Source organism: Salvia hispanica, chromosome 1 (genome assembly GCF_029641045.1).
Source record: "Salvia hispanica isolate PSC_SH4W2 chromosome 1, Shi_PSC_v1, whole genome shotgun sequence".
Taxonomy (NCBI): domain Eukaryota; kingdom Viridiplantae; phylum Streptophyta; class Magnoliopsida; order Lamiales; family Lamiaceae; genus Salvia; species Salvia hispanica.
In genome coordinates, this window is record NC_142692.1 from 52,633,137 (window position 1) to 52,683,893 (window position 50,757).

Genomic DNA, 50,757 nt, shown 5'->3' on the forward strand with positions numbered 1-50,757 from the left:
TTATGGACTACAATGTCGTCGAAGATGAAGTAGAAAAATAGAACAAAATACCGTGAAACTAGTCCAACATATTCACTATCAATATCAAATACGTCCTGAACATTTGCAATAATTAATGGCTAATAATCCGAGATTAAGCCTAATCGGGTCACATTTTTTGCTAATCGACGGTTGACCGTCAAAATTAATGGAATCGTTAAAAATGGACCGGATCGACACAAATTTCATTTGTTATGGATCCGTTTTTCAAAAAGTGAATGTTTGGACCAAATTCGTATAGCACTCATATGTTTAGGACTAAAATTGACATTTACTCTATAAACTACTCCCTCCGTCTCACTTTAGGAGTCCCGGTTTACCATTTTTGGATGTCCCACTTTAGGAGTCCCGGTTGAAATATTCCATAAATGGTATTAGGCCCCACATTCCACTAACCTTTTTTCACTCACATTTTAATATAAAATTAATATAAAAAAGTAGGACCCACATTCCACTATCTTTTTTCACCAACTTTCCTTTATATTTCTTAATACCCGTGCCGAACTCAACCGGGACTCCTAAAGTGAGACGGAGGGAGTAATAAATAAAAATGGACTCATATTCCACTTACCTTTTTAAATCACTTTCCTTTACATTTCTTAATCCCGTGCCGTAACTAAAGTGGACATGTGGGGACAGAGGGAGTAATAAATAGTTAAAATGGAGAAATGGTAAAGTAAGACAGAGAATAATATAGAGAAAAGTGCATAAAAGTCAATGGGTCTCCTAATGGCCGACGGAGGGAGTATTATTTTAGTGTGGTTAATGCCATATTTATTGTTTTGTGTTTGTGCATAAACAGTAGACCACCTTCTATAGATCCTTAGGATCTCACTCGCGCAAAAAGAGATTGTCTTCATAAACAAAACTAGCGCTTGCAAAAGTGGCTACAATATCGGCACTCAAAAGCAATTGAATTATTCATCCTTGTTATAGAACTAACTTATACTACTATCATTTATGCTTGTGCTTAATTGGCCAGTCTATTAGTATAAGTCAAAACCATGTTCTTTATTATTGTTGTAGGGCTCGTGCTATAGACGGATTCGAGAGAATGTGCAGTCGTCTGATGAGCATTTTGGGCCCTTGATGAAGATTAAAACACTGTAGGTATTTTCCCACTTTAAGACAAAGATTTTTTTTTACTTTTAAGGTTACTATGTTTTGTTGTTCTTGCTATTCGGCTTTCACATGAAAATCGTCTTTCATTTTGTTGCTAGTTGTCTTTACTGGTCGGATGGTTTTGGACCTGTCACCTCAATTTTATTATACTCCATTTGGATATTTGGCTATCGATAACTTTTTTCTGTGTGATGACATTACATAAGTATGTCGAGGTGGGGCGCTATTGGCTGAGACAAATCCAAAATGTTAAACACATGCATTTCAAATGAACTCCTCGTCTGAGATACATGGCTTAGAAAAAGATATTTGTTGTGTAACTATCTTCTTTAGTAACAACAACTGAAGCACTTTAACTTTTGGTAATAATTTTTGTATGGTTAAGAGCATAACAATAAATTAGTTGCCCACTCTCATCGTAAGTTTCAATTAAGATGCCTAAGATTGTAGGTTTATCATCGCGGTTCCTACTGTTTATGTATCTAAGATATGTAATATTAAAACTAGCCCTCCTGTGGGTAGCGGCGTTTCTTTTATAAAGGAGTCTAAAAGTGAGTTGTAGCGATAACGACTAGGATTCTAGCATGTTCACATCTTTTTAGGCAGGGGAGGTCTATTCCATGTCACACATGATGGACTCACTATATTTTTCGTAAGCTTTGGATTACATATAGTTATAATCCGGTATACATATGTGAAAATAGTATATGGTAGTTTATAGCATTTAAGTCACTAGGATACCATTTATTGAGGAATCGCTCAAAGTGTGTAGGATTCTACATTTTTTTCGTTTGATGCGCTATTCCATGCGACACGTGGTGGACTATACTGGGTGCTTTATTTGCCTTGAATTAACGCGCATTTGAGCAAGTCTATTTGCAAAAACGTGTGGTGATATACCTAGCATCTTTAAGACCATCATCTAAATGATAATATAAAATTATTTACGGGGAAGAGGGTGATAATTTCAACCATTTTTGTGCTTCTTGATTATGTTATATTTATCGTTGTTTTTTTATTATTGTTTAGCATTATTAGCCTCGAATATAATGTGTTCTCAAGTGTGATTACCTCGCTAATTACTGAATCATTAAGCATATCTATTGGCAGAGAAATATTCGAGCTATGGCTAATGTGGGATTATGCGCTAAACAAGAGAAATATGATAAAATACAGAAGATGAAACAAGAAGTTGTTGAAATGGTGAAATCACGGGCTGCGGGAAAGAAACACAAACACAGTTTCAACAATGTGTTGGAAAATAAATTTGTAAATTATATGATTTTTATGTTGAGGTATGTATCTGATTTCTGTAGCTCAAGAGTATGGGAAAATAAACATTAAACTAATCCTCCGAAAGATATAAATAGTATATTTTAGTTTTTTGTAGGTTTTCAATCCTAATTGTTATTTGGTTTTCATCTAAGACGCTAGAAGAATTCTCAGGACCTCCAGTCGAAACGCTATATGAAGAGGTAATTTAAATGTTGAGTTAACGCCAATGCCTTCTCTGGATAAGGTTTAGTTAATTGTGTTTGCAGAAGATATTGATAAAAGTTAATAATACTTCATGTCAGTCTGTAAGTTTTGTTGTGCCTACGTTGGAAAAATAGAACTGCACGATCTAGTGTGCGTGGTTCATACTGTGAATTGAATATCTGTCTTTGGTGGTGGTTATTTCTTTGCATGTTGTTTTTGTGAAACTATGTGATAACCATTATGTTTGATATAATTCGTTGCTATGCAGTTGGCTTCATTGTGGCCCGGTGGCTTCATGAATACTAGTAGGATTAAACGCGCTATATTCAGAGCTAAAGAAAGGAAAGGCATTCGCAGTTTCCGAGAGGTATGTTTTTAAGGTTTTTCATTTAAGCCCCGTGCTGCGCTGTTGGATTCACATAACTTTGTGGGCAAATAGTGGGACTTGTCTTTGCAGTTAGAAATTAGTGGAAAATTGATGAATTATATATAATGTTCAAAATTTATGTCATGTATAATCATTGGTTTCTCCTTATATTTACTCAATGGAGTCCCATGTTAGTGTTTCGTTGTTCTGCTCACAGTCATCTTCGTTTCATTTGTTGGGTTAGGATCAAGAGAAAATCAAGGAGAAAAATGTTTTAACACAGGATGCCTCTAGCAATACACATGGAACAAGTTAAAGAAGTTGATCAGCAGCAGTAACATACACCATATGGATACAAAAACATCATGTTTGCAACCGAAAAAGAAAGCAAAATGGATGCACAATGCCGAGGTGGCAGAAGCTAATCTTCTCCTTGAGAAGCTGGTAATTTTGTAGAGCGGAGAAAGGGCACAAACTTGAAAACCGTTGAACTTGCTAATATTTGTGTGAAAACATTGAACTTGATAATATTTCTGAGTTGTAATGAACATATACTAAATGTAAATGGATAAATAACTGAAAATGGAATAGGATTTCGGCTGTATTATCGAGCTAGCGAGAAATGTGAAATCATGTTTATTTGCACATCTAAGTAACTAACCGAGAAATTTACGTGAATTTATTGTCCCTCAATTTTACTTTATTTCTCCCATTCCACTTTAGCATAATAATGGTGTCAAATATAATGGTTAGGATATATATAGGGAGGTGATTCATTTAAAAACATTTTTTTAAAATTAGAGCACGTCACTATAACATTATATATCAGTTCCTGACTAAATATATGTCGGTTCATGAATATCATAAATTGATACGTTTTGTAATATCAACTGATATTAATATATTATAGAATTAATATAATTTTAATTTTTAAGGTTCTCATTTTAAAATTGTTCTCACTAAAACTGTACACTATAAAATAATTAGTGTAACTTTGTATAAATATAGCCATACAACTAAGCATTACTTTGTACATTCCTTTTCAATCAATTTTAATATCAATTCTATACAACTAAGCATTACTTTGTACATTTGTTTTTAATCAATTGCAATATAAAGTATATATATAGCATACGAACAAGCATTACATTGTACATTCTTTTTTAATCAATTGTAATATAAATTATATACCTAGTAATACTTTGTATAAAAACCATACAACTAAGCATTACATTGTACATTCCTTATTAATCAATTACCTATTTTTATTTATGGTGACAACCGTGATCTTACTCATATTTATGTCAAACCAGATTTTTCAAACATCAACTAATACTCACATTTTTTATAAAAAAAATTGTTAAATGTTTCACTATATTAATTAATTATTTTAAACGTCAATAGGATATTAGCGTGCATATACTATAACTCATCTAACCGGCCTATCGTTATCGTTACTAATAAAATTTTGATTTTGATATGTAGGTTATAACTACTTGAAAGAGTTATTATGATTTTTTTAATCGGGTAACTAGAAAATGAATATGTAAAAAGAATTTGGGTGGAATCTGAAATAATGAAAGTAATGTCAGTCATAATTGTAACTGTTATAAATATCATATAATGAACTCACTCTCTCATCAACTCAAATGTAAGGTTATTTCCTTCATAAGTAGACCACAAAATTGATTGTGGAAGGCCTGAATCCGACGGGCCGGAAATTGGCAAGGTTTGAAACCGGCGCCGTCGGTTGTGGTCGGCGGCGGCCCGGGTGAGGTTTATGGTGGAGATGAATCCTCGGGAGACCACGATTGTTTCTTGGATAAAGCATCTCAAAGAGGTCAATTTGAGTGAGCCCGAAGGGCCTGATCCGTCTGCTCCGGGTTGAAGCCCGTGGGACCTTGGTGAGGAGCTACCTGTTGGAACTAGAAAGTGAAGAACACAAAAGAAAGAAAATATTTGTATGCTGAACATAGATCAGAAGATGACTCAAAGTGACTTATTTATTCCACTAAAATGAGGTGCTATTTATAAGCCCTCTAAGAACACAACGTGCAAAATATCTTAACTAAAAATAGCTAACAATCAGGAACACTATCTAAACAATACTAGCTAAGAAATAGGAATGCTGAAAACTAACAAAGACTAAGTCACGATAAGCTTGAGCTGTCAATTATGAGTCAGCAATCTTCATTCAACACTCCCCCTTGATTCATAATTGCACACTCCGAGCATATTTCTGAACTTGACGTGCTTCTCCGAAGACAACGACTTGGTGAAAATATCAACCAAGTTCTCAAGGTTGCTGCAAAACTTCAAAGAGATGACCCCTTCATTAATCAAATCTCTTATGAAGTGAAACTTAATATCGATGTGCTTCGTTCTCCCGTGCATAACTGGATTCTTTGCAATCGCAACAGCTGATCGATTATCACAGAAAATTCCAGTAGTCTGCTTTTGCTCCTGCTCGAAATCAGCCAATAACCTTCTCAACCACACTCCTTGACAAGCTGAAGAAGTAGCAGCCACATACTCTGCCTCTGCAGTCGAAAGCGCTGTTACTCCTTGCTTCTTTGAGCTCCATGTTACAGCTCCTGACCCGAGATTGAATACGAAGCCTGAAGTACTTCACCTATCATCCACCGAACCTGCCCAATCACTGTCCGTGAACCCAACCAACTCAAAACCAGCAACATTTGAGTACCAAATACCAAAATTTTGAGTTCCAGCTATGTAGCGAAGAATCCTTTTTGCAGCTCCAAAATTTTGACGTGTTGGATTGTGCATAAATCTGGAAACCATACCAACGACAAAGGCAATATCGGGCCTCGTATGCGTTAAATAAATCAAACCTCCAACTAGACTCCGAAAGCTTACTGCATTAGCTTCCTCCGTACCATCTTTGAGCTGCAACTTTTCATTCATATTCATGGGAGTAACTGCAGCTCTGCAATTCGTCATGTTGAAGCGTTTGAGAAGATCCTCGACATACTTTTTCTGGAAAACGAACACTCCATCTTCTCCTTGCTTAATTTCCAATCCAAGAAAATAATTAAGCAAACCCAAATCTGTCATCTCAAACATATTCATCATACTCTCTTTGAACTCAGTAACAAGAGAGTTAGAAGATCCCATATATATTATATCATCGACATATACACAAACAAGGAGCAAGCTACCGTTACTTCCCTTCTTTGCATACAATGTAGGCTCGTTAGCACTTCGTTCAAATCCATCTTGCTGGAAAAACGAATCCAGCTTGTTGTACCACGCCCGCGGAGCCTGCTTCAAGCCATATAAAGCTTTCTTCAACCTATAGACCTTATCCTCCATGCCTTCAACAACGAATCCTTCCGGCTGCACGACATAGACTTCCTCCTCCAAGTCTCCGTTCAGAAACGCAGACTTGACATCAGGTTGATAGATAGGCCACTTAAGATGTGCAGCCAAAGCCAAGAACATTCTCACGGTTTCGAAGCGAGCAACCGGAGAGAACGTTTCCTCATAGTCGATGCCCTGCTGCTGCGCATAGCCCTTGACAACCAAACGAGCCTTGTGTTTCTGCACACTCCCATCTGCATTATACTTTGTCTTGAACACCCACTTCAAACCAATTGCATTCTTATTTTCCGGCAAGTCTTCCAATATCCAAGTTCCATTCTTTTCAATTGCTCCAATCTCCTCATTCATTGCATTCTGCCACTTCTCTTCTCCAGCCGCATCATGGAACCGATTTGGATCCGCAACCATAAGAGCAAAAGTACATCTCTCATAAAGTTCAGTTAGAAACCTATAGCCTCGTGGAGGTGGTGTTTCAAGAGATGAACAACTACTTAATGACGGTGGTGTATTTAAGTTTGGAGGATTTATAGGGCTGCTATGAGGCGTATTTGGAGGAGTAGTATTTGGTGAGTTTATGGGGCTGTTTTGTGGTGAATTCGAAGGGCTGCTGTGCGGCGAATTCACACCAGAATCTGCATCACTCGAGTCCAGCGGGAAGAGCATATATGAATCATCTTGCTTGCTCTCCCAATCCCAGCCAGCATCTTCATGAAAAACAACATCTCTGCTGATAATAACTTTTCCACTAAGAGGTATACCCAATGAAGATACACTTTTCAGATTTCTCGTCAAGCTTTCGACGATGTTGAGAGTCACCAAAGCATAAGCTACGCATCCAAAAACCTTTAGATGGCTCACCGTCGGCTTCGTACCTCCCCAAGCTTCATATGGTGTGCGATTTTGAACAACTTTTGTAGGAGATAAATTCAGCAAGAATACGGCAGTAGCAACAGCTTCTGCCCACAAGGAGTTGGGGAGATGCTTCGCCTTCAACATGCTTCTCGCCATCTCTACAACGGTGCGATTTTTCCTCTCCGCCACACCATTCTGCTCCGGCGTATATGGTGCTGTCAACTCTCTGCGTATTCCATTAGTCTCGCAAAAATGATTAAATTCATTAGAGCAAAACTCACCACCCCTATCTCCCCTATCTGTACGAAGAACCTTGATGCTCTTCTCACTTTGCTTCTCCACCATAGCCTTGAAATTCTTAAAGTTCTCAAAGGCTTCGGATTTATTTTTCATAAAATAAACCCAACTCATACGACTATAATCATCGGTAATTAGAAAGAAATGCCGACTTCCACCAATCGACTCCGTATTTATAGGCCCGCACAAATCAGCGTGAATGAGCTCAAGACAGTTAGAAGCTCTCCACGATACACCACTAGGAAAGGATTTTCTCATCTGTTTCCCATAGATACATCCTTCACATAAATCAAAATCATCAATTTTAGGCAGCCCATGAACCGGTACGAAGAAGCTTCAATCCATTGGTGTTGACATGCCCATATCGTAAATGCCACAGCCTCTTGCGTGCTAGAAACAAGAGCGTATTTCTCCACATTTGACATTCGCAGCGGAAACATTCTATTCTCCATCATGCAAACCTTTGCAATGATTTGCCCAGATTTTTTTTCTTTGATGACACATAAACGATCATCAAACACCACCATATATCCAGTAGATATCAATTGCCCAACACTCAATAAATTATGTGCCAAGTGTGGAATAAAATAGACATCATAAATGAGTTTGGTGTTACCATGGCCATCCTTTACTGCAACAGTACCTTTCCCCTCAACTTGATGGATTTGTCATCACCTAGCCTGACTTGAATCTTGCGAGATTCATCGAGCTCTTTGAACATCTCCTTGTTGGAACACATGTGATTCGAGCAACCACTATCCACGAACCACACATCATTCGGCACATCCACGGCATCTGCAACCGCCATGAATAACTTGTTATCATCCGCCTCTTCTTGGACGTAATTTGCTTGTTTTTCCTTCGACCAACAATCTGCTTTCACGTGCCCATATTTACCGCAATTATGGCACTGAATATGGCTCTTGTCGCCTTGTTGTCCACTAAAATATTGCTTTGCGTCAGATCGACCGCCACGACCTCGACCTTGGCCACGCCCGCGACCTCGGAAACCTCCTCTGCCTCGTCGTCTTGTCGTAGAGAAGTCCTTCTGATTGGAGAATTCACCTTTCACTTGAAAAGCTTTTTCATCAGACTTTTAAAAACGATCGGTTAATCCTCGACTCATGAGCTTGAAGAGATCCCATCAGTTCTTCAAATGTAAAAACCTATAGGTCCTTTGATTCTTCAATTGCAGCTACAACATGATCAAACTTTGGAGTCAAGCTTCTGAGCACCTTCTCAACGATGGTCTGGTCTGTGATCTTATCTCCACAAGATAGCATTTGACTGATTGTTGCCATTGCCCTCGACAAAAATCAGCCACAGATTCTCCATTCTTCATGATCAGCGTTTCAAAGTCACGTCGAAGTGATTGCAATCTCACGACAATGACTTTTGAATCTCCCTTGAATTCTTTCTGCAAGGTTGACCAAGCTTACTTCGAGGTGGTCGCCGTTGCAATTCTGGAGAAGACGCTATCGTGCACCGCTTGATGGATGATCGCCAGCGCCTTCAAGTCTTTCTTCTTGTTCTCCCGCAATCTGTTCGCCTCGTCGGGATCTGCATATCCCTGCTCCACGAAGTCCCATAGATCTTGAGACTTCAGTAGAGTCTGCATCCAGATACTCTCGTATTCATAGCCTTCTCCTTTGAAGACTGGAATGAGTGGTTGTGAAGCACTCATCGAACTCCCATTGCTGGCCATCATAATTGAACACAGCTCTAGATGCCACAAATGTTGGAACTAGAAAGTGAAGAACACAAAAGAAAGAAAATATTCGTATGCTGAACGTATATCAGAAGATGACTAAAATGAGGTGCTATTTATAAGCCCTCTAAGAACACAACGTGCAAAATATCTTAACTAAAAATAGCTAACAATCAGGAACACTATCAAACAATACTAGCTAAGAAATAGGAATGTTGAAAACTAACAAAGACTAAGTCACGATAAGCTTGAGCGGTCAATTATGAGTCAGCAATCTTCATTCAACACTGCCACCTCCTCCTCCAACAGCTTCTCGTATGAATGAAACGACGGATAATGAATCGAAGGAATTGCAGACGAAGTGTTTGAGCAACGTGATTGAAAGGATCTAACGAATGTATGCGGTAAGAATGTCATTTTCATTAATTTTCATTCTATATTGTTGCCATTTAACACTCTGGTTTGGGAAATTGTTGGTGAATTCATATCCAAGATTTGATTTTGACTTAGGTGGATTTTGGTTTGCGTATGTGGAATGAAGAAAATGAAAGCCACGATGAAGATGGAACGAACTCGGATGCATTCTTTCAATCCTTTCTATCACGTTGCTCATACGGTTCACCTGTGATTCCTTCGATTTGCTAGCCACCGTTTCATTCATATGAGAAGCCGCCGCAGCTAGGAGTAGGCGGCTCTACAATGGCATCGCCACGGGCTTCAAGAGATGGGCCCGGAGGCGACAGACCGGGCCCCTTGGCCTCACTCAAATTTTCCTTTTTCATAAGCATTTTCCAGGAAACAATCGTGGTCTCCTTGGGATTCAACTCCACTTTAAACCGCACCCGGCCGCCGCCAACCTCTACTGACGGTCCCTGTTTTGGTTCGGGCCCATTTTCGGGCTGGGCAGATTTAGCATCTTTCACCATCAATTCTGTGCTCTATCAATAAAGAGAAATAGGGTTGAACTTTTGGATGTGTAATTGTAACAACTATTTCTATTACAAGGAACAAATGATTTTACCCAAATTATTTGCAAGTTCATTTTTCTTCTAATTAAAATGATTTGAACAATCACAATAACTCTATCAAATTAAAAAGCATAGTCAATTATAGGTTTAAATCAAGTACATTTATATGATTTCGCTTTACTCTTTTTAGGTAATAAAAGAATGCACACAATTGAGGAGCAATTATGCACATCGTTCACATAATAAATTTGATATATGCCAGACAAAATTATTACTCCATCGGTTCCTAAAAATTTGTCACATTTTCCTATTTCCGTCCATCCCACAAAATTTGTTCAATTTCATTTTTACCATTTTTGGTGGTGGACCACATATTCTACTAGCTCATTTCTACTCACATTTTATTGTAAAACTAATTATAAAAGTAGAACTCACATTCCACTAACTTTTTCAACTCACTTTTCATTACATTTCTTAAAAGTCGTGCTAGATCAAAGTGGGACAATATTTGGGGACGGATGAAGTAGTATACATACTTGACACTAGTTGATTTCCTGCCTACCAAACTCAAAATAACAATAATACGCGCCCACTAATATCATCTTCACGTTCAAACTATCTCTAATCATACACTAAATCTCACTTTTCGTCAAGGAAATTTATTTAGTTATACTCTAAATTCAAATACTGCTTCCGTCCTACAAAGATTGTCTCACTTTGATCAGATACGGATTTTAAGAAATGTAATGAAAAGTGAATTGAAAAAGTTAGTAGAATGTGGGTCTTTTATATATTAGTTTTATAATAAAATGAGAGTATGAATGAATAGTAGGGTTGTGACACAATAGGTTTGAACTTTGCGGAAACAAGCTTGCATTTCAGTTGATGAGAAAGTGGAAATGATTATTTTAACTAGGGGTGGGAATACGAATATCGGGTATTGGATTTATCCGTACCCGACCCAATATCCGCTGAATTTGGATACCCAATATCCAATTTTATGGGATTGGGTGTGGGATTGGGTATTGAAATATAAGATAAATCGGATATTGGATAACCCGAATGGGTATCGGGTATTACCCGAATATCCAATTTATTATTTAAAGCATATAAATTAGGTTTAGCCATTTTGCATTAAATATAATCTTATACTTTAAAATAAAATTGATCCATTTTTTTTAGTTTTATACTACAAAATAAATGAAACATTAAAGATATTAGTCAATTTAGATATTTCTATATTTCTATTAATATATAAATTTTAATTTTTTTATTAATTATTAACACATGTAAATAGTCGGGTATTTGGATACCCGATACGTCAGATATGGGTACCCGGGGTGGGTATTGGAGTACCCGAAAATATATCAGGGCGGCGGGTTTTGGATAGACATTTTGATGATTTTCGGGTTTGGATACCCGGTTTTTTTGGGTCGGGTATCCACGGATACCCGTAATCTCACCCCTAATTTTAACTTTTCTCATACTTTTTGGACATGTAACGGTTACACCTATTTCTGTTACAAGGAATATTATTTTACCCAAATTATTTGCAAATTTATTTTTCTTCTATTTAAAATGATTTGAACAATCACAATAACTCTATCAAATTAAAAAGTACAGCCAATTATAGGTAATAAAAGAATGCACACAATTAAGGAGCAATTATGCATACCGTTCAAATAATAAATGTGATGCCAAACAAAATTATTACTCCATCCGTCCCTGAAAATTTGTCTCAATTTTCTATTTTCGTCTGTCCTACAAAATTTGTCCAATTTCATTTTTACCATTTTTGGTGGTGGACCTCGTATTCTACTAACTCATTCATACTCACATTTTATTATAAAACTAATATATAAAAGTAGGACCCACATTCTACTAACTTTTTCCACTCACTTTTCATTATTTAATTTAAATACTACAATTACTAAAAGCATTTCCACAATATTAAAATGCATTAAAAAAATTCTAAATACTATTATATATTAAAAAAATTAAAAAGTGCATAATTGAAATCCTAAAAATAAAAAATTGAGTAATTAAATTCCTAATTTGATGAAGGTTAGTTGTATAAGAAAATATGAGAGAAATATGAGAGATAATTTGATGTAAAAAAATGGATGACGGCACGAGCGCAGCGGTGAGCACGCTGCTGGTCGTGCCTAAGGCACGGACGACCTCCCGTTGCAGATGCTCTTTGTATACATACTTGATACCAGTTGATTTCCTTCCGGTCAAACTCAAAATAAGAAGAATATGCACACACTAATATCCTATTCATGTTTAGACTATTTACAATCAGTAAGCTAAATCTCATTTTTAGCCTAGGAAATTTATGTAATTATACTGCAAATTAAAATATACTTTTTGCATTTTTCTATGGAACATAATGAAGTAGGAGTACGTACTGTAGATACTACAAAAACTTTGTGAGATATACTCCCTCTGTCCCACTCTAAAAGTGAACCATTTTCTTTTTGGATGTCCCACTCTAAACGATACATTTCTAAAAATAAAAACATCACTCTTTCTACTGTTTTCCTATCTCGTATTTAATTCTCTCTGCTTAACTCATAAAACAACACTACTTAAAATCTCGTGCCGAAATAGAAATGCTATAGTTAGAGTGGACAGAGGGAGTATACTAATAAATAATATAAACTTTGAATTTGATATAAATAGTTGGAGTTAAACTACTTTTAATATGCATATACTTTAAAAATAAATTTGAAATTACAGTAAAAAGTTGGAAATTGCCCTCATAACAATTTTAGAAAAAAATTTATTTTTAAGAGACGGATCAAAAAAGAAAGACTTTCTATTTTTAGAGGACGGGGGAGTATTAAATAATAAGATTCTAAATTAAATACAAACAGATGATTCAATACTCTAATTGTCACGACCGCGCCTTACTAAGGATAGCATTGCTCGGTGAATCGTAACTAGGGGAGGGGAAAAAGAAGAGGGGATAGAAAGGGGATGAAAGAATTAACAATACGACACTCAAATACGTTTTAATAAGATAAAGAAGGTTCACAAGGCAACGAAAGATCATGAAGATCAAAAAAAGTATTTATCACAAGTCACTCATTGCTAATCATTTTCCTTACGATCCATCTAATACAAAATACTACAATAGTGCACAGCGGAAGGTGTTGCAAACGCATGGCCATATGTGTGAAGACATATGCCACAAAAAAAATCCTATAAAAGAGATGAGACGACCACCAACTCCACACAGCCATCATTTCATCACTCAAAATATACTTCACAACGTTTGATCATACTAGAAGTAAAAGAGGTTAGGCGCGAAACTAATATATATTAATTATAGGTTAGTTTCCAAAATTCTTAGGAATAAAAAGGGCGGGTGTTACATTCCTTCCCCGTTACAAAAATTTCGTCCCGAAATTTGTAAGGGTTTATTCGAACAGCTCTGGAAATTTCTCTTTCATTCTGTTTTCAAATTCTCATGAAGCTTCTTCGTATCCATGATGCTTCCACAATACCTTCATTGGAGTGATAGATTTGTTCCTTAGTGTTGTATTTTTGTCTAAGATTGCTTCGGGCTTCTCCCTGTAACTCGAGTCCAGTTTAAAATAATCTCTTCGTGGTGGATCACATGCTTCGGGTCGTACACGTACTTTCGTAGCTTCAAAATATGGAAAAAAATAAATTGTGGACATTTCCACAACTTGGTGGCATCGCCAAACAATATGCCACAGTCCAATTTCCTTCACCATTTAGTAGAGTCCAATTAAACGAGATCTAAGCTTTTTTTTTCACACAAAAAGTGTTATCCCTTCTGAAGGACCTTCAAGCAAACCTTGTCTCCTACTTGAACTACAAGTCGGTCTGATGAGCATCTGCGTATGACTTTTGTCTGTTTTGTGTTTCTTTGATCCTTCATTTTATTTGTCGCATGATTTGGGTCATCTCGTTGACCATCTTTCTTCCACCAACATCGCCTCAATATAGTTGTGATTTGCACGTTCTCTCATATAACACTATGTAAGGTGCCATATTAATGGTCATCTCGTAACTATTGTTGTAGAAAAAAAAAATCTATAAATAATAGGATTGCATCAACTTCCACCTCGGTCGAGCACGACAGCTCGATGCGTATCTTCAAGAGCCTAAAACGTTGTCTCCGATTGTCCGCCAGATTGTGGATGGAGCGCAGTGCCGAAGTTTATTTCATACCCAGTTCTTCTTGTAGGTTTCTCCAAAATTTCAAAGTGAACTTCACATCTTGATCTAACATGATTGAGGTCGGGATACCATGTAGGCGCGCAGTTTCTCACACATAAAGTTAAGACAACTTCTAGGACCTATAAGTGATTGGAATCGGCAGGAAATGGGCACTCTTGGTGAATCGATCCAGGACCACCCAGTGACAGTGTTTCTTTGCTTAGTCTTTGGTAACTCATCTCAAAATCTATGGTTAAATGTTCCCACCTTCATTCAGAATTTTTTTTTATTATTATATTTTATTTATTATCTATTTTTTTTTTTAAAGATTGTAGTTTCGCGTAAGGTTGTTGATGCAGTGCTTTAACTAGTTGGCAAGCCAAACACCTCTTCACAAATGATACTATACATCTTTTCATGCCGTCCCACTAAAATTTCGCCTTAGGTCTTGATATACCTTCGTACTCCAAGGGTGTGCGGTGTAGGGCGTGTCATGAGCCTCACTCGCAATCTTGTCTCTCAGCTTCTTATCCTTGGACGCACACAACCTACCTCCACAACCTCCCTCCGAAAGTGAGGGCGTTATCTGCCTCCTCGGGGTAGTTTTCACATCCATTGGTCCTCACCTTTACTCGTATCCTTTCCAAGCCTTCGTCCTGCCTTTGCGCAATGATAATACGATCTCTCAATTATGGATCCACCACTAGAGTAGCTATCCTTGCCTCTACCGTTTATGGGGCGCTCAACATTTCTAAGTTGAGCTTGCTGAATTCTCGTAGGAGTTTCTCCTCATGGGTGAACATGGCTGCCAAGTGTTGCGTTGTTCGGCTTAGAGCTTCGGCCACTACATTGGCCTTACCGAGATGATAGTTGATGCCACAATCGTAATCTTTCACTAGTTCCAATCATCTCCTCTGTCTTATGTTCAAGTCCTTTTGTTCAAAGAAATATTTAAGGCTTTTGTGGTCTGTAAGTGGTCTGTAAAGATTTCACACCGAACTCCGTAGAGGTGGTGCCTCCAAATTTTTAGGTCGTGCACTACTGCGACTAACTCCAAACCATGTGTAGGATAGTTAAGCTCGTGCGGTTTGAGCTGTTGTGATGCATATGCTATTACTATTCCATTCTGCATGAAAATGCAGCCTAGTCCATTTTTTTCAACGCATCGGTGTAAACTATATAGCTTATCTCCAGTCTTAGGACAACTAAAAGAAAAGAAAAAAAAAAGATTTATCATGAAGACCAAGTTCTAACTCCTCCAATATCCTTTGAATGAAAGAATGAACCAAGTAGAGCCTTAAGTACCATAAATCCTAATTAGTTGAGATAACCATAGCGAGCAACCAAGAAACAAGTTGAGACTTAGCTTTGAGGGGTATGTGCGCTTCAACAACGCGCTGCCTGATGGGCCTTTGCCCGAGGTGCGGTCTGAAACTCCGCCGCCTTGCGCACACACAACCACTGCCGCTGCCGGAGCTGTCCAGTGTCGCCACTGCACGCCCCTGTTGTCTCATCCAGAGGAGTGCGCCGCTGCTGCGACCCACGGCAGCCACACACACACACGTGCAGCTGCTGCCCTCTCGGGGTGCCGCCGCTGCTGTCACACACGCTCGGCAGCCGCTGCCCGAGCAAACCCTGCTGCACTCGGCCAGCCAGTGCCTGAAAATAATTGAACCGAGAGAGAGAGAGAGAGATAGAAAATGAAAACCGATAAATTGATAGAGGAAAGGAGGAACGAGAGCGAAGAGTTAGGTGGCCGGCGTCGCTCGCCGGCGACGCCATGACCAACCGAGAGAGGTGGCGGACAGAGAGAGGCATGAGATGTTGGGGAAGAAGGGGGCGGCGCGCTCCTATCCTAAATTAAAAATCTGACTTCTTTTGAATTTTGGGCTCCTCTCTGGACCAAGGAATTAATAGTTGGGCTCTTCCTATTTATTACTTTGGGCAGTTTCTTTAGACTTTAATTAGTTGGAAATGTTTGCCCTTTTTATTTTATACGTGAGTTTAATTTAAGTGCAAGTTATAAGGCCAGATTTAATTGTTGGGTTTGAAGATTTATTGCTCGTTGGTTAATAGATTTTTGGAGTGATTAAACAATTAAACTTAATCAATTACTTTTAAAGTCTCTTTTAAATTAGAGAGTCGTAAGTTGTGATGGAATGAAGTTATCTTTGATCGAACCTCGAACATAGGATGCATATTCCATGTAGGATCATCGCATGTCATGCACCTTATGTATGTCCATAAAACTAATTGAATGAATACCCTCTTTCAAGAAGGGCGTGTACAAGGAGTTTGCTTTCGAAGCCGAGCTTGTGTAGAGAAGTACAAATTTTTGGGAAGCATGGAGGTGGGCTTTATATCCAACACATTAAGTGTGGATAAAATTATCAAATATATGAAATGATTTTTGCTTGATAAAATCGCACTTACCTTTTTTTAAAAATGTTATCGTGCCATAAATTATTTATTTTATGATGCCTATCTGTTTGGCGATGCCAAATGAATGAATGAATGAATCGAATTCGGCTCCAATAGGACCAAGATCCTATTCGAGTTAGTGTACACAAAGGAATGGACTGTGAGTCATCGTAAGGGTTGGCCGGTCAATGTGATCGTGGAAGGTGGCCACCTTCCCGACACACAATGAACCATCAGATATGGCGGATTGCTGGAATGAACTTAGTCTGATCAGACGAACTTTATGAAAATGAACTTAGTAAGCTCGGGCCTTTAAGAAAAACTCACGTGTGTTACTGTGATGGCATGATAATGATGACTTTTCTTATATATGTGTAACTTTCGGCAATGTGTTCACTGAGTACTCCGTACTCAGCCCTGCATGTATTTCTAAATGTGCAGGTTGAGCTGTGATGAAATGATGGCTGTGTGGAGTTGGTGGTCGTCTCATCTCTTTTATAGGATTTTTTTGTGGCATATGTCTTCACACATATGGCCATGCGTTTGCAACACCTTCTGCTGTGCACTATTGTAGTATTTTGTATTAGATGGATCGTAAGGAAAATGATTAGCAATGAGTGACTTGTGATAAATACTTTTTTTGATCTTCATGATCTTTCGTTGCCTTGTGAACCTTCTTTATCTTATTAAAACGTATTTGAGTGTCGTATTGTTAATTCTTTCATCCCCTTTCTATCCCCTCTTCTTTTTCCCCTCCCCTAGTTACGATTCACCGAGCAATGCTATCCTTAGTAAGGCGCGGTCGTGACACTAATTGGGTAAAAGTTAATTATAATCATTCATTACATAAATAAAACTAAATGTTCAAAACTGAAATTGATAATCCGTTCCCTCATAGTTGAGTAATTTTTATATATTGTAACATATTTATTCTCTCTTACTTTATTCTCTCTTACTTTCTTATCTATTTATTTAACATACTCACATCCATTTCTTAAACTCAGTGCTGAAAAACTTTACCTCAACTATGAGAGAACGAAGTGGTATAAAATTTCTAAAAGTATACAAATTGTTAGTGACACATAAAAATAGGTTTTAATTTAGTTAACGGACAATATATTCAGGCTTCGAAATATCTCAACTCTCAAGCGACAAAATAAAAGCAAATAAAAGCTTTAAAGAGTAATGAAAAATATTGCAAACCATAACAACAATCCCGTATGGGCAGTGCAGTTGGTTCCGGAGAGATAGATTTGCAAAAATGACCAAGGATCGAATCTCACTACTGTTGTCTAGTTGCAATACCTTTCAAGCACAAGTGTGAGGCCTGGGAGGTGGCCTTTTGGCAAGATAGTGGCTTACCACCCTCTGCCTTAGCGGACCACTGTGTACTCTGATTAAACACCACTCACAATACTGTTAGGCCAGGATGAAGGAAACCCTTAGGGCCTTATTGTTGAAAACGTGTGATGAATAAGAGGCTTTTAGCCTTTCATGTGGCTAAGTCCTTTGGCCTTTCATGTTCTTGTAACCTCCATTTGGTTTATGATGTCCCTTAATGCTAAGACATTTGAGGTGACCTCCCCTATCTTATAAATAGATGGAGTTTGGAAGAGGGAAAATACACCAACAAAAAACATTCTCTCTTCTCTCTAGTTCTCTACATCATAGTAGCATTGCATAGCTCGATTCTTGGAACTTCATCAAGTTAGCCAGTGCCTAGCGGGTTTGAGGTGCTTCTACACGCTAGGAGGAAGTCGTTTTATCTTTGGGGACAATACACCATTCCGTGAGCACTAGCTGGGACGTAATTTGTCTTGCGGAAAGAGGGCTTCCCTCGACTCGACTTATAGTTCGGTTTTTTTTATTAATTCCGTTGTAATTTTCATTCCACTTTTATTGTTGTTATCTTCCTTCGATTGTAATAATTAGAGTACCGCCTGTACACGGCTTGGGAATTTTATCCATTTGTTTTCTACAATCGCAAGACAAATTATTGTACTCTTCTAAGACAGGATTATACCAATCGAAGTTGGAGGAAACATGAGCTCCTAAGCTGGAATGAAGAAACGAACAGTCACAATGTTGATGCGCAATGAAGTGGTTAATTCCTTGAGATCTATTTTCTTGAGAATTGTGTTTATCGTTTGTCATTTGACAAGCAAGACCAATTTAGACTTGGTAGTCATAATTGGGATGCATGTGGTGTTGAATATACCAATGCACATATGGTTCAATATAATTGTGTACTTATTGTTGGAGACAATATTGTGCAAATTATTTGAGCGTGTTGTTATAAGCAACAAAGATCACGGGGTGGTCGCAATGGTCTCCGACGTGGACCATGGTAATAATCCAAATGAATGGTTTGTTGATACGGGTGTCACATGTCATGTATGCTCCGAGAGAAGCGTTTTTTCTACTTACAAATCTGTTGGAGGTAGAAAAGTACGCATGGGAAACCAAGCCTCTTCTGAGATAGTTGGTGTGGGTAATGTGTTCCTAAAACTAGGATCTGGAAAGGTTCTTACCCTTAAGGATGTGCTGCATTCCCAGACATCCGAAATAATTTGGTGTCAGACTCACTTCTAGTAAATCATGCAATGTTGTTATTGATGATTTTGTGAAAAAAAAAAAGTGTTGCATGTTTGTTACTCCCTTCGTCCTAGATAATTTGGGACACTTTGACCTGGCACGGGTTTTAAGAAATCTAATGGAAAGTGAGTAGAAAAAGTTGGTGGGATGTGGGTCCTACTTTTAAAGTATTAGTTTTATAATAAAATGTGAGTAGGAATGAGTTAGTGGGATATGGGGTCCACTGTCAAAAATGGTAAAAGTGAAATGAGACAAATTATGTGGAACGGTCCGAAATCGAATACTGGGTCGAATTATCTGGGACGGAGGGAGTAATTATGTTGAATTTGCTGGTGCAGTTATGTCAGAATGAATTAATTCATTGATTTTCTTTCTATATTGTGATTTTTACTATTTTGAGCTACTAGTTTTGTAGGTATATTGTTGGCCTAACTTTCATTTAACACTCTGGTTTGGAAAATTGTTGGTGAATTCGTATCCGAGATTTGGTTTTGATTGGGGTGGATTTTGTTTTTTATATGCAGAACTTGCAGGGCAGCAGGGATGGGGAGGATCTTGTTCTTCACAACATGCCTGATGATGATGATTACAACATCGATGATTCTTTCATCGATGATACAGAGTTGGTGTGCACTGCTCTTTCATCAAGTTGCCTTATTTTTTTGTGCACATGCTGAGTTTGATTTTATCACCATAAATTTAACTGTGTTACCATTTTTCTTTTCAGGAGGAATCTCCAAATATTAAGAATCTTGAGAATGCCTTTGGAGAGTTGGAGAAGTCAATTGCACAATGTATCTCACTACTTATATTATATCTTAGTTTATTTCTATTAGTAGTGTGATTCATGTCATATTTATTGTTTTGTGTTTTTGCTTAAACAGTTAGACCACCTTCTACAGATACTCATCAGGATCTTGTTAATCAATCTCACTCCGGCAAAAAGAGATTGCCTTCGGAAATAAAACTGGAGCTTGCAAAAGTGGCAAGAATAGCGGTACTCAAAACCAATTGAATTTGTTCATCATTGTTATAAAGCTAACTAATAATACTATCATTTATGTGAATGCTTAATTTCCTAGTCTTTTAGTATAAGTCAAAACCAAGTCTTTTATTGTTGCTGCAGGTCTGCTGCTATAGACGGATTCCAAAGGATGTGATCAGCCGTCTAATGAGCATTTTCGGCTACTTAATGGAGATTGCGACACTGAAGGTATTTTCCCTCTTTAAGACAAAGATTTTTACTTTTATGGTTACTGTGTTTTGTTCTTCTTGCTATTTGACTTTAACATAAAAATCGTCTATCATTTTTTTGATGACCTGGAATACATACTGACTGGATGGTTTTGGTCCAGTCATCTCATTATTATGATACTCCATATTGATATTTTGTTGTTGATAACCTTTTTTTGTTATGACATTACAGAAGTATGTCGAGATGGAACGCTATGTCTTGGCTGAGACTAATCCAAAATGTTAAAGACATGTATTCGAAATGAACTTCTCTTCTGAGATGCATGTCTTAGAAGCAGATATTGGTTGTGGAACTATCTTCTTTATCACCAACAACTGAAGCATTTAACTTTTGGGAATAATTTTTTCCCGAACCTTAATTTATATGGTCAACTAAAGTTATTTTTCCTATCAACATAGACTAATTCCTCAAGTAACAAACGAAGAGAACTCTGAAGTTCACAGAAAGAGTCTAATAATGGTCTATCTTTTGTCAGATGTCTATGTTTGCGGGCTGAAGACTTTATTTAAGCAATTACAAAAGATCAACTTGACGGAATTTTGCGAAATTTTATTTTCTATAGTCTGAAATTCATTCTCTTTTATAAATCTTCAGGGGATTTAATGAGTCAAGTATCCGGATCAGAACCATCCAATGAAATCTACCTAAAATTTTTCTTTATCCATCCATGCTACTGTCTCATTTTGTTTCCTTTGTTGTTAAAACATTATGTAAGGATGTATCCTTATTCATTTGGTAAATATTGTTATAAACATAACACTTGTTAGTCCATTGGGTCTTGTGATCAAACGATTAGATTAATGTCACGTGTCATCTAATAATGTAGATTATTAGTCTAATGATGTACTCCCTCCGTCCCAGAGAAGTTGGCACACTTTCCTTTTTAGTTTGTCCTACAAAAGATGTCACATTTCCCTTTTTGGAAAAAGTTCTCTCTCACATGAATATAAAAATTATATTTTCTCTCTTCATTTAACACACAAAACAAAACCTCCTAAAATCCCGTGCCATTTTCAAAGTATGCCAACTTCTCTGGGACGGAGGGAGTACTATTTTAGTAAAATAATGTAGCATTTTAGTCTAATAAGGTAGATTATTAGTCTAATAATGTAGCATCTTAGTCTAATGATGTAGCTTATCACAACTATCAATCCAAGATTACAAAGGTTGTGATTTGTGTTGTGTTTTATAATAAAGAGGTGTGAGGACCCTAATACACCTCTTTATACATAAATTTGTAAATATATGTTAATAAAGTAAAGAATCTCATGTTGAGTAATAGAATGTTCAGTCTATGGTAGAATGTTCGAAAAGGATAACAATGCTATAGGGAAACTACAATGGAGATATATATCCAAGTATGGTTAGGGAAGTAAGTTTTCCGTTCACTCGTTAATGTCTGCACATTCCTAGAGCATAAAAAAAAATTAGTTGCCCACTCTCATCATACGTTTCAATAAAGATGCCTAAGATTGTAGGTTTATTGTTGCAGTTCCTACTGTTTTTGTATCTATATAAGATACTCCCTCCGTTCCATAGTAATAGAGTCATTTTGTCATTTTGGTACGTTCCATAGTAATAGAGTCATTTCCATTTTTAGTAAAAGTCAACATATTTTTCCACACCTACTTTACTCATCTCTTACTTTTTTCTCTATACATCTCTCTACCTTTTACATTTTCCACTTTATTCTCCCTTTATTTAACTCACCTAACACAATTTTTCTTAATCTCCGATCCGAAAAGAAATGCCTCCATTACTATGGAACGGAGGGAGTATGTAATATTAACCCCCCCCCCCCGGGTAGCGGCGAATCTTTTATAAAGGAGTCTAAAAGTGAGTTGTAGCGTTCACGACTAGGATTCTTGCATGTTCACATCTTTTTTCGCACCGGGCGGTCTATTCCATGTCACACATGATGGACTCACTATATTTTTCATAAGATTTGGATTACATGTATATGTGTAAGTCTATAGTTGTAATTATTGCATATTTGCGCAAGTCTATTTGCAAAATAATATATGGTAGTTTGTATGATTCTACATTTTTTTCCTCCGATGCGCTATTCCATGCGACACGTGGTGGACTATCCCGGGTGCTTTATTTGCATTGAATTATTGCATATTTGAGCAAGTCTATTTGCAAAAACGTGTGGTGATATACCTAGCATTTTTCTACTTTCTTGATTATGTTACATTTATTATTATTTTTATTATTGTTTGGCGTTATTAGCCTCGAATATAATGTGTTCTTAAGTGTGATTACCTCGCTTATTACTGATTCGTTAAGCATATTTATTTGTAGAGAAATCTTCGAGCTATGGCTAATGAGGGATTATCCGCTAAACAAGAGAAATATGATAAAATACAGAAGATGAAACAAGAAGTTACTGAAATGGTGAAATCACGAGCTGCGGGAAAGAAACAGAAATACAGTTTCAACAATGTGTTGGAAAATAAAATTTGTAAATTATATGATCTTTATGTTGAGGTACGTATCTGGATTTCTGTAGCTCAAGAGTATGGGAAAATAAACAATACACTGATACTCAAAATGATATAAATAGTATATTTTGGTTTTTTGTAGGTTTTCAATTCTAATTATTATTTGGTTTTTATCTCAGACACTAGAAGAATTCTCAGGACCTCCAGTCGAAACGCTATATGAAGAGGTAATTTAAATGTTGAGTTAACGTTAATGCCTTCTCTGGATAAGGTTTAGTTAATTGTGTCTGCATAAGATATTGAGAAAAGTTAATAATACTTCATGTCCGATTGTAAGTTTTGTTGTGCCTGCGTTGGAAAAATAGAAGTGCACGATGTAGTGTGCGTGGTTCGTACTGTGAATTGAATATCTGTATTTGCTGGTGGTTATTTCTTTGCATGTTGTCTTAGTCAAACTATATGATAACCATTATATTTGATATAATTCATTGCAACAGCTGGCTTCATTGTGGCCCGGTGGCTTCATGAATACAAATAGGATTAAACGCGCTATATACAGAGCTAAAGAAAGGAAAGGTATTCGCAGTTTCCGGAAGGTATGGTTTTTTACGGTTTTGCCACTAAGCCCCGTCCTGCTCTGTTGGATTCTCATAAATGTGTGGGAAAATAGCGGACTTGTCTCTGCAGTTAGAAATTAGTGGAAAATTGTTGAAGTATATATGATGTTCAAAATTTGTGACATTGGTTTCTCCTTATATTTACTCGATGGAGTCCCATGTTAGTGTTTGGTTGTTTTGCTCCTAGTCATCTTCGTTTCATTTGTTGGCTTAGGATCGAGAGAAAATCAAGGAGAAAAATGTTTTACCACAGGATGCCTCTAACATTGCACGTGGAACAAGTTAAAGAAGTTGATCATCAGCAGCAACCTACACCATACAGATACAAAGCAGTAAAGTTTGCAACCGAAAAAGAAACAAAAATGGATGCCCAATGCCGAGGTGGATGAAGCTATTCTTCGCCTGGAGAAGCTGGTTATTTCGCAAGGCGGAGAAAGGGCACAAACTTGAAAAGCATTGAACTTGCTAATATTTGTGTGAAAGCATTGAACTTGATAATATTTTTGAGTTGTAATGAACATATACTAAATGCAAATGAATAAATAACTGAAAATGGTATAGGATTTGGCCGTACTTTCGAGCTAGCTAGAAATGTGAAGTCATATTTATTTGCACATCTAAGTAACTAACAACGAAATTTAAGTGAATTTATTGTCCCTCAATTTTACTGATGGTGTCAAATATAATGGTTATCATATAGGGAGATGATCCATTTTAAAACATTTTTAAAATTAGAGCACATAATCCGTCCTACAAGAATATGCACGCATTCCATTTTAGTCCGTACCGCAAAAATATGCACTTTCCAATTTTGGAAACTATTTTCTCTCTAGAGTGGACTACATAAATGGTACCTGATCTTTCACTTTCGCATATAAATGATACCTGATTTTTATTTTATATCGTTTTTGGTAACTATAAATCATATTTTAGGTACCTAATGCAATTTTAATCCCAAAATACCCTTTAAATAAATTTATTTTTCCATTTATGTCATAAATGATATTTTGGGCATTGGCAAAACTAGTACCAAAAGTGATATTATAATATCTTGTCTCATTCTCTTCACTCTTTATACTATTATTATTAATCAATATTAATATTATTATTTTGAAGTTATAAACTAATAATTAATTTATTTTTTAATATCATTTAGATATACTTAATTATAATTATAGTTATAATTATATTTACTTATTATAATAATATTATTGTTATAATAGTAAAAACTAGTACTCCCTCCGTCTCATAAAAGTTGAGACAAAACTTTGGGCACGGAGATTAAGAATTTATATTAAATAAATAGGAGAGATAAAAAAAGTAGGAAAGATAAGAGAGAGTAAAGTAAATGATGGAATAAAGTAAAAGTGATTAGATGTTTTGTCTTTTGTTAAAAAAGGAAATGACTCAACTTTGTTGGGACGGACTAAAAAGGAATACGACTCAACTTTTATGGGACGGAGGGAGTAGTAATTAATAAATAATTATTATTAGTTTATATTAAATTAATAACTAATCAATATAGTCTTAATCAAAATTCATAATTGTTAATTATATTCATAATGATAAAGAGTGAATACTTTTAGTTAGGTGTTTCAACCTAAATGAGTATAAATAATTTAATTAGGTGTTTAGTTATTAATTTATATTATGAATGCAATTAGATGTATGTATAAAACATTAAAAAGAAAGAAGAAATAGAAGAGAAAAGAAAAAAGAGGAAACATAAACAAAGGAGGAAAAAGAAAGAAGAAAGGAAGATAAAATACTAAAATGAAAATGAAGAAAATGAAGAAAAAAGAAAGAAGAATAAACTAAAGAAGAAAAAAAGAAATAAGAAAGGGAAAAAAAATTCACATATTTGATTCTATTTAATTGAAATTTCCAAAGATATCCTCCATAACAAAAAAAATCACATGTTTGGTACTTAGGGTTATTTTTGTCATGAGGTACCAAAAATGATACTCCCTCCGTCCCGGAGTATTAGACTCACTTCTTTTGGGCACATGATTTAAGGAATTGATATTTAAATAGTTAAAGTGGAGAGAGTAAAGTATGAGGAAAAAGTAGGGGAGAGAAGAGAGAAAAAAGTAGGTGGGAAAAAAAATAAGATAGATGCTTTTTGCTAAAAAAGGAAATGAGTCTAATATGTTGGGACATCCCAAAAAGGAAAGTTGGTCTAATACCTTGGGACGGAGGGAGTATAAAATAAAGATCAGGTATCATTTATGTGCGAAAGTAAAAGATCAGGTAACATTTATGTAGTTCACTCTTCTCTCTAATAAGGTATGACTCATTCTCCACTAACAATAGTTTAATTAATTTTTCTCTCTATCTCTTTCTTATTTTACCAATTTTGCATTATAACCCGTGCTGAATCCAAAGTCCATATTCTTTGGGGACGGAGGGAGTATTAATATTAGTTGACATATAAAAATATATCAATTCTAGACTAAATATATGTAGGTTCATGAATATTAAAAATTGATACGTTCTGTAATATCAACTCATATTAATATATTACTGAATTGATATGATTTTTAGTTCTCAAGGTTCTCATTTTAAAATTGTTCTCACAAGAAATGTACCCTATAAAATAATTTGTGTAACTTTGTATAAATATAGCCATACAACTAAGCATTACTTTGTGCATTCCTTTTTAATCAATTTTATTATCAATTCTATACAACTAAGGGTCTGTTCGGTACACGGAATTGAAATTGAAATGGAATTGGAATTTCATGGAATTGAATTAGAAGGAATTGAATTATGATTCAATTCCAAATCCCTTGTTTAGTATAATTAAAGAATTGACACAGAATTGTATTATAATTCCAAATCCTTTGTTTGGTAACTCAAAACAAAAGAATTGGAATTGAATTAGAATTCAATTTAAAATTCAAATTTTTTAAAATAACTAGTATTTTTTATTGATAGTTACCTTTTAATAACTAATATAATTTTACTTTTTTCTCATATTCTAAAATTCAAAAGTTTCAATTATATAAGTAAAAAAATAACTAAGCAATGATAATTAATTTCTATTATCAATATAAAAAAATAACTAAGCAAAGATAATTATTTTCTACTATTATCGTGAGCTTGCTGAATTCTTCCATCCGGAAGTTCATGCCGGCGTCTGCTTGGGCTTGGCCAGCTTGTTGAAGTCGTGCTGTACCGTCTCCATGTCGTTCTGAAGCTCCAAATACTTGGTCTTGACAGTCTCCCGCTTGAACTTGAGAGTGTTGATGTCCTTCTTTGCCGCTGTCTATCCTTCTTGAAATGATTAAGGAGTTCCCTCCAAAAATGTCTTCTGGTTTGGCACAATGGGCTGGTACAGTGACTCCCCGCCCTCTTTCATGGAAACCGCGTTGCTTATCTTCAACTGCTCAGAGAAGAGGACCTGCACCAAGAACCTCTCCAAGATGATCCACCAGTGGTACTAGTTCTTTGCTGCACGCCGCAAGCTATTATTCAGCGAAACTATAGAAACACATTTCTAAGAAAACAACATTATCATAGAGAAATGGGGATCAGATTAGAACTAAGCAGAATTAACGAATCGCATTTGCAATAAAAGAATACCGTATATAAGATCAGAATCGATAAACCCAATCTCTGAGAAAGATCCAACACAAATCACAGACAAAAAAATTAGTAGACTGACAACATCTAACTTCGAAATTGAAGCTCAGTAGACCGGATGAATTTATGAAAACTTTAAGATCACAAACGAACAAAAGTTAACCAAAATGAAGTACAGATGGACGATAGTAAGCACTAAGCACTAAGAACTAACCACAACAATGGCAGCAGAAAAGTGAAGCAAAAGCACTCAACAAACGCACAAGTTCAAGATAGTCACCCAATGCACAAAAAATCTAGGGAAACAAGGGTTAGCATTTAGCAACAATTAATCTTAATCGAAGCAAGATTCGGAAGATGAGAAAGTAAAATTAATTCGCAACAACAAAAGTTTCAAATAAATTCAACCAAAAAATTTAAAACTTCACCGTGGATTTCCATCAAATACGAAACAAAACTAATCAAATTGTGTTGAATGCATATTTCTACATCACCATGCATGCAACAAGGGAGCTAGCATCTTTGTCTACGATGGTAGCAAGGTGTGAGCTCGGGTGACTAGGATGATAATAAGTTGGTATGATCAATAAGGCACATGATTGCACATGGCACATTCTGACGTGGCGTATGACGTGGTATGCATAGTTGGATGGCAATGCGGAGCGCGTGAAGAGTAGAAGTATAAATAGAAGGACCACCACCTTTGTAATGCATGTTGAGAGTGTGAATGTGTGTGTGCATTGGGTCGTGGATCCATCACATTGTTATTTCGCATTATCAATTCTAATTATCGTTCATTGTAATTCCTCTTTGATTCATCGTAATATAATTCCTATTGTTGATTCCCCTGCATTTTCGTATCTAATATTTTGTGGTGTTGTTGTTGATTGTTGAATCGTGGTTGGAGGGGTGTGATATTGGTCACGATTGGGAGATGTAGAGCTCGGGCCGTATCAAGTGGTATCAGAGCCCTCGATTCCGGACGGGTTCGGTCACGCGTGGTATGGAGATGGAGAAGAAAGTGGTGGAATTAATGGAGAATCGGATGATTGAAATTTTAGATGCGTTTTCGGTGAAGCATTGGGAGAAGATGACGCAATTGACAGATGCTATTGCTGCGATCAACTTGCAGAATCAGTAATTCAAAACACTATGGGTGAAAGGAGAAGGATCGGGCAGTGGTGGAGGAGAATCGGTTGCGGGTGCAACGAATACTAATGGATCGGGTGCGAAATCGGAGGATGAGTCGAATGATTGGGAGAGATCCACTCGTTATGAGTTTCCAAAGTTCGATGGGAACGGATTTGAGGGATGGGTGATGAGGGCGGAATATTTTTTTGAGGTTGCTAGAGTGCCGCAAAGAAGCAGAGTGAGAGTGGCTGCGATCCATCTAGAAGGCCGAGCTCAGCAATGGCACAAAGGTTTCGCTAGCTTGCAAGGGGATATAGCGTATGTAGATTGGAGGTGTTATATCGCGGCGATGTCAGCTCGCTTTGCAACGCACGCTTATGAAGATCCACTAGCCGATCTAAGAAATTTGAAACAACGAGGGGCGTTGCAGCTTTATATGGATGAGTTTGATGAGCTCTATCCACGAGCAGGAATACGAGAGGATCAGGCCCTTAGTTTCTTTTTGTCTGGATTGATGAATGAACTCCAAATGCCTGTGAGGATGTTCAAGCCGAGAGGCTTAGCTGAGGCCTATTCTTTGGCAAAGTTGCAGGAGCTCACTGTGAAGGCTTTGGGTATTAAACCAAAGGTGACACAAGGTGGAGGGCTAGTCTCTAATAGCTAATACTCGAACAGTTGCGCCTATAGCTGTAACCGCTACTAACACTAAGCAGCCTGGGGTGACTGGAGGATGGAGTAATGGAGGAAATAAGGTAGGGGTACGAGCCAGCACTAATCTGATTCCAAAAGAGTGAGATGAGAAAAGAGCTAGGAAGGAATGTTTTTGGTGTATAGAGAAATTTACTCCAAATCATCAGTGTGCTAGGAGGAAGTCTTTTGTGATACAAATGATAGAACAGAGACTCATGAGTGAGGAGGCTCCACCAGAAGAGGAGGTGCAAGAAGAAGAGGGTGATGAAGGTGAAGAGGAGGATCTGCAACTATCCCTACATGCTAATGGGCAAGTATTGCAGTGTACTGAAAAGTGTGAGGAGCTACTGTGGGAGATGCAGGGATTCTTATTCACTGCTGAGGTCTATATTATACAATTCGAGACTTATGATCTCATTTTAGGAGGTCAATGGCTATCATCTTTGGGGGAAATTCGATGAATCTTTGATATACTTAGCATGAACTTTGTGTTAGGATGCTGTGGAAGTGGCACTGCAAGGGGAAATTTGGTCACATTTTCAACATGCAAGAAAGTGATATTGAGGAAAGAAAGATGGACTTAATGGTGCCTGCACTTGAGGTTCCTTTGGGCAGCTGTAATAACATCAGTTTAGAAGAGACATGGCCAGATTTGGAGGAGGTTTTGGGTAAATATGCAGCCCTATTCGAAGAGCCTAAAGGGCTACCCCAACCTAGAGAGCAGGATCATAAGATTATTCTTAAGCAAGGAGCTAATGCTGTGAATATTAGACCCTACAAATATGTTGCAAAACAGAAGGACATTATTGAAACAATGGTGAGTGAGATGTTAGCTTCTGGAGTGATAAGGCACAGCAACAGCCCTTTTGCTAGCCCCATAGTACTTGTGAAGAAGAAGGACTCCTCTTGGCGCATGTGTGTGGATTATAGGTCCCTTAACTCCATCACTATAAAAAAAACAAGTATCCTATTCCAGTTATTGAAGAGCTATTGGATGAGCTGGGAGGTGCAGAGTGGTTCTCTAAAATTGATCTTCGCTCCGGTTATTGGCAGGTTCGAATGGCTTCTGAAGTTGTTGCTAAGACTGCTTTCAAAACTCATGAAGGACACTATGAGTTCTTGGTAATGCCCTTTGGCTTAACCAATGCGACAGCTACATTTCAAAACCTCATGTACACCATCTCTCTGAAGTGATGAGCTTAATGGAAGATCATCAGCTTTTTTCCAAAAGATCTAAGTGCTCCTTTGGTTATAAGAGGGTGGATTATCTGGGGCATTTAATATCTAAGGAAGGGGTGGCTACTGATGAAAGTAAGGTTGAGGCAGTGAAGAATTGGCCCAGGCCTAAAACTATCAAGCATGTTAGGAGCTTCCTTGGGCTTACATTATGGCAGCCTTGCTAAGCCTTTGGTGAATATCACAAAAGCTGGGTTCAGTTGGTGTACAGAGGCTCAAGCAGCCTTTGACAATCTCAAGGAGGCTATGATATCAGCTCTTGTTTTGGCTCTTCCAGATTTCTCCAAGGATTTTGTGGTGGAGACAGATGCTTTGGGCTATGGGATTGGAGCAGTTCTAATGCAAGAAGGACACCCCATTGCATAACCAATAAGGCTCTATCTCCCAAATACTTGTCTCTGTCTGTGTATGAGAAAGAGTTACTTGCTATTCTACTGGTTGTAAAGAAGTGGTATTACTATCTCCAGAGCAGGAAATTCATCATATTGACTGATCATCAAAGCCTTAAATACCTTCTGGAGCAGAAACTAACAACTCCTACACAACAAGCTTGGATGGCCAAGTAGATGCACTTTGATTATGAGATTAGGTACAAGAGAGGGGTGGATAATTCTGTGGCTGATGCTTTATATAGGGTCCCCGACACCATGATTTATGCTTTATCTCAAAGATCAAGGCTTCATGGAACTCTGATCCTTTTGTTCAAAAGTTGCTTAATGAGAAGCAACAGGATCCTACTTCATATCCTAAGTTCAGCTGGGTGAATGGGGAGTTAAGGAGGAATGGGATGACTTACATCTCAAGGCTCAGATATTGGCTATATTTCACAACTCTGCATTGGCTGGACACTCTTGCTCCTTAGCCACCTATAAGAGGATCTCTGCTATTTTGTATTGGCCGAAGTTGAGGAAGGAAGTAAGGGAATTTGTTCGAGTATGTGTAACATGTCAACGCTATAAGCCAGAGAACTCTTCTCCAGCTGGATTACTACATCCTCTTCCACCTCCAGCAGGTATATTCACTGATCTAACAATGGATTTTGTTGAGGCTCTTCCAACATCTCAAGGCAAGAATACTATCTTGGTAGTAGTGGATCGTTTGAGCAAGTATGATCATTTCTTAGCTTTGGCACACCCTTTTTCAGCTAAGGATGTGGCAGTGATTTTCTTGAACTCTGTTTTTAAGTTACATGGATGCCCAAGAGAATAGTGAGTGACCGAGGTGCAATATTTGTTGGGCCTTCTGGAAGGATTTTATGGCTCTACGGTGTAGACTTACTCTATTCTACTGCTTACCACCCAGAGACAGATGGTCAATCCGAGGTAGTGAATCGATGCTTGCAATGCTATCTACGTTGTTCAATGGGTGAGAAGCCGCACTCTTGGCTGCAGTGGCTTGGGTTAGCTGAATTTTGGTACAACACTTCGTACCATTCGAGCATTAAAATGACTCCCTTTGAGGCTCTTTATGGATTTCCTCCCCCTCTCCATGTTCCCTACCTTCCTGGGATTCTAACATCATAAATTTGATCCCAAGTTCTATGGTCCTTATCAAATCATCGACAAGATTGGAAAAGTTGCTTATAAGTTGAGTTTGCCTACTACCGCTGCCATACATGATGTCTTTCATGTCTCTCTTCTTCGGCCAGCAGCAGGTTCGTTGTCCCCGGTAGACAATCTTCCACCTATTAGCTACATTAATGATGCGGTCCCTCAAGCCATACTTGAACGCAAAATGGTAAAACGTCATAACCAAGTGGTTACGAAGTGGTTGATTCATTGGGCAGGTAAGTCACCGACGGATACTTCATGGGAATTCGCAGATGTAATTAAGGAACGCTTTCCATGGTTCCTTAGGGACAAGGAACCCTAAGAGGGGGGTATTGTTGCATGCATATTTCTACATCACCATGCATGCAACAAGGGAGCTAGCATCTTCGTCTGCGATGGTAGCAAGGTGTGAGCTCGGGTGACTAGGATGAGAATAAGTTGGTAGGATCAATAAGGCACATGATTGCACATGGCACATTCTGGCGTTGCGTATGACGTGGTATTCAGAGTTGGATGGCAATGCGGAGCGCGTGAAGAGTAGAAGTATAAATAGAAGGACCACCACCTTTGTAATGCATGTTGAGTGTGAATGTGTGTGTGCATTGGGTCGTGGATCCATCACATTGCTATTTTGCATTATCAATTCTCATTATCGTTCATTGTAATTTCTCTTTGATTCATCGTAATACAATAGCTATTGTTGATTCCCCTGCATTTTCGAATCGATTATTTTGTGGTGGTGTTGTTGATTGTTGAATCGTGGTTGGAGGGGTGTGATATCGGTCATGATTGGATGATCTAGAGCTCGGGCTGTATCAAATTGATAACAAGAAATTTGATTCTTCACCTGATTATCCATCAATCGATCACAGAGATGAAGCAGCTAGGGCACGACGCAATTGCAGAGAGAAAGAGCTAGGGCACGCGAAGAGGGAGGGAGGGAGGGAGAGAGAAAAAAGATGCGAGGAGAGTGTCACGACCGCATTTCTAAGGATAGAAAGCCCAGTTGACTGCAATTAGGGGTGGACGAGAGAAGCGGGGAAGAAAGGGGGAAACTGTGGCACAACAAAACATGAACTGGAATAACTTGGATTAAATATATAAAGCAGAGTGCATGGTACACAGAAGGTAAACTCGACTTTTACATTGCAGCGAAAGAGTCAAGAGCAGATGACATCGTGTATGGAGACACGAAGCATCCAAGTACTATTCTATCGAATGATCTTCATTTGTTTGTGTTCAACACCACCCGCCGTCATCACTACTCAACCTGCACATTTTTAAAACATATGCAGGGCTGAGTACATGGTGTACTCAGTGGACATGTGCCGAATATATTTTACTGAAAAGAATACTGGTTTTGTCAAGCCACTACTGAGTGAGCTCGGGGTTTTATCTTAAAAGGCCCAAGGACACTAAAAGCATTTCTAAGTAAAAACTGTGACTGTAGTCTATTTTTCGCAGAACTAATGTCATATCTGAAACTGTGTAAACTGGGTATGTATGGGCTTACCCCACTTACGAACCAGAATTCGATTAAACAGAAAGGCAAAGTTCAAAACAAAACTTGGCAAGACAAAACACGCTGATAACTTAAATAACTGAAAGCATTCATACTAGGAACGTAAATAACTGAAAGCGCATTCGTACTGAGAATGTAAATAACTGGAAGCGTTCATACTGCAAAAACATACTGGGATCGTAAATAACTCAAACTATATCATATAAGGCTCACATAATATCATCTCACAATAAAAGAATGCACACAATTGAGGAGCAATTATGCACATCGTTCACAAAATAAATTTGATGCCAAACAAAATTATTACTTCATCCGTCCCTGAAAATTTGTCCCAATTTTCTATTTTCGTCTGTCCTACAAAATTTGTCCAATTTCATTTTTACCATTTTTGGTGGTGGACCTCATATTCTACTAACCCATGTAAGGTACGTGATACGTATTTTTCTTTAGGTCGTCTCAACTAGCTTGATGTATTTTTTATTGGCAAAACAACAAAGAAAGAAAAGAATATAGTAAAAAACCATTATTGATCTATACATAAAAATAGTGTAACATTTATAATGAAAGGTTCAAGTTGAAGCAAATTTATATAAGTGTGAATCTATCTACTTTAATAATCAATTATTCCCTCCGTCTGGAAAAATAGAAACTTTTGAAATGACGCGAATTTTAATGTAAAATTGGTAAAGTAAGAGAGATAGAAAAAAAATGTGTTAGTGGAAATTGAGTCTCATCTTATTAGATGGAGAAATTCCCTAATATAGAAAGTTTCTATTTTTACGGGATGGACCAAAAAGAAAAGAGTTTCTATTTTTAGAGGACGGATGGAGTATTAACTAATACTATCTCTGTCACATTGAAATGATAATCATCCATCCCGCATTAACTGTCACATTTACTTTTCTGCACTCGTATTGTAAAAATGATAACTAATATTTAAAGTCTGAGAAATAGTAAAATAAGAGAGAGAGAATAAGGTAGAGAGGAGTCTTCTCTACCTTATTCTATCTCTTATTTTATTATTTCTCCACTTTAACTATTTATTATCATTTTGTAATCATTTTTACAAAATGAGTGAAAAAAAAGTAAATGTGACAGTTAATACGGGACGGAGGTAGTATCTAACAATAAGCCCGCGGGAACAGTATAGTTGATTCCGGAGGGCAGATATACAAGAATGACAAATATCGATATTCTAATTGGGTAATAGTAATAATTAATCATTACACAAATAAACTAAACGTTCAAATTCGAAATTGATAATATAAAAATTCTGAAAAAATATAAAAATTCTAAAAAATATACATATTGAAAGTGACACATAAAAATAGGTGTGAATTTAGTTAACGGACAATATATACATGCTTTGAAATATGACGTCAACTCTCAAGTGACAAAATTAAAGCAAATAAAAGCTTTAAAGGGTCATGACGAACGTTATAAACTACTCCGCCCCCGTCCGCCATTTAAAGAGCCCTTTTGCTATTTTGATTTGTACTCCCTCCGTCCTTTCCCAATATATTAGAGTCCTTTCTTTTGGGCACAAGAATTTAGGAAATGTTGTTTTGTGGTGTAAGGGGAGTTGGTAGTAAAGTAAATTTTTATCATAAATAGAAATAATTCAAATATGTTGGGACACCCCAAAAAGGAATAAGGGTCTAATATCTTGGGACGGAGGGAGTACATTATTTATAAAATCATTTACTTTATTCTACTTTTAGCATGCAAACCTCACGTTCCACCACCCTTTTAATCTCATAATTCAATATAAAACTAATTACTTTAAATTGGTCTCGCATTCCACTCACTATTTACTTTTTCTCCACAAAATCAAGTAACTTTTTAAAATCGTGCTGAGTCAAAAAGGCTCTTTAAATGGTGGACGGAGGGAGTATATAACAATAAGTCCTCAGGGGCGTTGTAGTTGATTCCGGAGGGGGAGATTTACTAGAATGACCAAAGATCGATTCTACTACTGTCGTGTAGTTGCAACATATCTCAAGCACAAGTGTGAGGCCTTGAAAGGTGTCTTTATGGCAGGACAGTGGATTACAACCCTTTCCCCTAGCAGGCCACTGCGTACTACGATTGAACATCCCTCACAATACTGTTGGGCCGGAATATAGGAAACCTTTGGAATTGAGGATTCAACGTTTTTATTTTGCATGATCTGTAACAACAAAACAATTATCTATAGATAATCAATTAATTAGGCATACATGTATCTAGCATAAATAATTAATGGAACAAAATACTACTAAGTGGTTCTCCCTCCGTCTCATAATAGATGTCACATTTTCCATTTTAGTTTGTCCCACAAAAAATGTCACATTTCCTTTTTCTAGAAATACTTCCTCTTAAATTAATATAAATATAATATTTTCTCTCTCCACGTAATACGCAAAACAACATTTCCTAAAGTCCCATGTTATTCCCTAAGTATGTCATCTATTGTGGGACGTGGGGAGTTTATTTTTAATTATAACTTATATCTACCCATAATCATGTATTTGAATGAGTACATTTCACTTTACGGAATACTCTCTCTGTCCGCCATTAGGAGTCTCATTTCTTGGCGGCACGGGTTTTAAAAAATGTTAATAAAAGTGGGTGGAAAAAAATTAGTGGAATAGGGGTCTCACTTGTATATATTAGTTTTGAATTAAATGTGAGTGGAATGAATTAGTGGAAGGTGGGACCAGTGGTATAGCCAGAAATTTTATATTGGGGGATCCGAAGTTCAGGCATTTTTTTGTGTTGGAAGCGTCGAAAATTTTTGTAGCATGAGCAATGGGAAATTGCAAAAGATATAGTGGATGAATAATGAGAGAAAATAAAAATTAGAAAAACGCATAATAGAAACTAGAAATCTATGTCTGTTATCCTTAAAAAATAAGGTGCAAGTAATTAAGTAGTATTATAAGACTAAAAGTCAGATATATGCAAATAAAATAGCGGTGAGAGTAAAACTACTGGCCATAAAAGTTTAAGAAAATAAAGTAAGGAATATAGGTGGAAGGATTTGAACTTGGAAACTTAGAAATATAAGAAAATACTACTATAAAACAAATTCTTAGAAGTAAAAGTGTAAGAAAAAAAAATTAATTTGCAGGTTGAATGAATTAAACTGTGTGAACGTATAAAATAAACTCCCGGACATAAAAGAGTAAGAAAACAAAACAAGAAAAAAATTGAATTTTAGTCTAAAGGGGAATCGAATTTGGGATTTAGGAGCATAAAAATGTAAGAAAATTAAACAAAGGATAAGGATTTGAGGCCACAGGGATCGAACTCGGGTAAGTAGGGCCACTGACCAATGCCGAAACCAACCGCGCTATTTACAAATTATGTTTTATTAATAGCATATATATAATATACTAATAACTGCATTAGCTGGGGGTAGGGATGTCAATCGGGCTAGCCCACCGGGTTTCGGGCCAACCCTATTCGGGTTGCGGGTCAATCGGGTGCGGGCTAGTCGGGTTGTGATTTTCTTCGGGTTATAAAAGTTCAACCCTAACCCTAGAAGCTCGGGTTTCGGGCTAGCCCAGCGGGCTAATCGGGTTGCTATCGATAAAATTAACATGCGATCAATCCAATAAATAATGGTGAAAATTAGTTATATTTATAAATTGTAAAATATTTAATTATGATATATTTGAGATATATGCTTAAACTCAAACATAAACACCATCATATACTAATATTTGAGATTTATGCAAAATAAAACATAAACATAAAGAAATTTTAAAGTATGTTTTCGAAATTTAAATATATTTTTTTAGTGAACTTGAAGTTTCTAATTTATATATCTATTATTATGTTAATATAAATTTAATATATCATTTATAAATTTAATATATAAAATTGAAAGTTATTTGTTTAGTAGTCTATATCATAAAATAACCAATGAAGTGTCGAATTAGAGTCAAACAAATAGAACGATAGAAATTTTATCGGGTTTTCGGGCCAATCCATCGGGTTTTCGGGTCTGGCCCTAACGGGTTGCGGGCTAATCGGGTGCGGGCTAGTCGGGCTGTAATTTTATCGGGCTAGAAATTTTTAGCCCTAACCCTATAAATTTGGCGGGCTATTCGGGCCGGCCCATGGGTTGCGGGCTACATTGACATCCCTAGCTGGGGGGCCCAGTGGCCCCCCAGGCCCCATAGTGGCTTTGTCACTAAGTGGGACTCTATTACTAGTTATAGTAAAAGTGAACAGGGACTCCTATTCGCAGATGGACTAAAATAAAAAAATGAGATTTCTATTCACCGACGGAGGGAGTACATTATTATTCCATGTTTTGGCCGTATTTTCAAGGTTGTAAGAAACTTGAAGTCCCGTTTATTACATTTCAAAGTATCCGAACGCGAAATTTACGTGAATTTATTAGTCAAAATTTACTTGAATTTATTAGTCCCTCAATTTTACTTTATCTTTTACCATTCCACTTTAGAAGAATAATTGTTCAAATACAGAGTAATGGTTAATTTGTATATATAATGCAAGTAAGCATTGCATTGTAGATTCCATTTAAACAAAAAGTAGTATACATTGACAAAAATTTTGTATACGAAATTGGATATTTTAGATACTAAATTAGGTTTTTTGGGTTTGGTTTGATTTGAGCAAAAAACCAAATCGAAACCTGAATGTTCATCCCTAGTGAATATACAAATCCTGAATATTGGGGATTAGTTATGAGTTCGCCTCTGAAATATGGATAGTAAAAAACTTGCATAAGAAGGGAGCATAAAGGATTATACATAGGAAGGGAGTATACAAGGACAACACGACCGGAAAAAGTAAGCTACTGCTTCAGATTTTGCAAAAGAAAAGCACAGAGTAACACACAACCTCACTTTTTTCGCCTTTTCTTTCTCAAGTTTGGCATTGCACGAAGGGATACCATGTTCAATCTCTTGAATTCACCCTCGGTGTCACTTCTTGATGTGTCGTCGTTCCTGTCTAACTCGTTATCAGGCATACATGTGCCCTCATCTGAAGGTCTTGATGTATTGCTTTCCCGATCTTCTTTCAGCATGAGATCAGCACCAGTGAGATGATCAAGCATGGTTTCTCTTGTTGCATGGCCATCTTCATCATCTTCATTCATGCAGAACCCGCCTCCAAACTGAAGATAATCATTCGATTCTTGCCTACGGCCAGAAGGATCTTCTCTTGTTTGAATATCAATCTCACCCATTTCATGTGTCAGATCTGTCTCCAACGCATTGTCACCGTTTTTTGTTTGTATGCCAATCTCATTTATTCCGTGTGACAGATCTGTCTCATGCAATGTAATGTCACCACTCTCCTTTAGAGAATCATCGATGATCTTTACTGCACCACTGATTTCTTTATCCCCCTTTAACATTACTTCTTCCATGAAAGGCGCACCCGCGTTGTAATTCACATATTTCCGAGGTCGTCCAGACTGGAGTTAAGCAATGAGATTTCATTAAAAAAGGACTAAGTTGATACCCCACACACACACACACACACACACACTTGCATACCCTTCGTAATTGAGGAGGTTCATCAGATGTGTGGGATTGCAATACTTCACCATATCCACTATTGCTGGCATCGTCATAGCTGGTTCCAATATCAGTTTTCTTCTTTACTCTTCCACTTCTCTTTCCTTTGCCACTTCCTCGTTGTCTTCGCCGACCACGTGATTCATCATCTACACCAATAGATTCTTCCAACACTCTACGATAATTTCTTTTCCTCATCTGTCCTTTTTTCAGTGGCTCAATGGATGGTTTTGTTGTGGTAACAGCACCATCCCCTCCTGCTGAATTTAAATCTAATTGGTTTCCTTCATCTTCACAGCGCACCACTTTGCTTTTCATGCCCTTCCTGGATGATTGTTGAGGTGTTTCACCCATCACAGCAGAAGATTTAGACCCCGCTATTCCTTTGACAGCCTTCTCTATTCTCTTGCTCCGAATTTTGGCAAATCTTTCATTGAAGGTGTAAAACGCTTCCAGTCTCAGTTGCGTCTGTATCAACAGACCCACATAAACAAGTACAAAGGTGTCACATCTTTAGAAATGACAGTTATGATGTGAAAATGGAGTGAAAAGGAAAACTTTGTTAACAGCACTCCATTTTATGCACACACGATTATACCATTAGTGCCTTGGTTGTTTCTACTACTGTATTGAGTTAACAAGGCTGGAATCAAAAGGAAGAGTGATCACCTCATGCTTGCTGTACTCATTCAGCACTGGTAGCAGCAACTCATCAGCTTTAGAGGCGCCCCAGCCAAATTTCTCCAGACACAATCTAGGTGCCAATTCAATGAATGGTGAATTTTTGTCATTTCATTACGCTTCAGCCTTGAATACAGAGGTGACAGATGAAAACTCACTTGCGAAGAACAAAAAGATCCGGTTTTCCCCATGCAAATGGTTCGGTTGATTTATCCACTTGTGGGGAAACATAAGCAGAAATCACAGCATCGCTTGGAAAAGAAGAACTGACGTGCCAATTTTTGCTCACATTTCTCTGATATGCCAAGAAAATGAAAATCATGAACATAAACAGACAAACATTTGGATGAAAATGTAAAGCAAGTCAGTTTACATGCTTATCCTTGAAAATCCGTTTTTTCCTTTCAGCATCGTCGGTGCCTTTTGGTTCTTCCTTTCTTGAGTCACCTCCTGCTTCTACATCTATTTTCCCAAGGATACTAGGATCCGGTGATTCAATCCACTCTCGAAACTCACGAAGACCATCTTTCCCATGAAAAGCATTAACAACCTCAATCGCATTAACAATGCCGACACCGCTGCAATATTACAAGAGATTAATATGCAATGCCAGTGAAACTAAGAGGCTGACCACCAGAATTCCTGCAAAAGATGTTGTGACACAACAGATATCTGTACAGCAGTAATTATTACTTTAATTAACTAGATATCTCTTCAGTACATGCCGAGTCGTGTTTTATTAGCCTGAGTCTTTGATTAGTATGTTGGTTTTCTGAATTAAGTTCTTGGGTTATATTATCATTGAGTCCAACATGTAAACATATGGCCTAGGATATCATTAGGGTTTAGTCAGTTTCTCACTCATATGGCTATTGTTTCCTATGTTTCATCATTGACAAATACGTTGTGTCCTCTTTGGAGAAATAGCCTCTCTTCGGACTAGAGAGTTAGTTTCTATTTCTGTTCTTTTGTTGGTTTCACCTTCACTCTATCAGCAACTGTATTCAGGATTGACACAACAAGTAATGAAAATATTAATGACAGAAGATGAAAACTTTACCGAATGCCTTCAGTGTAATCACTTCCAAGAAGCAATGCCATATGGATTAGCTTTTCTTGATCCAAGCCAAGCTCATTCTCAATATCCTAGAAACCAACAAGTGTCAGAACACTTAAAATCAATGCTTAAGCGTAAAAAAGATAAAATTTACTACACAAAAGGTCGGTGTGGTACTTCTATGAGTTCTATCTAACCAAACAACTTTAACATGCCATGGAAATATTGAAGCAACATGATATGCAACAGGAAACCACAGCTCATTGACAAAAAGTTAATCACAAGCTCAATTGAGATATTTATGGACAATATTAATACCTACAAAACAGCTGTTATAGTATATAAGTTACAAGATCACCTTCATCAAATATGTTTCCACATATTTGCGATCATCAAAGATGTTTTTGTAGACACACTGAGACCCAAATAAGAATGCATCAGAGTCATCTGTTACCACACCGTCAACAAGATTTGATAACTCCATGAAAGCACATTGAGCTTCAGCTTCCATTGGTGCAATGATGTATGGTAATCCAAACATTTGAAGCAACTCCTACATAATAAAGAAATGTTTGCAAGTCATATAGGACAAACAAAATTAAGGAAAATTACCCAAAAATAGAAAAAAAAAAAAAAAAAAAAAAAAAAAAAAAAAAAGAATTCCCAAAATTTCAAGCATAATCAACACCAATGCACCAAATCAACAATGAAGGCAAGGATTCCTATCATAATAATGTCACAATCAACCTCAACATTGAGTTCATTTTGTGTTTGCAAGGGAAAATAATAAAACATTATTTAGAACTGTAATGCAAAACAATTCATATCAGCAATAGAGGCACAAGAAAATAAAATAACTGCAGGCGTATTCAACACTCAACTCCATTCTGATTGTGACATGCATTAGCACAAAATTCTGTTAGAGAAAAAGAAGCGAATGGAAACTTATCGAACACTATGGAAATGAAATGCAAAATACAATAAGGAGTGAACTTCAAATTTGGTCGCCGAAAAATGCGCTTTGCACCTTTCAGGTCCCTGAATTAGGAAAAATATCGTCGCAGGTCTCTGAATAAGAAAAAAAAAATCATTTGAGGTCCTTAATTTCCCTTTATACTCATGAACCCTAAAAGAAACATAAAAGACTTTTTTTTCCCTTTATGTTCCCCTTATCTCCTCTTGTAATAGCCTCTCTTTTCTCTTTCTCCCGTCTCTCCTCTTTTTTGATATGATACTATGTATATGACAATTAAATTTTTCATAAATTAGAAATATAAATATTGTATAATTTGCCTATTATATAAGATTCTCCCACATGGAATTGCCAAATAACAATAATAATAACAACAATAATAATAATAATAATAAATTTAATGACTGCATTAACACACTCCTCCACTACCCATCCATCATCTTGTAATTGCTACCCCACCATTTCTAGCACTGAAAATCATTATATCCCCCACTTTCAAGTGATTCATATTCACATACACTGACATTATATTTGCCACATGTCAAAGCTCACAATGAAGTTGGACACACAGCCAACTAACTGGCTTATGTCAAATGCACCACAACTTTTTTAAGATGGAAAGATTGTGCCACTGAATCTTATGCACCAGATAATTAATTGTATGCAAGATCGGAATCTTCAAGCATATATTTTAATCAATTTTAAGAGAATTTTGAATATGCTGGGAAGCCCAAGTTTTTTGTTATTGTGGATGTTCAAAAGCTATAAGAGTGTGAGAAAACATAGGCATGCCCACCAAACAGACCTGACATTCAGTAAACATCTCATTGTTGACTGATCCTGCATCCCTCTCCAGCCTCCGCTGCTCACTTCCTAGTTCTTCACGTTCTTTACCTAGAAATGCAATTTCTCCCTCCAAGCGATCCTCAAGAATCCTTGGATCCTGATAATCATTACTTTTAATTTCTGTTTCCATTAAAAAGTTGCCATCCATTTCATCCTTGTCTAAATTATCTACACCAATTCCTGAATCATCAGCAGAAGTTTTGCCAGGATTCCCAGTACTACTCAAATGAACGTCTAGCTTTGCCTGAGACATGTTCTTTACATAAGCAGAACCAGAATTACGCAATATGTCATGTGATGAACCAGTGATCACAGAGCTACTCATATGATGCACAACCTTTTCAGTACAAAAATTCACTGGCTTCTTGATAACATACCCATCATTATCTTCACTACAAGCGTGTAATGGCTGTTTTTTAGAATCTGCTACTGGGAGTTTGTCTGAACCCACTAGTACCTCACCAGCTAAAGATCCCTTTTCACTAGGATTCCAAAACTTTGAGTCTAAATTGGTTGTTTCAGGACTCGGTACTACAAATGAAGAAGTTGTAGTTTCTATATTAATTTTATCAAGATCATTCATTGAGCCAAATGGTTGGTGTAAATTGTCGGCTGAGGTGAAAATCTCAGGCCCCTCTTCCCCTGGATCGGCAAATATGCAATCGGTACTCTCATCAGCCATTACCCCAGCCCTTTCTGACGAGAAATTTTCCTGAAAATCCATCACGTCTCTGCAACCTGATATATTCTCTGAACTTCTTCTAATTGCTTCCTGCAAAGCCGCTTCTTCTTCCAAGGCACCCTTTGTAAGATTTATATTGCTTTCACCTAGAGAAGAAAATGATTTCAATTGAATGTCTTCAGACGGTTCCTCACATTCGATTTCTCCCTCATCACTCATGTCCCCTACTTTCAGACACTCTGTACTTTTCTTTCCTTCTGATGCATGATTTTCTTGGAAGTCATACATCGATAAATCACCCTTTATGTCTGCTTTTCTTCTTCTATTTACCTCCTGAAGAGCAGATGCTCCTTCAAGACATCCCTTCGGAAAATGTTTCTGGCTTTCTTCTCCTTCCTCCCACTCAACTTCTTCCTCATCACTCATGCCCTCTTCTACATTCTGATATTCTGTACTTTTGCCTTCAATGGCTCCGTCCTCCCAATCATTATCTGAAGTAGTATGCAAAGGTGGTTGAGATATCATGGAATTATCAACAGAAAAGTCTGTAATTGGGTCACCAGCCACCAGACGAGCAAATAAATTATCATCAATATCGCTATATCCATCAGGCTCTATTGCAGCTTCAAAAGAAATCTCAAAAGAAGTACCAGTTAACACTACAGGCTCCCCTATTTTGTCACCATTATTCACACCAGTAGCTTCCAGCTGCAGGTTTATGTGATGTGAATCATCTGGAACACCTGGAGAATTCCTAGTAGTGGGAGATCCATTATTACCCTTTTCATTTTTTTCCATGATCTCCTGATTCATTAGTGTCCTCAAATCTACATTCCTCTGCAGATCTCGTGTCATACTGATCCCAGTGTCTCTTACATCCAAATAAGTCTCAACATCATCATGATATGCCTTTTCAGATTCAGCCACAGTTGGTTCAGCTGCCACATCAGATTTTTTCATCCGCTGATCTATATTGACAGCATGAGCAGAAGACACTACTGATGGGGGCCGACGGTCAACCCCATTTCTCTCTTGTCCAACAGATGTTAGGGATCTGGTAAAATCAAGAAAAAAAATCACTTACAAAGCATTACGGTGTTTTTAAAAAAACAATACAAAATTTTTTAAATTGTTGTACAAAGGTGCAAAGTATAAGAGACTAAAATACGCACTCTTTATCCCCGGTGAATGATGAGGAAAAAATAAATTCCCTGTTGGGTTCAGATGCAATTCGCGATGTCTGCACACCACCTATGCCCCTCCCTGCAGCAGACTTCTGAACCCCATCTATCTCACGGCGGAATGCAACTGTTTTGAGATAAGCTTCTATTTGTAACTCCGAAAATCTTTCTGGGGCCTACACAATAATACACTTGAAAGGAAAGTAGAAAAAACTCTTAAGGCTCCACGTACGTGGTAAAAAGATTAGCAATAAGGCAATAAGGCAATAATGCAAAATATATTTGCCATCAGGAAAATTAGGATGTTCATAAAGAAACAACTCCAGAAAATCTGCCAATACAAATAAGAATATACGATGTATAGACAAGGGCATATTTGAGGGCTTTATGGGAGCTGTTTATACCTTTTTGACCTTCTGGTACTTCTGCCTATTCTCAGCCATGAGTCTCTCTCTCATCTGTAAGCAGGAGATTGACAAATAAGGTAAAACACTCATGATTCATAAACTAGAATTTATAGACAGAACTCAACAATAAGATGGAAACCACCTGAACAAGAAGATCAAGTTGCATCGACGGAGGCAAAGAAGCCAAAACAGCAGGATCAACTTTATCATGCATCTCGGGCTGTAAGAAAATGTGACAAAAGGAAGCACCATGACAAAACATTTTGAGAAAGTAAGCCATGCTAGTTCAATTTATGAATCACACTTACTAGTATCATTTCCTCATCTCCATCATCGTCCTCGTCAAGAAGTTCATCATCTCGAGCACCTGAGGTTGATGCACCAATGCCAAAACCCTCATTCTCTTCTGCAGCAATAGAAGCTGCCAACCTAAATCAAATGGTTTACAAAAGTCATACTATAGTTTACAACAATAAGTAACCGAGAATTTAGCATAACTCACATCTCGTCTAACTCTACTTGACGGAAACTTGAAGCCACATCATCATCACCTTGCAACTTGTTTCCCGGCTCATTAACAGATTCTAGTTCGACGGCCTTTTTCCCTTTGATATCATTTTCCTGTCTCTGTTTTTTAAGATCTGCCGCCAACTCTTGCAATCTCATTGTCTTAAGCTATGAACAAAAAATTACTTTTCCTGGTTGATTATGAGTTGAAGGAAATGAAATAGCCCTAAATTAAGATAAAGGGGGAATTCACAAGGAACTCACATGATTGAGTAACAACTTCTCCGCAGTCTTTCTGATCTTAACCTGGGCATTCTCACGCTGGCGGCGGCGAGCGATGACAGTGCGGCGCTTGAGAGCAGGCGTGCCACCGTCGAAGACGAAAACCGGCTTAGTTCGAAGATAGAGAAGCTTGCAAATTCGACGAAAGAAGCCCAATATGTGGGCGTTCCTGACCATTTCCCCTTTTTCGTCCCGCATTGCCTTCAGAAACTGTATCATCCATATGCTCGCATCTGGAGTGTGAGAGAGAGAGGGTTTCGATCATAAAATTATTTCGATCATAAAATTAATTAAAGCTTGGAATAGGAGTTACCGATCGCGAGCCTCTTGCCGGCGAGGGTTTCGATGGAGACGCGGCGGCCCACGGGGGCGAGGAGTTCCCAGAGGCCGTGAACTCCCATTAAATTGGTTACTATTCACAAAATTGTTTATCAGTTCTACACTTTGCCGTTATTGTTGATTTTCAATTCAATTCTCCGAATCTATTTATGTAAAAATTGGTATTTTTCTGTGCCCGACCAGAATTTAAAAAATTTCAACTCAACACAAGCCGTCAAATCTCGTGGGCTACAAGAAAATATTAAAGGAAACGATGTCGTTCCCAATTCTAATTTCAAATTAATTCTATTACTAAAATTTTAAAAAAAAAATTGGTCGAAATTCTTCTTAAACCATTATGTTCCGCGTTTAATTTTGAATAGAGTAAAAGGTCAAAAATTGATTCGGAACATATGTTCATTTTATGATTTTGGCCATATATTTTATCTTTTGAATTTTTGCATCCATTTCAACTCGAATCACAATTAGTCCTACATTAACAATTCGTCAATTTTTAAACGGTTTTAACCCGATTTAGATGGTTTTAACAGTCACATTCGCGTTAAAACCGTTTAAAAATCGGTCAAAATCAGGTTAAAATCGTTTAAAAATTGATGGAATTGTTAGTGTAAGGTCAATTGTGATCTGAGTTGAAATGTTTAGGATGCAAAATTCAAAAGATAAAGTATAGGACCAAAATCATTAAAAAAGGCATATGTTTAGGACCAGTTTTGGCCTTTACTGTATTGAATATCGTTGCTCCCCCACTATTCAACATTTGAATAGAATAATTCAACCCTCTTCTATCTTTTTTCAGTATTAGGATTAATTTGAAACTAGAGTTATAAACAACATCATTTCATTTAATATTTTCCGGTAGCCCAATGCAGATTCGACGTCTGCCAGTATGGATAGATTTCAGTCGAATTTATTTTAATTCGTGTTGAGTTGGGAAAAAACCACAATTGGACAAAGTTGGTGGTATTAGAGGCTAATTTTAAAGTCGGTGGGAAATAACAAATTTTCCTAAAAATTTATGGTTTTCCATGCCAATATCCAAAAAAATAATACTCCATCTGTCCCACTTTAGCAATCCCAGTTTTCCACTTAAGTCCATCCCACATTAGGATTCCTAGTTAGAATCTTTCATAAATGGTAGTCTCTTTTTGTTCCTAAACATATGGCCAAAATACGAAGTTGGTTCAAAACATTCACTTTTTGAAAATTGACTCCTAAACAAACGAAATCGCCGTCGGAGTGGTCCTTTTTTACAGTCTCATCAAAAACTGACAGTCAACGCACGATTAGTGAATTTTTAACCTAATTAGTATACCAATGCATAATTAATAAAAATAAAATAAAATATTAAAAAAAGAATTCCAAAATATGAATTTCTCTCTCTTCTTTTCTCCGACGTTCAGCACCGTCGTGGCTCCATGGCTAGTCGCGTTCCAGCCGTGAGTCCGTCATTGTCGTGGCGCCTCGCCGGTAATCGGAGTCCAGTGGCTACTGTCGCTTTGCCTCTGGTGCTAGGAGATGGGAAATTTGGGGTTTTCTGAGCAAGTGGATGTGTTCTTCGATTATGGGTGGTGGGGTGGATTGATCAAGAGGTCGGTTAACAAGGCAACAATAGTATAGCTAAATGTCAGTATCGGGATATCGAACATAAATATAGAATTTCAAAGCGTCATATACTATCTATAGACACAATAGTTTTGATTGAAATAATTAGCTAGACATAAAATAAATAAAGCAAATAGAACAAAGTATATAAAGAAAGTAAAACAAGCAAATGATGGAAATTCAAGGATATTGATTTCACAATAATGGTTTATACAAGGCACAGTAATGATACCCTAGTACAATTCATGCTTAACTAGAGCGAGTCACACAAGTATTGCTCATGCAGCACAAAGTAGATTAAGCACTAAGGTTGTCAGGCTTAGATTATTAACTCCAAATAGAACGATTAGACCCTCAAGATGCCCTCACTCTTAGTTAACAGTACCTTTTTAGGGGGAATTAATTGCAGTGCTAACTAAGTCCGTCTAACATGCAAATCCTCCCTCGATTGTTTACATGCCAAGAATCAATCATAGAATGTGTCACTAAAACATGAAGCATTATCGAACAACTTAAAATAAAGTAAACAAGAACAAACAGATATAAAAAATTAGAATTATATAAACCAAAAGAGTTACTAACACATCCCTAGAATTCTTATAGTTTAGCTATCTATAGACAAATAGCAAAAACTATAAATAAAAGTACAAAATATAAAGAAAAGCAAACAAAACCCAATGATGAATTGTATGAAGTTTTAGTCTTCTGTTGCCTTGCTCCAATCTCCAAGAATGGTGGATGGAATGATGGAAGAATTAGAGTTGGAAGCTATGAATGGTTGATATTACTTATGGGATGTATATAGACTTGAAAAAGGTTTAGAATTGGTAATTTTCGTGCCCTACAAAGAATGGAAAAGTTTTGGCTTCACGGGGAAAAGTTATGTTAAGAGTTATTTTGGATTGGATCATATCTTAAATAATTCATTGTTTTTCTTTCTATATTATATTTTTTACTATTGATCTCCCAATTTTGAAGGTATATTGTTGCCTAGCTTTCATTTCGCAGTATGATTTGGAAAATTATTTGTGAATTCGTATCCGAGATTTATTTTTGACTGAGGCGGATTTTTTTTTTTTTTTTGTGTATGTGGAACTTGCAGGGCAACAACGATGATGATGACAATTACAACACCGATGATTCTTTCATTGATGATAATGAGTTGGTGTGCACTGCTTTTTCATCAAATTGCCTTTTTTTTGTATGCACATAGTGTGTTTGATTTTATCACCATGAATCAAACGTACTACCACCTTTTTTATAGGAGGAATCTCCAAATATTACAAAACTTGAGAATGCCTTTGGAGATAGTTGGAGAAGATAGTTGCACAATGTATCTCCCTGTTAGTATTGCATCCTACTTTATTTCTATTATTTTAGAGTGATTCATGCAATATTCATTGTTTTGTGTTTGTGCATAAACAGTTAGACCACCTTCTCCAGATCCTCAAAATCATGCTAATCAATCTAACTCACGCAAAAGGAGATTGCCTCCAAAATAAAGCTTGAGCTTGCAAAAGTTAGCAACTGAATTATTTCCTCTTTGTTATAGAGCTAACTATTTCTATCATTTATGTATGTGCATTTCCTCTTTGTTATAGAGCTAACTAATACTCCCTCCGTCTCAGATAATTTGGGACGTTTTGACCCGGCACGAGTTTTAAGAAATCTAATGGAAAGTGAGTTGAAAAAGTTGGTAGGATGTGGATCCTACTTTTAAAGTACTCCCTTCCTCCCATGTTACTTGCACTATTGCTTTTCGGCTCGTCACAAACTCCTTACACTATTTATAGTTTAGGTTAGAATTAATGCATTTAATTAATATGTTAAATTAAGTTAAGAGGTCCTTTATTAAGTGATGTCTCATTACACTTAAACTTCTAATTTAATTAGACTAAAAAATCAATCCCAAATTTATGGCCTAAAATGAAAAGTGCGAGTAACATGGGACGGAGGGAGTATTAGTTTTATAATAAAATGTGAGTAGGAATGAGTTAGTGGAATAGAGGTCCACTACCAAAAATGGTAAAAGTGAAATGAGACAAATTATGTGGGACGGCCCAAAATGGAATACTGGGTCGAATTATCTGAGGCGGAGGGAGTACTATCATTTATGTATGTGCTTAACTGGCCCGTCTTTTAGTTTAAGTCAAAACCATGTCCTTTATTGTTCCTGGGCTCCTGCTATAGACGGATTCCAAAAGAAGAGATAGACCGTCTAATGAGCATTTTGGGCCACGTGATGAATATTACAACACTGAAGGTATATTTCCACGTTAAGACCAAGATTTTTTTACTTTTAAGATTACTTTGTTTTGTTCTACTTGCTATTTGGCTTTCACATGAAAATCGTCTATCATTTTTTTTGGTTGTCTTTACTGTTTGATGACCTGGAATACTCAATGGCTGGATGGTCTATCTAACATCACATGTCTATATTTGCGGGTTGAAGACTTTATTTATGCAATTTCGAAAGATCAATCTGATGGAGTTTTGCCAAATTTTATTTTCTGTAGTCTGAAATTCTCTCTTTTACAAAACTTTGGGGGATTTAAATGAGTCAAGTATCCTGATCAGAACCATCAATTGAAATTTAATTAATGTTTTTCTTTATACATCCATGCTACTGTCACATTAGTTTAGTGACTCTCCTTCTGTTTCCTTTGATGTTAAAACATTTATACATAATTTTGTAAATATATGTTAATAAAATCATGAATCTCATGTTGAGTAATAGAATGATGCCAAGCATCAGTACGATGGTAGAATGTTCGAAAAGGAATGCTACAATGGAAACTACTTAGGAGGTATATATCCATGTATGGTTAAGGAAGTAAGTTGCAAGTTCACTCTTTAATGTACGTACATACCTAGAGCATAACAATAAATTAGTTGCCCACTCTCATTGTAAGTTCTAAAGATGCCTAAGTTCGTAGGTGTATCGTCATAGTTTCTATAGTTTTTGTATCTAAGAAATGTTATATTAAAACACTGTGGGCAGCAGCGTTTCTCTTATAAAGAATTCTTAAAGTGAGTTGTAGCGATCACGGCTAGAATTCTAGCATGTTCACATATTTTTTGTTATTGGAAGGTCTATTCCATGTCACACGTGATGGACTCACTATATATTTTATTATCATTAGATTACATGTATATATGTAAGTGATATTGATAGCAATGACATAAGTAAGCCGGTATATATATGTGAAAAAAATATATGGTAGTTTATGGCATTTACGTCATTGG

General features: G+C 36.9%; 1 protein-coding gene across 1 annotated transcript; it reads right to left on the reverse strand.

The window, feature by feature from the left end:
- Positions 1 to 38,134: 38,134 nt before the first annotated feature.
- On the reverse strand, positions 38,135 to 46,056 carry UVH3 (5'-3' exonuclease family protein). Its single transcript, XM_048121396.2, has 15 exons — positions 45,884 to 46,056; positions 45,553 to 45,803; positions 45,284 to 45,456; positions 45,090 to 45,210; positions 44,924 to 45,001; positions 44,779 to 44,832; positions 44,366 to 44,550; positions 42,471 to 44,247; positions 41,051 to 41,245; positions 40,696 to 40,781; positions 40,009 to 40,213; positions 39,794 to 39,930; positions 39,624 to 39,708; positions 38,934 to 39,422; positions 38,135 to 38,851 (listed from the first exon to the last, which is right to left on the reverse strand). The coding sequence occupies exons 1-15, from the start codon at positions 45,969 to 45,971 to the stop codon at positions 38,273 to 38,275; spliced, it is 4,503 nt and encodes a 1,500-aa protein (XP_047977353.1). The 5' UTR covers positions 45,972 to 46,056; the 3' UTR covers positions 38,135 to 38,272.
- Positions 46,057 to 50,757: the final 4,701 nt, after the last annotated feature.

What these genes read in the sequence shown, in the direction of transcription:
- UVH3 (XM_048121396.2), bottom strand. Translation starts at nt 45,971, where the DNA reads ATGGGAGTTCACGGCCTCTGGGAACTCCTCGCCCCCGTGGGCCGCCGC. An exon ending in AACTTGATCTTCTTGTTCAG is followed by an intron (nt 44,833 to 44,923) that starts GTGGTTTCCATC and finishes TCCTGCTTACAG; the next exon opens with ATGAGAGAGAGACTCATGGC. An exon ending in AGTACCAGAAGGTCAAAAAG is followed by an intron (nt 44,551 to 44,778) that starts GTATAAACAGCT and finishes ATTATTGTGTAG; the next exon opens with GCCCCAGAAAGATTTTCGGA.